The sequence below is a fragment of the Perca fluviatilis genome, chromosome 7 (assembly GCF_010015445.1).
Source record: "Perca fluviatilis chromosome 7, GENO_Pfluv_1.0, whole genome shotgun sequence".
Taxonomy (NCBI): domain Eukaryota; kingdom Metazoa; phylum Chordata; class Actinopteri; order Perciformes; family Percidae; genus Perca; species Perca fluviatilis.
Genome location: NC_053118.1, coordinates 18343832 through 18415920, shown reverse-complemented (window position 1 = coordinate 18415920; position 72089 = coordinate 18343832). Strand labels below are relative to the sequence as shown.

General features: G+C 39.9%; 4 protein-coding genes across 16 annotated transcripts in view; 1 reads left to right on the top strand and 3 right to left on the bottom strand.

Moving 5' to 3' along the window:
* The window catches only part of kcnn4 (potassium intermediate/small conductance calcium-activated channel, subfamily N, member 4), a 21666-nt gene extending 4801 nt beyond the window's left edge, over positions 1-16865 (bottom strand). For 2 of the 5 annotated variants that reach the window (XR_005639678.1, XR_005639679.1), the window contains exons 1-6: positions 16183-16865; positions 10097-10192; positions 8308-8744; positions 4391-4526; positions 1278-1388; positions 1-1077 (exon numbers count right to left, since the gene is read on the bottom strand). The exon at positions 1-1077 is cut by the window's left edge. Coding sequence is in view for 3 of the 5 variants with exons in the window: in XM_039805447.1 (XP_039661381.1) it covers positions 1278-1388; positions 4391-4526; positions 8308-8744; positions 10097-10192; positions 16183-16587 (1185 nt within the window). In the remaining 2 variants the exon portion in view is untranslated. Of the gene's footprint in view, positions 1078-1277; positions 1389-4390; positions 4527-8307; positions 8745-10096; positions 10193-11742; positions 11867-16182 lie in introns of all 5 variants that reach the window. The other 3 variants (XM_039805449.1, XM_039805447.1, XM_039805448.1) reach the window with 3 other exon arrangements.
* A 1338-nt stretch (positions 16866-18203) lies between these two features.
* On the bottom strand, positions 18204-20514 carry si:dkey-79d12.5. The gene is made up of 2 exons (XM_039806718.1): positions 20152-20514; positions 18204-19631 (listed from the first exon to the last, which is right to left on the bottom strand). The coding sequence occupies exons 1-2, from the start codon at positions 20497-20499 to the stop codon at positions 19425-19427; spliced, it is 555 nt and encodes a 184-aa protein (XP_039662652.1). The 5' UTR covers positions 20500-20514; the 3' UTR covers positions 18204-19424.
* A 6947-nt stretch (positions 20515-27461) lies between these two features.
* On the bottom strand, positions 27462-28576 carry LOC120562815 (zinc finger BED domain-containing protein 4-like). Its single transcript, XM_039806719.1, has 2 exons — positions 27959-28576; positions 27462-27876 (listed from the first exon to the last, which is right to left on the bottom strand). The coding sequence occupies exons 1-2, from the start codon at positions 28174-28176 to the stop codon at positions 27621-27623; spliced, it is 474 nt and encodes a 157-aa protein (XP_039662653.1). The 5' UTR covers positions 28177-28576; the 3' UTR covers positions 27462-27620.
* Positions 28577-42428: 13852 nt separating this feature from the next.
* LOC120562044 (sperm acrosome membrane-associated protein 6) lies at positions 42429-69211 on the top strand. 9 transcript variants are annotated; one of them, XM_039805478.1, is made up of 13 exons: positions 42429-42868; positions 51591-51651; positions 60138-60176; positions 60302-60368; positions 61500-61545; positions 64571-64657; positions 64878-64949; positions 65200-65223; positions 65307-65384; positions 65879-65982; positions 68131-68287; positions 68772-68949; positions 69089-69211. In XM_039805478.1, the coding sequence occupies exons 6-13, from the start codon at positions 64624-64626 to the stop codon at positions 69195-69197; spliced, it is 756 nt and encodes a 251-aa protein (XP_039661412.1). In that variant the 5' UTR covers positions 42429-42868; positions 51591-51651; positions 60138-60176; positions 60302-60368; positions 61500-61545; positions 64571-64623; the 3' UTR covers positions 69198-69211. The 9 variants fall into 9 exon arrangements, 8 of the variants coding, with proteins under 8 accessions (XP_039661412.1, XP_039661413.1, XP_039661409.1 ...); XM_039805479.1 differs by lacking the exon at positions 51591-51651 and adding an exon at positions 43108-43276; XM_039805475.1 differs by lacking the exon at positions 51591-51651.
* Positions 69212-72089: the final 2878 nt, after the last annotated feature.

Here is a 72089-nt window from a genome sequence, read left to right as displayed (position 1 = left end):
CTGCACCGTCTTGAGCTGACACAAGTTTCTTTCCTGACAGGGATCAGATAATTTCCTCTGTTTGACGCCTTGAAAATGCTATAAAGGGGTTGGCGCTTCCCTCCTCTTTTCCCACACTATCCTGTCCTCTGGTGTCTCTTATTTAAGAAAGAGAACCATTCGAATAAGACTCGAAAACCAAAACATGCATGCGACACGGAAAGTAGTGACGCTTCCATCCTGGCTCCTCCATCCGCTTTATCATTCTTCCTATGTGTCTTGCTACACTGCAGTTACCTCGGATGGAAGGGAGGGCAGTCGACTGTTTACTAAATGTTTACATAGGGAAGTTTATATAATTATTGGATAAATATTATCACAAAATATGAGCCACTATTTCCAGGTTCTACAGCTGAAATATAAAAATCACACTTTTGTCACACGTTATATTGAACATTCAAATTTAGAAATTTAGCGGCCGCGGGTTTGACTCTGACCTGCGGCCCTTTGCTGCATGTCATTCCCCCTCTATCTCCCCTTTCACATCTTCAGCTGTCCTATACAAATAAAGGCCTAAAAAATTTATCTGACCTATATTTAGCTTTTAATGTGTTAATAATTGTAATTGAACTTGTGTAAAGATTCTGTTTTCATTAAATCCTCCGCAGAAAATGGTTGAATGCTGCTGTGGTTTTCGTCGACCAAACCTTTACATGATTTGGCCCATTCAACACAAATGACATATTTTACATAACTGACAAGCATTTTCCAAAGCATAGCAAAGTGTTTTACTTTTTTTTTGAGTTATGTTATTGTTGTCTGGCACTGCAGAACAGACTTTTCAAATCATTCTGCACTACCACAGCTGCATTACCACGCAATGTTCCACAATAAACACAGACATGTGATAGATTACCTAAGTTAAACAAGTTTCAAGTTTCGGCAAGCTGACTTTCATACAGAAATTAAAGGAGAAGGTACATTCAAAAATCAAAAAATATTAAAGCGTAGAGAGTTAGCAGTAACGTAAAGAATGCATGATTTGTAGACAAAACATGCCAAAAATACTGGTATCTTCTTTGAAGTGTCAGATGAAGCCTGTTAGAGTGATGCAAAGGATAAGAAACAGTAAAATCCCAAAAATGAAGTCATATTTCTGATAAAGAAACTGTTGCAAAGAATAAATCACAAATAGATGAGTTGCCATGTTGTTCTTATAGTATTACAGTGTTTTCATAATGTAAACTATAACATTATAACATACATTTGCTGAATAACTTCACTGATTTTGCTCTTACCCGTTTAGAGATCTGGATGTCCAGCATGAAGAAGTGCACATGTTTCTCTCCTTTGTTCAACGCCAGCATCTTGGTAACGACTGCCACCAGCATAGCAGTGCAGGCTACACCCTAAAACCCAACACACATACACACACATACACACACACAGGGGTTGGCATGGTTACTAATATATCTACCATCTGCCTGTCTTCTCAACAGTCATGTAAGCGTTTGAGACCCATCCTGGATAATGTAGTGACATCGACAAGGCAGAACTCAAGAGATGCTATTGCAGTCTGAACTTGTCTAAATCCTCAACAGTGGGTCTTGTGTGTTTTGGCTCCACCATTCCCCTCAAGGGAAAACACTTCTTCAGATATCTGAATGTTGATCTTCATACCTCATATGGTTTTGTCCAATAAATCAAAGTTATATTTACACAGAGAGTTTATAATGGTTAAAAACAGGCCTCTGTGGCACTGCTATAGTACTGCTTTCCTCTGAGAATAGCTGTGTGCTATTGCTGGACAGGGAACCACAGAATGATGGTGAGGATTCAGATAGGGCCGAAGAGTGAATTACATCTACATAGTCACACAAATAGAGACATCACAGGAAACACAGACAAATCACTGCCCTGATTTCATGTCCACCACAGATAATGATAAAAGTATTTACCTGCTGTCCTCTTTTCAGCTTGCATTATAAAGAGAGACAGAAAACCAGAGAGGAAGATCAAGCATGAGCATGAGAAAGCACAGTTTTAAAAGATATATTTAACCTTCACTCCAACTGCCACAAAATATCTATAATTACACTGTCTGTGAAATCTGGGAGATACAAACTCTTTCCTTGGATCCATCCACACACAGCAGTGGGATGCAAACAGCGTTGTCAACCCCTGAACACAGCTGCAAATTAAGTTATGGCTGGAGTCGAGAAGAAGTGCTGACCTTAGAGGCATTCAGCCATATTACAGGTGTGAGAGCCCCAGTGCCTGGCTCCCAAAACTGCCCTGATGGGAGTAGGAAATTTATTTTTTTCCAAATCACAGGCACAGGTTGGCACACCCTCCTGTTGTGGTGGTGCCAAAGGCAATAAACCACCTAAAAATGGATATGGTGGAAAGTTTTCCCTTATAAGGATGGACGCTTATAAAAACAAGGGAGATGGAGAAAGAGAAAGAGGGGAAAGACTGTTTTCCACTCTGTCACAGAGGTGTCTGAACCAGACTCGTCCACATCCAGAATCACGGTGGTGACTCTTACCTGCTTGTACCAGAATTTAACGCAGCAGAGGTGAGACAGTGAGTCATAGTATATTGCATGTTTAAACACACAGCCACTCCTCGCTCTCAGTGACTTATTGTTGATCTTACCTTACTGTAACTCTTTGTTTTATCTCAAGTATAATTTCCCCATTCCTTTAATGCTCCATCTCTATCTCTATCTCTGACCATCCATTCCACCTTTCTTCAGTCTTAATCTTGCCACTCCTTTGCATGACCATAAAACCACAATATTATGCTGTTACTTTAAGAAATGCACTTTGAGAGGTTCCTTTTGCTCTTATTTGCTCCTACTATTTGAACCGACTGTTTTATCTACTTGACTATCTCTGGGGGATACTTTTATTTCTTCCTTTTATTAATCTATGACAATTAAGAAAAATTGAACGTTAATGTGTCAGATATAAAAAAATTCTCCTCAAGGTATGAAAAAAGAGAAAAGTCAGTGAGCACAAAAAAACAATGACATCACACTCCATGCAGATGTTTTGTGAGGACTGCACAGCGGCCGCTGCATGGTGACAGTCCTTTCATGTGAGTGCCTGGTAGAAACACCAGCCATTTACAGCTGTGATCTAAATCGTACACATGCACACACACACACACACACACGCACACACACACACACACACACACACACACATGAAGGCATTCAGGTCTGTCAGCACCACTAGGGTGTGCAGCCGGGCAAAAAGGGTCTAATGTATCCAAGAAAACTAGTGCAGAATAGGCTGTGATTGTTAGGGAAAACTCAGGGGCAGCTTGACTCTGGATACGTGAAGGTTCGGGAGACTTTGATGACTTAAACAGAAGCATTTATAAATTTCGATTGAGGAGACATAGGTTTAAGCAGTAAAGTTCAACCACAATGTAGTGTCACGTCGTGCCATTCCACGTCGTGGATTTAAGGAGTATTTAACTCATGCTGGAGGTGTTAAGTTTAGCTGTTTACCAAATATGGTCTTTCTCTATTTCAATCCTGAACCCTAAGCACAGATTGAAAACCACGTCAGCCTGACCAAACTGCAGTAGAGCCAATCCTTAGGTGTGTGCCTTTGTTCAACTGTGTCTTCCCTGGGTGTGTGGGGCGTTATCTAATACTGGGGATCTCGGGAGACAGAGACACAGGCCCAAGTCTTTTGTTATCATACAGCTGCTCAGTCTCCCCCTACTCTGAATACCCAGAGTTGACCTACAGCCTGATCTACAAGTGTTTCTGAATTGAACATGTTTGGCTTTAACCTGTGACTTGAATGTAAGCTAAGGTGCTAGTCTCAATTTAGCAGCATGAATATGTAAGATGGAAATTCTAGCACAATGATAGAACGCAAAACGCACAGGAGAGAAGTGAACTGACCTATACTGGGAAAAACTAAATAGGTAAATAGGGGAAAGAGATGCTGCAATGGAACAGAACAGAAACGGAAGGGAATGAAACAAACCAGAGAGGATGATACGAACAGCACAGAACATCGTGTTTTTGTGCCTTATCAGCTAGTAGTCCATGCAGAAAAATAAGAGGTGGTTTGGTTAGAAACGCATAGAAAAGTGAAACAGAGATAAGATTTTTTTCGTGATTATATTACTGAGCATTAAATGTCGTTTGTGTTAAATAAAATGTTCATTCTCTGATAAGAGAGCCAAAGAAGCCAAAGCAATCACGTGAAATGAGATAACACAAAGTGGTTTAGATACTTCAATATGCACACAGTTGCATATATCTTTAGCACTTGCAGAACATTTTTTAAAACCTCTGTATTTCATAATGAATCTCAAATGAGCACACAATCTTTATTTTCTCTTAAATAATATGCTTTCTCAACAAGCAACCCAACCTAGTTACCATGACTCCAGTGAAGAGACACACAGCCTTGCCACAGCTGGTGTTGGGTGCCACATCCCCATAGCCCACTGTGAGGAAGGTGATGGCTATGAGCCACATAGCTGTGTCCATGTGACCTGTCGTTGCTTGGGTTTGTCTGCAGGAGGGAGAAAGCAGGAGTGAGACTGTGTCGTAACAAAACGTGTATTCAGACTGTATTAATGGGTCCGGCCACATTCCTAACATAAACTTAACTGTAATTCACTTTTTTTGGGGGGGGGCATTTTTAGGCCTTTATTTTCACAGGACAGATGAAGACATGAAAGGGGAGAGATAGGGGGAATGACATGCAGCAAAGGCCCTCAGGTCGGAGTCAAACCCGCGGCCGCTGCATCGAGGAGCAAACCTCCACTTATGTGCGCCCGCTCTACCAACCCATGGTAAATCTAAACACTCATCAACACCATTTTAACTTGTGTACATAACCATAACCTAAACATAACCTGTTTGAATCGGATACCAGTGACATTTTTATTTTAGTCTGCAATTTCCTAATAATTTCCTTGGGATAAATATGTAATTCAGTATTATATGGAAAATAGAGACATAGTTGTGGGAAAGTAAGTTAAGTTTGTGGAGGTTACAAGCAATTGTTGATTTCCAGATGTATTACTGTGAAAATTTAAACCAAATTAAATCCATCCATTACTAATTCATTAATCTTACTGTATATGGAAATCTTATTCTCCATATATAGTTGTGGGTGACACAGATACAATCTTATATCACAGTTTATGTAATCTTATATTGCAATATCAATAAAGTTCATGTTTTGATGTACGTTATCTGGAAACCAGTTTATATGTTTATTGCAGGATATTTCCTGCAATGGCCTAATATAACCAAATATATCATAGTGATAACTACCACAAACAATATGACAAAAACCGACAGTAGACATTTGTATCCTTTTTTTATTTTTAAGATTATTTTTTGGGGCTTTTCCCTTTATTATAGTGACAGTGGATAGATATGAAAGGGGGAGAAAGATGGGGGGTGACACGCAGCAAAGGGCAGTAGGTCAGATTCGAACTTGTGCTGCTGCAGGACTCAGCCAACGTGGGCTGAACACTCTTAATGGGTGAGCTAGAGGCCGCCAGACATTTGTATCCTTTGTATTGGCTATATTGTGATATCGCCCTGCCCTATCCATAGGTTGAATTCTTTCTTATAGACAAATTTCAGATTTTTGTTGTTTAACCATGTTTAACCATGTTAAACTGGCCTACTGTGCACTTGCTTAAAGACTAGCAATGAATTGAAATAAAGTAATTGGAAGTGTACAAATTAATTCACAACGACCAATTTTTTTATAATCGGTACAAATTATACTGTCCCTTACAGGGACCTTTTTATGATTACAGTTTATAACTTTATGTCTTAGATACTGCAATAAACAAAACATATGCACAATGAGTCTTCCAAGTTTGATAAAGGTGTGGTCTGTTAATCAAACTGTGTTATCAGTGCAGAGAAAAACTTAGGAAGTAATGGGTACCAGTTTAAACTTGTAAAACATTATAAAGTACAAGCCCAATGTACACTTGTCAGAAACCACACAAAGAAGTCATACAGTGTGAGTGTTCATCTCCTGGATGTGTAACAGTTCAGTGTTAAATGGTTTGGTGGTCTTATCAGCGATCAATCATATGCGCTTTTTATTACTTTTGACTAACCAAAACAAGCTCAAGACTGTGACATGTGAAACTGAAGGCTAAACCTCCCATTAGGGTTCAAATGAACGAATGACCTCACACTGTTCAAACAGCCAGACTTTGGAGGATAAAGTTGACATTTAGTTGGCTCACGTTAAAGAGCAATTTGTCAGAATAACAGCATAGAATTTGATGATTATCAAAGCAGTTATTGGACATCCATTCTGAAAAGGAAAGTTAAATTGACCATCGAGGTTTGAGGAGGAATGTTAAACTACCAAACAATTACTGACTGGACTGGAAGTTTGGGGGAAGATAACAGACAGAGCTGTGTGTGTGTGTGTGTGTGTGTGTGTGTGTGTGTGTGTGTGTGTGTGTGTGTGTGTGTGTGTGTGTGTGTGTGTGTGTGTGTGTGTGTGTGTGTGTGTGTGTGTGTGTGCCCTCTTCATAATAGAGAGTAACAGCAAAGGAAACCATAACACGTTTTACGGTTTACTTTGTGAATCATTATTTATTGTATTATATACTACAAAATACCATTCCGGAACATTTTTGTCTCTTCTTTCAGATCAAAAGCTCACTATTTGGCACAAGAGTTTCTCATTGAAAGATAACACTGAAAACTTAGATTACTCACCTAATTTGATTTTCCTTTGATTCATTGGAAAAAATGCCTTGGGCAGTCACATATTTGCTCGATCCACGATAACTTAGTGTAGTTAAAATTCACTTTTGTAAAGGACGTGGAGAATTTTTATGTTAAAAATAATGGCCATAGTTATTATTGTGGAGAGCAAACAACTGGCCTTCGTTCGCTGTTACTTTTTCAACATGTTGAGTCCAGTCAATTTTTGTTGAGCAGGAACGGCTCTCTCATAAAACTAGCAACAATCAAGTAAGGAATATAGCCTACTCTGATATTTCAAAGGAACATTACTGCTGCAGGCTGGTGAAATGTTAAGTTGAGCTTATCATACTAACTCACTTTGTTCTGCTAACAGTTCTGGAGAAAAAATATATCGATGCTGAATGTTGGAAAAATTGTGTTAAAGAAAGGAATAGTTGGACATTTTGGAAAATACATGTATTTGCTTTCTTGCTAAGACTAAGTTGAGAAGATTTATACCGCTCTTATATTTATACGCTAACTATAAAGCTACAGCCAGTAGATGGTTGGCTTAGCTTAGCACAAAGCCTGGGAATAGCAGTCCTTTCAGAGTTTTTTTGTGATTGTTGCGGGCAAAAATACTTGATTATGCGGCACGTTTTCTTAAAAAATGCGATGGAATATGCGGGATATTTATGCAATTTTATGCGATGAAATTGCGGGAACATGCAAAAATTGCGGGAACTTGCATAAACTACGGTTTGATGAAAAAGAGAAAAAAAAAAGTGATTCCCCAAACACCCTGCTTTTCGATGATGTTCACGTTGCGTAATTACATCACTTCATAATGTTCCCATGGCAACAGGGGAAAATGGCTGCTCTTGTGTGAAGTAAACGCAACATTTTTCAACTTTCTGCTAAGATATATGTGACTTTTTTGCAACGAAAATGCGGGGATTGTGAAGTCATGCAAGCCCTGCATATTTTCCGCGGAAATCGGCAATTTATGCGGCGAAAGTGGGGACTGGAATAGGTGGAAACAGCTAGCCTGACTCTGTCCAAGGGTTAGAAAATAAATAATGATATCTGCCTAGCATCTCTAAAGACTCCAGGAAGTTACTGCTCCTGCAGTAAAAAGCCCGGCACATAACCACCCGTACAACCACCATGTGGTAATTTTTGCCTTCCCTTGACTTCAGACAGAGCCATGCTAGCTGTTTATGCCTGCTTTCAGTCTTTATGCTGAGCTAAGCTAAGAGCTAAAGCTGGCTGTAGCTTCATAGTTAGTGTACAGAAATGAGAGCGGCGTCAATCTTCTTCAATATATTTTTCTTTTACTTAACTGCTGCAAATTATATAAATTTATGGATTACAGTAAATTTCAGGGTAGACTGTTCCTTAAAGACTTCCTATTCCTATTTTTGATGGATGTCCCTCATAATATGAACAGACAATCTTCAACGTTGGTGCAAGTGCTTATGTGCCCCTTATTTGTAAAGATATTATGTACTTATTATAATGCTTAGTATGCAGAGAGAACATACATCATATTAGAGTTTTTTCTAGTAGTTTGACTTGTTACTTGACACATAGACAGTTCTCTTCCCCTCTCTTACCTCTCACACAAAGTAAGCATCCAGGACGCAGTGAGCCAGAAGAAGAGGATGAAGACCAGCAGCGTGCGCGCCGGGTATTTGTTCATTAGTATCTTGAGAACAAAGCGGAAGGTGAAGTTGATGTTGTTGAGCGAGCCGATGCTCCTGTAGGAGGCGCTCAGCAGCACTTTGCTGTGCAGCAGGATTGCTCTGTGCACCAAGTACAAGCGGAGGAACATCAGCACTGATAACAGCAGCTCCACATCCATCAGGGCCTCACGGTGGTGGTTGGAAACACAGAGCGGAGCTGAGGAAGAGGAGTTGGCATGGAATCCCACCTCCCAGTATGTGCCAACAGGATGGATGACACAGACCAACAACTCCAGAGTGATCACGAGAACCCTGTGGCTGGTCATGGCAATACGCCAGTCCACCTGGTTGTGGTCAATGATAAACAGCTGAAAGATGGAGGAGGACAGGAAAGACAGAGAGAGAAGAAAATGATTAACTGCTGATGGAAACCAATAACAATACAGTCACATTTTGATGTTAATGTGTGAAAGTCATTATATTCTCTCTTGAAACTTACATAGAAAACACTGGATATTCTCTGACCTCTTATTTTCTTATAATACTAGTTGACAACATCGTTATTACGGTGCAGCCCAAAGCTGCCTGTTTTGTTGCACCTGTTGGTGTCTTTATGATACAACTGTTTCATTAGGCTAAACCTTGGAGTAAACAGATTTCATGATTCTGTCTGAACAACAGTGCAGTAAAAACACAACACCTTTCAATTTACTTTTTTCAAAACCTCAAATCAAATGTTTTTACTAGGTCACACAGAAACTTATTATTACTTTTTATTCGGCATGCTAGGATATGCATATTTGTGTGTATGTGTGTTTTGCATCTGAGGCTAAAAACATGCAAATACACAGTTAACTACAGTACATGTTTTGAAAGTACTGTGACAAGTGCTGAGATGAGTGGTTCATATGTGAGAAAATGAGAATGTGTTCTCAATATATAGCTTCACTATCACTGTGCCTCAGTTTGTTCAAAAAAAGTTAGAAATTAAGCAGGTCTACTTTTTCCTCTCCTTGCTCCACTCATTTGAAGCAGCTTGATGTTCTTGGCTCGACTTATTTTGTCACCTCTGACACCCAAGATTTACATCAGGCATCACTGAACACTGCTTGTGTTAGTCTCCACCCTTAGCCTGCACCTCCTTATCTCTTCTCTGCACTTGCATGGATCGAACTTGTATCAGACACACATGACTTGCAACCAAACTGAAAACATTGTAGGTGAGAGTAAACCCAGCAGCCTGAACAAAACCTTTCTGCATTTGCTGTGAGTGTGCATGAGGGAACATGAAAGATTGTTTACTCTGTTTAATTTCAACCACATCCCTTTATGTATATTGAATTCACACACAACGGCAGCGAGCCATGTGGATTGGAAAAACAGTGCAGCTGCAACATTGTGCATGTCTGTGTGGGCTGAGGTTTTTGTCCAGGTTTTTTTTTTTTTTATGCACACAGCAAATATAACACAGATAACACAGTGTTGAGACTACCATTAGTGAACCGAGAGCTCCTTATAAAACGATTGCCCTCAAGTATCTCGAATAAAGTATCATTCTTACCAAGTTAATTTGGAACAAACATTTACTGGTAAAAAAAAGTAATGCACAAAATTTGGCAAGTGGAGCCCTGAAGATCAACAAGGCACACGCACAGGCTCTTACTCGGGCACACACCACATCACAATAAGGGTGTCCAAACTGTTAAAAACAAAAACTCACCCTAATGTCCTTATAATGGAAAGCTATGATGAGGATCAGGAGACACCCAGTGGACAGGCTGATGGAACAGTTGATGAATAAGGCAATGTTTGAGCCCTGGGAAGGAAATGGAGACAATTAAGATAAGGCATAAAGATTTGATTTCTTTCCATTTATGTTCTCCATTATCATGATTTATGGAATAGCTCCTGAACTGAACCACACCATTTATTTTGCCCACTGTGGTAATGACAGGGGTGGAAAGAGGACCAAAGTATTCAAATCAAGTACAAATGCTAATTATATCATATAAGGAGAGGTTCAGATTACCTTTAAAGACAATTATTGAAATAAAAGTTCAAAACAGACAGTGACATTGTTCACTGCAGACCAATGTGGCCTCCTGACTGATTTTTTGCAGTACAAAAGCTTGTCCCTGGGGCCGTATCCTATATAAGTACATTATGTACTTAAATATTACAGAGTTTTCTGTATTTCTGTTTTTATGCATGGTTTCAAAGAAGCAAAAATGACAATAGAAAACAGTATACAACTCATTTCCCATATTTATTTTATTTCAATATGTACCCTTAGAGGTGTGTACTAAGAAACCAGTGGTTAAAAAATTTGGCCATGATGAGAAAATCAAGTGTTTTGTTACTCTTTCTCAAAATTTGGATAAGCTATCTTCCCAGAGACACTGTGGACAGACCAACAAATTGGAAATGCTAGACTGCAAGAAGGACTTGATCCCTCACCAGCTTCCCACCCAAGAACATGTGTGCTGTGCCAAGCATTATATGCAGGTCACTTTAGTAGTGAACAGTGTTTTTTTTATCTGTACTGTGCTGGCACCCCAGTCAGTTTGCAACATCAACTGACTTTAGTGTGTACCTTTATTTCAGAATGAATTGGTTCAGGTTCCAGTCAAATATCCAAACTACATTGTAGTTCTGAAACAGTTGATCGAACAGTCGATAATATTAATCATTTTTAGCTTCCCCAATGTAAGAATTTTCCCCTTTTACACTTTTTTATATATTTGTATATCTCTGGGTTTTGGTCTGCTGGTCATGCTTTTTGTGTTCAATCAATTCATTGAACAAATAATTGACAGAGTAATCAATAATGAAAACAATAGTTAGTTGCAGACCTATGGAGGATAAAATGGTACACATCTAGGATTCATTACATGCATGTTAAGATACATGTATGAAAAATGTACTCTTCAGTAAGAAAATGTACTTCATCTGAACTTCAATTGTGCTTTTCACAAAAGTGGTGCTCTGTTCCCTTTCCTTTCCATAAAATATGATTCTGAACTAATTTAAAAGGAATATCCTGCTGATTGCGTTATAACAATATAAATGCTGGCTACTCTGTAATTCGTGTCTTTCCAAATGGAGCTTCATTAGAAATTTACTTAGGCCTAATGGAAGTGGAATGTGCTTGTTATTAAATACTTTCCATTCCAGGGAACTGAAAGCTGGAGACACAGATTAATTAAGAACTTAGCAGAGGCTTCTGCCATGCACCTTTGTCTCAGCAGGTTAAAGAGCACCTATCCTTCATTCATGCGTCTCAGCGCAACTGACGCAACGGCAATGGAAGTTTTTAATGGGAAATGCAGTTTAATGTGGCTTACAGTTAAAAAGATAATTACAAACTTTCAAACTTGAGGAAACTTGAGCATGTAGGTGGTATGGTGTGACGTCCGTTGGCAAGGTACGCTGTTTTCCACAGTTTCTCCCGTAGCATCCATTCCACATCACGTCTGTATTTCGTTGAGGGCTAATTAGGAGACCCCACAAAAGCTCAACATTTGACCACATTCCATAACAGAGAGTTCAACAACATGTTTCTTGCCGAGGTTCTAAAATAGTTTTTGTAACGTTTTCATGTTGGAAAAAGTCATTTCAAGCCCGGTGAACCTAATCTGGGTTAACCTTAACACACACAGATTGTTTCTCATCTTGGAAGGACACCGAGCCACCGTCACCAGGACAGGCCACCCAAGGCATAGGAAAAGAAAATTACAAATACAACACTGAATCCAGTGCAAAAGGTTTGTGTGGACTGTAATAAATAAATACTTGCCAAAGAAATACTACATACAGCTGACTTAGGTTTTCTAGTTTGGTTTGTTAGTCAGTGTGGTTTTGTTAGCTTTCATGTGGATTCTTGTGCTGAAGGTCACTCATGGAACTACACATATCCTGTAATAAACGTAAGAATAGGCTTACAAATAATATCCTAGTGGGACAGTCATAGAAAATGAGACATCGCTGCAGGTAAAACATTTGCAGGTTTAGTTAATGGCAACCAAAAACTGCACAAGGAGATTTCCCTGCGATGTTACCTGGTGACAAATCCTATGATTATTGGTACTACATTATCACTGCTGGGAGAAAAAAAAAAAAACTACAGTATACACATGGACATTTTGTTAATTTCCCAGCAAGAGTGACCCAGTCAAACACTGCATGTTGCACACAATGTTGACGATTTCTTTGTTGGATGTGTACTGATGAGTGAAATCATGGGACTGATTATTTAACAAGCTGCAGGATAGTAAACACTATAGAGGACAGGTGTAGTAGCTGATTAGCCGTCAGAGATGAACAAAAACCGGCAGATTACTGGTGAATAGGATACCACTTCACTGCACTTTTCCCTCCTGGTCCATGGGACTCTTAGCACTGCTGGTTTTCTTTGTGTCTGTGCGTCTCATCAGCCTCAGCCCCAGAAAACTATCTGGACTTGAGAACTGCTGCCCTACAGTAATATTACAGTGATGTATTGACAGTGGTTCATGACCCAATAGTCAACAGGTTTTTAATAACCACAACTCACCACAGCAGCTCATTTCAATACTTCCTTCTCTCTGGTTGTGGATGACTAGCTAAACAAAACAGATAACATGTGGGCCATGCATATGTTATCTGGTAGGCACAGCTCAGTTCCAGCAATGGTAATAGCTTTTGTGTGAGTTTTGGCTTGTTTTATATGGACCATAGCTGGCCCATATGTGACGAGGCAGTTTTCAGGGGGTGCTTATGAGCCAAATGTGGCTAATACACAGCATGCTGGTTTTGGGGTGAGCACAAAGCACAGTTAGTCTTCCTAGGGTCCACTGGTTTGTGGGTAAGTTTACCTATTTGCATATGGGCAATACATGTGAGCCAGGTTTCAGTGTGTGGGGGAATCCACTTTGGCCATATTGCAGCATACTGTCAGAAAAACAAGTTAACTTATGATCCTGACATTATACAGAAAATGTGGGCACTAGAAACCGCTTCACATTAAAGTTAAAGACTTTCTATTTTAACAAGAAATATGACTACATTGCTGTATGTCTAGGTGCTCTGAGGCTGTAGCTATAACTTTATTGTGATACCTGTGTGATCCAATGTTACATTTCCATTATAATATTTTTGAGTTTATTGTTTTAACAATAAATAAATGAAAAAAAAAGATGTTTCTTTGTTTGCTGAATCATGTTTGAATCATTGCAGTGGCATAAGTCCAGCCATAATACATTTACATTGTATAGGTGTGAAAATTAAAAAAAATAATGAGTCATACTGTAACTAGCACGCAAGGAAATTGTCGTCCATTGTACATCAGCACTTCATTCCACCCGTGGCCCTGGCCAACAGCAAAACAATCATAACAGGAGAAAGCAGGCATAAAGTAGCTGAACATAGGGTATAAAACTGAAAGAGGTAAGGTTAGTGATGCGCAGAACCAGAAATAAGCAATGCAAGCAATTCATACAAAACAAAAACATGTTGAGCTGCCAGCAACATGAACCATGACAACATGTTTGTATATTATACAAACATTGTGACATTTAGTAAGATTTCCTCAGCAAAGGAGACCATATCTAGGAAGTATTACAAAGATTGTAGACTCTATGTTTGTTGTCATTGTGTATGTTGTATTATTGTATCAGTTCTCAGAGAAGTGGTTAAACAGTAAGTTATATGTGAGAGCATATAGCATGAAAATAATTATTTGCAGCCTCAGATGTCAGATATTATTTAGGTTGAATTTGTTTTTTGCCACAACATGCTTAACTTTTGGACTGCAAACCAGCAGTTTTATAATCACACATGGTTGAGAGCCAGAATGAATAGAATTCATCAAAGTTATCCACTTAAGCCCCTGTTCAACATCAAAGAATATTTTTTTAAATAGACATCATGCTCCGCTTTTCAGGCTCAATATGTGGATATTGTTGGTTGATTGTTTTGGGTTGTAAAATAATTCCTGCAAAAGTTGTCAAAGCTTTGCAGAGGGACGCAAGGTTGCACCAGGTCAAAGTGCCAAGTGCCACAGCCAAACTCAAGACAGAGAGACTTTTAGACTGGCCATGCAAACACTAATTATACACTAAATGATGTGGAAAGATAGCCTGAAGTACTGTGAGCAATCTCGCTGTAGGGGAAGAGGTGAAATGTGGAAAAACGTTCCATAAATAGCCCTGTTTTTTGTGCATAACCATGAAAAGGTACGCTTAAAATATAACTTTGTAGACTGGCATTTGATAGGCCTACAAGTTAGCCAGCTCCAAAATATCCTGCAGTGTACTTAAAAATGTCTTTAAATAATAATAAACTATAATAGTGGAGTGCGCTACTGGCTACTGCAAAGATGTTGTATTTTGTTAAGACAGACTCTTAATCTGTGATCAGTTCACAGAGGAGGAAGATGTAACAGCTCACACTAATGACTTGGACATCACATAAAGTGAAAAGAAAAATGCTCAAAACAGTTATATAAGCTATGGTTAAATCAGCAATGCAGCCTCTCCAAAATAATATGCTTTAACTGCAGTGAAGAACACTTTTCCAGTGCATCAGCATTTCCATGGTACAGAAGCTGATGCCTGTTATTAGGAATGGACAGACAACACCTGTTCTTGGTTCGTATTTGTAAACTGGAATGGTATTGTCCTATTCGTGCCAGCACCGTTAATTTCACGACCATGCTTCTCCGGGTTCAGAGAGTTGCTCTGAACGTTTAAGGTCAGACCGTATTTCCATAGGTTTCTCAAAAGATTAGCTGATGTGAGTTAGAAATGTGGGGGCTCTTTGACACTGTAATCAATCACTGACTGCACAGCATGGAGGTGGTCTGATTTTTTTTTTTTTTTTGCGGTGTGCATGAGAACTTTTTTCCACATGTGGAACTGCCGTGTGCTTTATGAAGTCAGGGGGAGTTAATAATTTGTTGATTTCGTGGCCTGGCATTGTTATCCACTGAGATCTGCATGTTAATGTCATGAGGCTGTGTTACCAAACAGTGTGTCTGGAAATGGACTAACTAATCAGTAGGTCAGGGGGGTTCAAAGCCCAGGTGCAGGGTTTTGCTGTTGTTCTCCATGGGGCTTGGGCTGTCTGCTAATCAAGGAAGTTGTTATGACAACAAATAGAGCCACTTGTGTAATGGAGTTTTTTCTATCTCAGTTACTGTATTTAGTTATTGAAATATATCATGAATAAAAGATAACATGGTTTAAGATAAATCTATTAATTTGTTTGTGTCAGTTCTATTATAGTCTAAGTTGTAAACTATTTTGAGCAGTTGAATCTGCCACACAAGGAGTTGAAGAAGAGTTGAGATGCAGCCACACAGCAGCAGAGCTATTGTTAACCAGCTTTACTTCTACTGCATGATGCTAAAAGCAAGACGATGATGATTTTGTTCAATATTGTATCAGTTTTTGATGAGCTCAAGGCCCTACACCAAAGTGTCTCGACCAGCTGACAACACCGAGTAGCCTACATTAAGGTAATGTTGTCTAAATGTTCTAACTTTGAAGATGTAAATGCAGATGGATGCCATGAATTAAACCCTCTGCAATGTGCGCAAAACTATCTCAAGTTTTGATTTGATTTGTGAGATTGGCATTTATTAGCAGAAGGCATCATAAGAAGAACTGCAGTGGAACATTATGTAAGGCTGTAGCTTTAAGGTCGAGTCCCAATAAAACCAAAGTGTCACATTTCAAACGTTTCCAAACTAATAATTTTAATTATTTATACAGTCAATTCTTACATGTTGAAGTCAAGACATTAGTTTGGGTTATTTCTTAAACCTACCGGTTTGTAAACGAAGGGACATATCTCGGCGTGGATAATCGTGAGCAGTATCCCGAGCAGAGCAGTCCCCAAAGCCAACGCGCAAAGGCGCTTTTTATCCTCTAATAAAAACTTTCTGTTTCGCAGTCTGTAGAGGTCGTCTCCCTCCGTGTGAGCTGTCCGCTTCCCGGGAAGTGACAGCGGTACGGACACTTCTGCCGAGTCCCCGCCGTTTCGGTTGATCAAGCCATCGCAGTTTACACAATCCACTTTGGAGTCGCCGTGCAGGCTGCGGTTTGTCATCTCCATCTCCAGAGCGCACACGAGACGGCCGCCTGTCCCTCTCTCCCTGTCGCCGCTGTCCGTTGCTCCGTGCTCTGCCTGTCCGGTCTCCCCTTTGTTTTCCTCCCGAGTTGGGGAAGGCATAGTCCGATAGGCGCACTGTGTACCAGGCCCTTCTCTCGTTTGTCGCTCATTGAAGTTGCGGGTTTACCAAAACACTTGGCCTCTAACACACCCTCACCTTAACACTCCTACCAATTTACGCGGCGTGGTTACGCGCACTGATGCCATTTACACACTGAAGTGAACGATGTACTCTTATTTGCATGCGTTATTATTTTAAGAGTGTGCGTCAGTCTGCTCCAAATTAATTATTTGTGTGCTGGGTGTGTGTACTCGGCTTGTGCACGATGCGCTCAGAAGAGAAGCTATATGGTCACTAACAAGATGTTCACTTACATTATTTTTCTTTCGATTTGGATAAGTCTGATCAGATCATTTGCAATTTGGTGGAAAAACATGTTACAATAAAAAGACAACACTATTATCGGATTTCTTTTCCTGAACAAAAATAAGAAAACATAAAAAAAATAGAATGCAAGGAACCTCATAGACTACATGTTTTTTGTTTTGTTTTTTATTGGTAACGTACTGCAACAACGGGAAGCGCGAGTTCCTCAACAGCTGTAGAGTGACATCTCGTGGTTGAGTACCTTCGTCTTTTGACTTGTGGTGGTCTATCCCAAACATAGTCAAGGTTCACCATCATTGGAAATGAGTCATAACTGTCTTAGCCTGTACTCTTCAGCATTCATTCTATGATGTTTCAGGTATTTTTCTCTAAGCCTTTTTTTAAGATGTTTTGGGCATTTTAGTCTTTAATGGATAGGGCAGTTGTAGACAGTACAGAAGGGGAAGACATGTAGCAAAGGGCCAAAGGTCGGACCCGAACTCCAGGACGCTGCGGTAAGGACTGATCCTTCGGGAGATGCTTTACCAGGTGAGCTACCAGGGAGCCCCTCTCAACCTTATATATAAAAGGTTTAGAGGGGCGCTTATATATATATATATATATTTAACCCTTGTGTTGTCTTCCCGTCAACCTTGAAAAAAAAAAAACACACATTTTTGCTTTTTCCAACGTCTTAAATTGTAAACATTTTCTTCTACACATTTTCAGCCTTTATTTCTACATCCCATATTTTCTGATATTAAACAAAAATTGAAAACGTGTCAATGTGACCCGAAGTATATATATAGTCTTGTAAATATACCTACTTTACTATTTATTGGAGTACTTTCAATTCCTGTCCCAGATGTTTAACTGTTGCCATTTTCTCTTGGATCAAATTGCCATCTTATCCAGCTGTAGGCTATTCTTCAGTATGTCTATATTCTAATAGGCTATTTTGAGTTGCAAGATGTCTTTTCATTGTCTGTCTGCAAAACAAAAAAGTGAGACACAAACTCTTCCCCCCACTCTCTCTAACTAGACCTGTTTAAGGAGGAACAGCGTCATGACCTTGGGCTATAATGACACATCCAGCACACAGGAGTCCTTCCGCTGAAGCATCCTGCTGCTTTTGCTGATGGTAATGATAATCCTCACAGCTCTGAGTGACAGTAGAGTGTTCAGACTGTCAAAATATTTTTATGAGAGAAAACACACTGTATAGCTACAGAGCCAAACTCTACACTGAAAAGTGTTGACTACAGAAATCAGCACACACACACACAAAAAAAAAAATCACAATTTATAATTTCAGGTATGAGTTGATTTAATCTGCTGCAATAAGAAGGTAAATGGCTAATGCAAAAGGTGAAAGCAAAACAATGCTTAAGCATACAGATGAGCTTCAAGGTTGCAAATAAATATGCATCAATATAATAAAAAATAATCACAGTACATAACAATCAGTGAGTGAAACGTGTATTCAGGATTTAGCAGATTTTCATGGAAAGGAAAGGTATCTACAATAAAAACTTTAAAAACACAGAGCTTTGAGCAGGCCATAATACAGCTACACCTCAGCAGGTACATTGTACTGACAGCACATAGTTTAAGCTAGTGGGTGGTGATGGCGCAGTGGATATGACACATGCTTTTGGTGTGGGAGATCCAGGTTTGATTCCCACTGCGATACATCAACCAATGTGTCCCTGAGCAAGACACTTAACCCATAGTTGCTCCAGAGGCGTGCAACCTCTGATGTATAGCAATTGTAAGTTGCTTTGGATAAAAGCGTCAGCTAAATGACATGTAATGTAATAATCTATTGAAAATCATGTTTGTGTTGGGTGAAGTTAGATTTGCAAAATACAGCAGCCACTGTTTATACAAAAATATACAATTCCATGTGCCATCCACTGGTGGCCAAATAAATTACAACAAAAAAAAAAAGAAAGTGTGCAGTCTATTCAAGTTCTGTATTATTTACAAGCAGTTTAGTAAAAATATTCCTCTTAATATACATATATTGTCACCCTAGCTACAGTAGAATAAACCCCTGAATCACATTGTGCATTAATTAATTGAGACCTAAATACTGGAAATTGTTTGGTGAAGAAATTGACATTATAACAGAAGTAACACCTGAAAAAAACTATTATTTGCTATTAGGATATTGCTGAGAGTTCCTGAGTTAGTCCAAGCACCCAATGATTGAAGTCATTCTTAACGTGTACAATACGTAAAAAAAATTTTTAGTTTAGACCTGATAGATTTTAAAAAAGAAAACAGTTTTCATTCAAGTTCAGTGGCATCTCTGTGCCAAGTATAAGCCATCAATTACAAGTCACCAGAAATGAAAAGGAAAAAGGAATCATTACAGGCTGTAAAAGGAATAACTTTGAGCTATACAGTTAAACAAAGTTCTTTTTTTGGCCCAAGTTTAGCTGAACTCCGAGAACTGACACGACATGGCTCAGTTGAACGAGCTTATAACGCTCTATCCACCTTCACCCCACACATCCTGGACGGTCTAACCCTTCACAGCTCCCCACGGCTGCAGAGTGGCCTGAGGCAGAATAAACTGCGGAGACGGCTGCGGCAAGATATAGTAGCCAAATACCTGCTGGGGTGGAGTTGGCGGAGGTGCGCATACTGGGTTAAGAAACATAGGAGCGCCCTTCTTGTACTGAGGCCAAACTGGTGCAGGGTGGTAGAAGTACTGGAGGCTGGCAGGGAGCTACGGATTGGAAGGAGTACAAGACATTAGAAGGGATGGTGGAGAGTTTCCAGCATGGGTGTTAAACACACTTTGTCCATATGTGAGGAATCCATGGTACTTTCCCTTTGAGAACATGCAATTCTGAAACTACATCACATGGAAATGACTTTGAGCAGCAGCAGCTCATATGACTAATAAACAAAATAGACATAAGTTCAGAACATTTTAGGATTGTAATGATATGTTGTATGCTTCAGCACGAGGTTGTCAATTCATTGTAGTTGTGTATAAAACCAACTTAATTATACAGTGCTGTGGTGATTTCAATAGCTTTTGGACAACGACGAAGCTCTATGGCTTGATTTGGTGTTTTTTCGTTGGATGTCTCTTGACAGTGAGAAAAATATAGAATATCACCAGCCTTATCCCTCAATTGTGAGATATCAACAGCCTTATCCCTCAATTGTGAGATATCAACAGCCTTATCCCTCAATTGTGAGATATCAACAGACGGTGCTAAACAAGAGAAAGAAATTACCATATTTCTGACGTATTTTACTTTATTTGGGCCTTCTCCGTGTCGCTTGCGAATCCTGGGCATCATTGCTACCGTGTAGGTGTCGCCTTCTGCCTCTTCCTTCTTGACGACCTCCTTCTCTTCATTTCCGCGCTCTCCCTCCGTCTCGCCATCCTTTGCCTCCTCCTCTGTGTCGCTCGACGCTGTGGAACCACAGTCCGAAGAGGTAGCAGAGTGGTAATCTGACGTGTCCAGATTTATTGAGTCCACTGAGGAGTCAGTCTGTTTTCCGTCCACACCTTCCTCTTCAAAACAGGCTATTGTGAAGGGCCTACCATTCTCTGCAGACCTGTGAAGAAGGGAGCACATTATTTGAACTCACACATTATTACTTCCCACATGTTATACATCATTTCACAGAATGCATCATAGCTCTTGGCTAGACTGAGAAATGCTTAGTCTTATTTCTCTCCGACACATACCACCAGAATTACTTATCACAAAGCCACGTTTATTTATCCGGATACATCTGTGAAAGATTCAACGTTAAAGATTCATATTTTTTTTTGTGTTTTTTTTTACTTAGAGGTACCTAGTAAGAGTGTTCATCATATCTGTCGCATAAAAGTTTCTGTAGCTTCTCAGAAAAAAATTCTGCCTTGGCTTCACTGAGCTTGCCATGTGCCACAGCCAGGCGTTTGAGGAAGCTGACTCCAGCCTCCACCTCTCTTTTCATGATGACTGTAGAAACAAAAGATTTAAAGAAATCATTTAAGATCACCAACAACATCAGTCATCTTGTCGTTTCTGCATGCATGAGTATGAGGCTAGGTAATCACTGTTTTTGCAAATCAAAGAAGTTGAAGGATTTGAGTTTTTGGTAACAGACTGTGTGACTTCCCTTCAATGAGATGTGGGGGAGCAGGAACTTCAGTTGCTGTGATAACGGCACTTCCCTGTGCAGTTACCCCTGAGCCTTTTTTGTATTACCTTCAGGGAAGCTCTGGGTTAAGCATGTGTAAAAGAGTGCCTGGCATTTTACAGCTACAGACATTGCTTTGTGCCAACAAAAGGCTAGAGTTTGTATAAAGGCAAACAAGATGCAAACTAGTGTAAGTATTTTTTTAAATGCAAATCCAATGAGCTCACTGTGCTGTTTATCCTCTGATAGCATGTCTGTTTGGGTTGGGTGACAATGTCAGCCTGACCAAAGAGAAGAGTGTGTTCTATAAAGGCCAAGGCAATTCAAACTTTGCAGCCGAACTGGCTCAGCGTGCGAACATCCTGCTGATATCCCCGAAATGAAAGTTGTGCCTTGAACTTTGAGGTGCTGACTGTCATTTGTTATTGTGGCTTGAAACACACCACTGTTGCTTCAGCCTGTATAATATGTTATGAGAGGAAATTGTTATTTGCCCTGGTAGACCTAACCACAGCCTCCACTTAAGAGCAGTGATGAACCTTTGACACAACAAGCAAAAATAGTAGTAACTTTAAGTCCATAACAAATATGTTTTGCCATTATCTTATTATAGATGTTCGAATCTTTTACATGGTCCAGTCACTTATTAGTCTGTGAGGTAAAAAGGGTCAAATAGCATGTATTATTCAGGCTGTTGTTTCTGTTGCAGCTTCCTCATTTAAATAACTGTTTTGTTTTCCATCATTCAGCAACTAAAATATGTTCATTCCACCAGCAAAAGGTTATACAGTATATCTTGCAACATGCTGACCAGCAGGAATTCGCTTTTTCTGACACACACACACACACACACACACATATACACAGGTTTTGTTCTGGTAGGTTTTCAGGGTTTAGATTTATTCAGCAACAGTGAAGAATGTTAAAGCAGCCTTGTACTTGAATTTCTTCTAATGTTGTGTTAAAGAGGCCACAGAAATATAAAACAGATAAGGTGTTAGAGCTGACGTTGCTTAGTGGATGTCTCAAAGTGTTTGAAGGTTTCAAAGATATTAAACCTTAAAAAGTTGGCATTGAATATGAATCATCTTGTCTATAAAATGTTACAAAATAGTAAAAAAAAATAGCCATCACAACTTCATAATCCCAACTTTGACATATTCAAGCAGCTTGTTTTGTCCAAACAGTAAACATACCAGATATTTTGTTTACTACCATAAAGGACCAAGAAATACAGTAATATTCGTATTTGAGCAATAGTATTTAAGCGTTTTTTAAAACTGTAGCTGAATACATTTTTGTCAATCATGTAATCAAGTAATCAACTAATCGTTTCAGATCCAAACTTTAATAATATAATCTGATCCTGAACATGTGTGTTTTTCAGGCCTGTGGTAACAGAGTGTAAAAAATGTAATGTCCCTTGCGGGATTTATAAATTATTATTATTTAACTGTAAATGTTGGTATTGACAGTGGTAAAGAACTACTCAAATCTTTTTTTCTGAAGTAAAACTATTCATTATTACTAGTAAAACTATTGACACTGCACAGTACAAGTCCTGTATTTAAATGTTTACTTCAAGTGACAAGAGAGGCATTGTCAGCACAATGTACTTACATTTAGCTACCATCTGTTCAAGATGGAGCTTTCAACTCTAATTTAATGCTGGATAGTTTGATGAATAATAATGAATCATATTTTGGTACATTTATCTATCAGATAAATGTACATCTTTTATTATATAAATTGAATAATAATAAACATTTTGATACTAGTATAATGAAATAAATTGTCAGGTGCATACAACATTTATAACAGGTATATATATATCTCAGAATATCGCAACATGTTTAAAATTGCATCTTGATAATATCGTATCATGGGCCCTCTGGTGATTCCCATCACTAACCGTAAGTCAGTAGTATACAGTTGGGTTGCATATTAAGTGCTTTGGGGGCCTTCTGTAAGTTATTTTGGGGTACAATGGTTGTGGAGAAAGCTGCAAGCAGCAATACAGGAGGCTAACCAATCGCTTGTTTCCAACAGGCACATTTTGAATGAGCACTGCACAAGTCATACAAAATGAAAGATGCCTGTTTCTAGATACTAGAGGAACTTAATGACATTCACATCACTGATAGTGTTTGTCTTCTCTGATTACTTCACCCATGTGTGCTAACTGTTTTGGATTAAGTTCAGTGAGCCATAGCAAGCAGAGCAGGCTTATCAATCTGCACACCATGTTTACTGTGTGTCTGTTTACTGAACAGTGACCCGCTGCCATTATCACAGACTCTGCTGATATTATTTTGATTTTATGTGTGAAGAACAACTTGACCCATTTGCAGAATTGGCCCCTGCAGCTAATACTGCATAGCTACAAACGTCCGATTTGAATGTTTAAGGGAGGACAGGCTGGATCGTTAGTGTCACTCAACAGCTCGTTGTTGTGCTCAGTGTGTGTTTAGCATAGGCTACCATAACTTCACATGCCTTTCCCATACTAGGCCAAACAGCCTGTCACATCACAATCAGTTTAAACAGGTCTGAAGCAAAGTTTGCAAATGTGATGGACAGTTAAAAGGTGAAGATATAGGCTATCACATTCTATTGTGGTCTCGTCGATATTCACTTTGAGTGACAACGAAACTTGTTTTCGCGTCTGCGTGAAACAAAAGAGACACAACAGAGCAGTAACGGCACAACTCTGAACCAACGAGGGAACGTGTGTGTGTGTGTGTGTGTGTGTGTGTGTGTGTGTGTGTGTGTGTGTGTGTGTGTGTGTGTGTGTGTGTGTGTGTGGTTGCATTTTTTTTTTTTTTTTTTTTTTTTTTTTGTTGATGGATGTCAATTACAACCAGAAAAATAGAAAAGATCAAACTACAACTAGTTTATTCTAGTCTTTTTCTGCTGTGATAAAAGGAAGTCTCATGCTACAAGCTGGAAATAACGCATTTGGGGTTTCTGACAGCGCGGAAACCCCCCAGTGGAATTAGAGTTACAAGCAAACGGATGTGATGCTGCATTATTGAGTTACCCTAACTTAACATGGTTAATCAAGTATTATTATGTAGCATGCAAGTTTAAAAAGTTCTTCTTTGAAGTGGTAAGTAGGGTATTTAGAAAAAGTTTTCACCCGCGTAATAAATCAGTCAAAACAAAAAGGAATCAATAAAAATACACCGAACGAAGCACGAAAGACTTAATATGATAACCGTCGAGAAAATTGTAGCTAACAACGTAACAAACACGACAGCGACAATTGAACTAATAGGCCTAAGTGTGCTTTAAAGATTACATTCACATCAAAATAGCTACATTTCCCAATTAAAGACGACACAAGAAACACAAAAGTTAAAACACACACAGACTAGTTGTAAGGCTACTCACGAGAAAAAGTGTCCAGTCTGTGAATACCCAGCAGTTGGTGAGTGTCCTTGGCTCCTTGTCTCTTGTCTCGTGGCTGTCTGTGCTGATGTGTTGGCGTTATTATGGTCAGCACATGTTGCTTCCTTGTTCTCTGTTCAGTTCTCGGTGGTGCTGCAACAGAGACGTAACGTTACCGTCAGCGTGACTCACTTCCTTTACTCAACGTCGTGAGCAAGCGCTGACTGGCTCCCCGCGGGAGCTACACCCCGCCGAGCCAAATATGGGCAGTCAAGGTAAACTACTGAGTGGGGCGGGGGTTTCACTCAGTTACAGAAGTTTGTTCGTCGTCCGTCCCTACAAATAACAATGATAATTTTACTATCCTATGATGACATATGGTGTAATAGGCTACTCGTCTTAACTTCTATCTTATTTTAACTCTCGGTGAGGCCATTTTTACTATAGGGTTGGTTGTGTGTAGCAGCCAACCCTATGTGACTTCATTGTCAGGCCTATATATTCTGTTTTATTTTCTAGGGACGCTTTATCAAAGATGGTGTAACTAATTCTGTAATCAATGGTTGATAGATTATCTAATGCTTTAATATCAGAACAATAGGTAAAACAACATTCAGATCCTTTACTTCAGTAAAAGTAGCAATACCACCATGTAAAATACTCTTACATAAGCAAATATATGTTAGTATTATCAGCAAAAAGTGCTTGAAGCATTAAAAAAATTATCCTACTCATCGTGGAGCAGAATGGCCATTATCTGTGATATTATGCTGTAGGCTAATTAGGCCTATTATTATTACTGAGACATTAACATATAAGCAGCATTTTAATGTATTATATTGTATAATGATAAAAAAGGTAATCAATCTGCAGAGTACCCAAAGCTGTCAAATAAAAGGAGTGGAGTAAAAAGTAGGCTACAATTTGAAATGTAATGGAATAGAAGTATAAAGTAGCAGAAAAGGAAAATTCTTAAGGAGAGTACATCAAAATTGTACTTGAGTGAATGTATTTAGTTACATTACATCACTGGTGAAAAACTCCTGGCTGGTATTTATCTTTGTTTGGTTTATTCTGTCATTAACAACCTAGAAAACCTAAACAAAAGACACATTCAGTCGAACGTGGGGCCTGAACGCGTGCAGACAGAAAATATGAATATGAAATAATACAAAGAGTTATGCATGCATGACACAAGATTAAAAAAACAACAACAACAACATGTATTTAGTAGTGGTGGGGAAAAGTACTCAGATCCTTGACTTCAGTAAAATAGTAGCCTAATACCACAATGTTAGTAATACCACAATGTAAAGTTACAAGTAAAAATCCTACATTCAAAACCTTACTAAAAGTAAAGGTGCTAAAGCGTCATCATCCAAATTTATACATTTATTTACACACACATTTGTATACATTAAGTATACTTATATCAACTTACAGTAACTGGGTGTCTCAGGTTCTCCACTCTCTCTGTTCAAATCATACCTCAAGAAACGCACTTATGAATGTGTGTCTGAACCCTGTAGCCTCACTACTGAGGTCCCCCAGGGTTCGGTTCGGGGTCCCCTTCTCTCCTAGATGTTAATATGCTCTGAAGTGGCACCCAGATTTTATCTTTAACTATCTTATCATATTTATTTTGCCGTTTCAATACCACAGTGTCAAAGTACTCCATTACAAGTAAAAATCCTGATTTTAAGTAAAAGTCTTATCAGAAAGTAAGCTACTTATTATGCATAGCGTTATTCATTATACACATTCAATTGTTGAATTTTAATTTTAAAGGCTACTTAATATAGGCTACCATTTGGTTAGTTATTCTGTAATAATTGGGTCATTTGGGTCTGCTGGCAGCAGAAGAAAAAAAAAAGTGGTTTTAGTATAGGCTACAGAGTAATTTAGAAATCAATATAATTCTGGATTAAAGGGGTGATAGAATGATTATATAGGGTATTTTACATTGTTCCTTAAGGTCTCCTAATGGGGTATGTAACATTGGCTGGGCTGAAAATTGCCCGAATGCTATTTTATTAGGCCCTTAACTACCCTGTGAATATGGCTCTATTTGGAACAAGAGCTTTTCTTCCAAATATGGTATGCTAATGAATATTCAGAATGAGCTACGCGCTGATTGGTTTGAGCAAACTACATAGAAACATATGGGAGACTCGGCAGCAGGCCTAGTGATGGGCGAACGGAGCCTTGTGAAGCCTCTGAAGCTTCTTCCTGATTGTATCGCAAAATGATCCGAAGCATCAAAGCTTCGAAGACAACACAGTGACATCTGGTGGTCAGCAGAAATGACAGCGTCTATGAACTCGACACAGACAAACGAAGCTTATAACATGAACATAGGAGAGACAGAATGGACACATGCACATGGAATGACATGACTGAACTTGAATTAAATGACATGAACATGACATGACTGAATTAAAAATATAAAGCCTGTGTTTGAACGTTTGAATATAACAATATAATATAATGATATGAACTACTGTGATCAGGATTTGAATGTAAGGATGTTTAAAAAAAATGAACACCTAAATAAAAAGCTACTGCTACTTATAATTACGTACAGGTGTATGTAGGTAGGCTAATTGATAAGTTAATCAAATACATTGCAAGCCACTCATGTACCGCTGATGTTCCAGTGAATTGTAACGGGCCATTGGTAAGCACACAGCGACATGAAGCGAAGCTTGTGAATGCTTAGCCTACTCCACGTGCCTTTTTAATTGTTTTTCTCGTCTCGCAACATAGCCTATGTTGGAGGAAAGGCAACGCTGATGCCTGAGGTATGATTCCCACTACCGTTACATATGGAGCAGGTGTATCATGCTTATTATAGCTGTATGACAAACACGTGTCTAGTTTATTCCGCAATAATTCTTGCAACAAAGTTGTTTTACTACAATTATTGCTGAGTAACCTAGACACGTGGCAACACGTTTTGAGCAGTAACCAAATATAGAATGCAGTTGCAGCAGAGGCATAGGCTATATACGTGGTTGCTACAATTCAGAAAGCATAAAGGGGTTTGTGGAAAGTGCTTGTGATACAGGTCTATGTGAAATACAAGAGGTCGTTTGTGTGTAAGTGCTTGTGTACAAAGGAGGTTTGGGGAAGGTACTTGTGCAGTAACGGGGATTGTGAATGACAGTTTGGGGAATGCTTATTTTGTACTTGTTTTCCTTTCCAGATTTTTATTGAGAAACAAAATGTGTTCTACGGTGCTGGGTTTGAGGCGGTTTCGTCGGCTGCTGACTACTTCCCCAGCCTTGGAGAAGACCGTCACACATGGCACTGAGGATGCTGGAGTGCACAGATAGCGCATGGCTATTTGAGAGACATGTGGAAAGACAAGGTGGTGCCTTTCCCAGTATTTAAGAGGGTCCTCTGACCTAGGCAAATGTGGGTCTTTCAAATACCTGTAAGCAGAAGGAAAATACAATTTATTTCATTATAATTCTTCTTATGTCTGTAGGGAAACCACCAATCACAACAATTTACCTCTGGACCTCGGCAATGGCACTGGCTGTTGCGTTGGAAACACGTTGTGTGCCAACGTGGCTGTCAAGCAGGCCCCAGAGATTATCCTCCTGCTCTGAAGACTCCTGTGAGGATGGTGGTGGTGGTGGTGATGGTGGTGGTGGTGGAATGATGTTTGCACATTCCCTGGTGAGTCTCTCCACTGCAGCCTGAGACGAGTTTGCACTGCAGAACCCCATCTCCTTGTACCTGGGGGTCCAAAAGAATTTCCACACTGAGAGTAGTCATTTTTGCGACAATGCCAAATTTATCATTGAGTTCTTTACCTGGGGTCCACAAGTGTTGCCACACTGAGAGCAGTCATTTTTGCGACAATGCCAAAACATGTCAGAACAGGGGACATGGCGGAGATGTAACTGAATAGCACATGCAATCATGTTTGACGCACAGTCGGTCACCAAGCTTGTTACCTTCCCTGTAATTCCCCAGTCTGTCATAAGGGCTGACTTTGCTTCAGCGATGTTAGCTGCTGTGTGCGTGTCAGTGAACTTCCTCACTCCTAAAAGCAAAGTGGAAAGCTTGGCCTCTGCAGTGACATAGTGGCATGTTACTGCCAAGTAGGCATCCATGTTTATAGATGTCCACATGTCTGCAGTCAGGCTTACTGTGGATGCCTTCCCGAGCTCAGCCACAGCCTTCTCCTTGGTGTCTTCATATTTTTTCTGCAGCATTGCCTTCAAGGTCTTCCTCCCAGGGATAACATATGTGGGATCCAGGAGATTAACAAAGGCCTTGAACCCTGCATTCTCCACAATGCTAAGTGGCTGGGCATCCACCACCACCATCTCCAGCAAGGCTTCATCCAGCTCCAGTTTCTTGGACACTGTCACACACAAAGCATCATATGAATGACAATATTAATTCAGTAATTATTCATTACCTCATTATTATGCAGCAAATGTATATGTATATAAAATATATATCTGACAGTTGCTTTTTGTGTGTTTGCATGTTTTAAATGTGAATTCTGAGCCTTATCAAATAATACATTCTGCCAGTGTTTGGGACAAACAACTTAGCCATGAAGTAGGCCTAGCATAATGTTTGAAGAAAGACACCACAACTAAAAACTGAAGTGAGCATTGTGTTTGAATTAGGTGACATTAAAGGATATAAAGCGATCAAGGGTGGCGATCAAGGTGATTTCTGCAAGGAGTGAGGACTGCAGCTAGTGATATCCTTTCGCCCAGTTTGGTGCGTGTTCCTTCCTGGTGGGGTGATACAAGATTAATAGGCTGTGTGTTGTATAATGATCACAATAATGAAACGAAATGAAACAAACCAAACGAAGGACCGGAATGGACATTGCCTTGAATGTTGGCGCTGGGTGGAGCATTAGATGTTGCAGCTGCTGCTGCTTCGTGTTTTGCACGGAGGTGCCTCAACATTGAAGATGTATTGTTGTTGTATGCCAGTTCTTGTGGGCACAGTAAACACTGAACCTTAAAATAATGCAAAGAGTGTGTCTGTTTAGAGAGAAACACCTGGACTGGCCTGTTAGAATAGCCAATTTGATCTGAATTACTAGGTAGGCTAGTTAATGCATTTAGGCTACTTTATTTAGCAGATAATATTGTCTGAATGACAGTGCCGGGAATAATAATAATAATAATAATAATAATAATAATAATAATAATAATAATAATAAATAGGCCTAATAATACAACAGTCCATAAAACGTAGCCATCTACCTTATTCGGGGATAGTAGTAGTAGTTGTATTTTGAATAAACGGCTCTGAAATAAGCACGTCAACTCGATGAAACACAACAAAACTTATCTGGGTGTGCGCTGCGCGTCTCTCCCGTCTCTCCTCGGAGTGAGTAGTATCGGTGCAGCGCCATTTATTCGAATCCAGCAAACCCTTCCGGAGTTTCAGTGACGTTCGAAGCTTCGGACGTCATCAGTCACTTGCTTATTTCAATGTGATACAAGCTCCAACACTCGTCACGCCACTTACACAACATCTAACTATATGTCTTATAAACCTAACAACGGTGTCCGATTTCAAGTTAATATTTGTGAAGACTAGCTAGCTAGGTGTTTCATTAGCTGTGACTGTCCCTTCAATCCTAGCTACAAATCACGGATAGTTAGCTTCCTTTTCGCCTTAATTCGAGTATATTTACAGTTTGAATTTTGTCACGCCGCTTACACAACATCTAACTAAATGTCTTATAAAGCTAACAACGGTGTCCGATTTCAAGTTAATGAATTTTCATGAATTCCAGAGGAATTCTAAAGGAGAACTAGCTAGCTCTCATTGATAGAGCTCCATCCGGCGGGGGGGCTATCGAAATGAGACTCACGGACAAGCGGCTTTATTTCCCCAATCGTTTGTTTAAATTAACTCAACATATATATATTACACACATTCAAATAGTAACGGGAACCTGTGGGTAAGAGACGTAGCATGGCTCAGCTCGCGCTGACCGCGCTTTCACTCACATACACCGGGCATTTAGCTAGCAGGAAGAGGGGAGTTGGAGGCCCTGGAGCTCTGTCAGAGCAGCGGCGTTTCGTAGTCCATTAGCCCAAAACAGTGACTTTGCGCGGGTATGGAGTGCTGTGGGTTGCCAGCCGTGACTGAGCTCCATGTACCTCACAGCAGGCCGGGGTCTGTGAAGAAAGGCAGGCCTGGCGGCGAGGCAGCTACACAGGCAGCACCAGCCTCTGAACTCCGACACACAGTCGGACAAAATTTGCAATTAGACATCAATTTTCGTAAAACGGCCCGTATTTGACCACTACATAGTTGATTTCTCGCATAAAAAAGTCTCAGAAGTGAATTTAATGGTAAAATAGCATATGAACAATGTATACAATTTCTGAGATCTGCACGACCTAGATTCAGAAGACTAACTGATCTCAGGTCTGTTGTGTAGCCTATGCAAATGTTGGGGCGTGATAAACACAGACTAGACCAAATGAGGAGGAGCCGCAATACTTGACGTAAACTATGAGGCTTGTTGAGATTCGCCCGTTTTCAGAGGCAGTTTCAAATAGTGAGATTTGCAGAGAAAAGAGGTGTCAATGGGATTTAGAGGTTCTATGTATGTCCTAGTTACCCACTAAACTGTCATTATTCAACTATGACAAGGTAAAATCAGTTTTGCATTCTATCACCCCTTTAATGCATGGCATCAAATAATCCTGGTTGTTGCTATTATTTATCATTATTCTACAATTTCAGGGTCAGAGTTGGATATAAAACTTTTTTAAATGGTGTTTTAGTTGCGCTCCCTGGAGAGTGCCTTGAGTGTAGGAAAACATGCGCATGCCCAAAGCCTTGGCCAATTAAAGTAGAAGAAACACCTGCGGCTTTTGCTGGACGTAATTGACAGAAGTCAGTAACTGCGGTCCTCATGGACGATTATCTTCTACAGCAGACATTTAAAAGTCTTTCTTTTGAAGAACAACTATGTGTAACAAGTTGGTACCCAGCAGCTGCAGGATATAATTAGCTAAACTGCTGTTGAAATACTCAGATTTAACGTGAAGGGATTCTACAGGGGGAAATGGCTAACTGCTAACATTGGCTTGTCAAACATTTTTGCGTCCGGTGTGTTATTCAGATGGTAGCTGGTCAAGAACAGGCTTTCAGGATCTCAGCCATCTTTCTGAGGATTATCAAACATAAAACCACAGAACAGCAGCTAAAGTTAGGCTACCCAAACTGATACAAATGGGGGAATTGAGCCCTAAAGTAGGAAATAACGGCAAATTGAGAACAGGTAGATGTTCAGTCGGATTAACCGGTGTGTGGGAAATGTAGTGTATAATGGCAACTTGTAAAAATGTGTAATTTTCTGGTTTTGCATATGTGCAAATTATTACCGACTCCTAAGCCTCACCTTTTTCTAAAATAATTATTTTGGTAGTGTTCTTTTTTACCAGTTGCCTAGCCTGCTGTTAGAATGGAACACTTTTATTGTCAAAAAGGGGGACACTGCTCTTTGTCATTTTGAGAAATCATATTTCTTTAAATATGTCGGCTAGGTTGCTGGAACTAAGCGAAGAAGCATTTCAATCCAGAAAGCTCTAGCTATTCTACCATGCAAAAGGAAAAGGCAGTAATTCCCAGAGTACAGAACTAAGATGTATAATATAAAGAAAAAAAAAAGAATATATATATATATATATATATATGTGTGTGTGTGTATATGTATGTATGTATGAATAGTTTAAAAAATTTAAATCCAAGGGAAGGGAACAGAAGAGCAGTAGTGCAAGGAGAAAAAGGATGTTCTAGAGATGCTAAACTTTTGATGTTATATTTTATTAGGCTGTGTTATTTGAAGTCATTAAATGTTGAAAGCGCCCCTCTTTTTCAGTGTCTGTCTTTTGTATCATAATATAAGGTGGCCCATTTCACCAGTAGCACCTGTAAAACACCTGGTTTTAGGACATTGTTTGTCATTTGACATTGTGTTTAATTATTTTTTTCTTTTGCATGCTGTAGTAAGGGTGTTGATGTTTATAGAAAAGGATTGTTAAAGTGGGACACTTTTTGAAAATTTGAACTCTGGAACAATTTACAGATTTTTCCAAATGTCTAAGCTCCAAACATGATACCTCACCCCATGTGTTTGGATTAATGCAGTTCTTTTGTTTTCCAAGGAATTGACACCATAATCCTATTTAGATTTAGCTGGGCTTATTTTTTAAATGGCCTACTTGTACCATAAACTGTAGTTGTCTTACACACCCAGTGTTTTTGACCACAGAGCTCCAGCCATAACAAGCTGTGAGTCTGTATGTTTAAGATCAATAAAGCGTTCATAAATACCAGCACTTAGCAACACTGCTGACTGCAGCAGTGCATGCTCATATCATATTAACAAGATAGTACTGTACAGTGTTGTTTTTCTCTACCTATAAAAAATGTCCTGCAATGATGTAGTTATTTACTTTTTAACAGTTGTGGAAAGAGTATTTAGATCCCTTGAATAATTGTAGGCATACTGCAATTTAATTTAGACTACTAAATTACAGGTTAAAAAAATGCATTCAAAATGTTACTTAAGTATGGAAGTATTATAAGCTATACTTAAGTATCAAAAGAAAATTATTCATAATGCAGAAGGATCCCTTTCAGAGTGTTCTATTATTAAATGTATTATATTATTTCTTAAATTATAATGTGCTTTAAATACTGCCAGTAGGAGTTTGTAATGACTAATTGTTGGGTAATTTCTAACTAAAGCTGTGAAGAAAATATAAATAAAAAGGACTATATTTCCATCTTAAATGAAGAGAAATATAAACTGTCATACAATTGAAATACAAGAACCTCAAGAGTGCAGTGCTTGAGATAGTTACTTTCCTCTAAGACTGAGCCATATTGTGAAAATCAAATATCAATATTGTAGGGTTGACTATTGGTGCTTTTACAAAATATTTGCACAAAGAGATTTTTGATAAATAATCATCAGTAATGTAGATATAATGACTAAGTGGGTAAAGGCAAATAATAGAACTGTGAGAACAGTCTGGTAAGTTCAGAAAATTACAAAACCTTACTGTAATGCAGCCTTTAAAATCATTGAGCCATATTACAATATCCAAAATCTAAGATGCTATCTAGTCTCATATCACGATAGCAATATAATATCGATAATTTCCTAGCTCTACTTACACCACTGCTTTTTTAGATATTGGTCAGGTTGCAGTTCAGCCCTGACCAGCCAGTATGTGTTTATCTTTGACCACTAGAGGGCAGGCTGGTTTCTTTTCTCAAATTTCATCCAGTCAAAAGTAGTGCACATTGCACTTAAACAAAGTGACAGCTATCATCAAATCCAACCATTACCCCTCCATTTTTATGTCTTTTAGTCAAATATCAGGCTCAACTTTTATTTTAAATACTGTGTTATTGCAGGATCTTCGAAGGAATTATGTCAATATTTTTGGGTGCCTCTCTCATTTCTCCTATTATTGATTCAATTTGTTCTCACAATTTGCTACACGCACCTTTCTTTATTGCTCTCATTTACGCATCATCACTTGGTTTCATTGTTTGTTTAGATTTTCTTTTTTCTTTCTCTCCACCACCAGTTACAATGGTGTGTGTTGGTGTCAGTGTCAGATCTGTGTGAGTTTTTCTTCACTCCTCCTTCCACTACTGGATAGCATTCCCTGTCCCAGATAACAACTCAAGAGTAAATTATTGCTGCTAGTATGTATGAGAGATTGAGAGACATGAGTGGGATGAGAGAGTTAGAACGTGTTAAAGAGTGTGTCTTTGATATTGATTAGCATCGTTTTGACGACTGATACAAATTAAATTGCCTTCTCTGTCTTTATTTCCCTTCTTTCTCTCTCTCTCTCTCTCTCTCTCTCTCTCTCTCTCTCTCATCTGCTCTTGTTGACCTCCTTCCCGCTCCATTTTCTTGAGCTGAACCTCTGCAGGCAATTTCTGTTTAACGATGAGACTGATTGCATTACTGTCTTTAAAAAAGCAACTAATTTCCTCAGAGTCACAGGTTTTTCGGCTTCTTTCTTTCTCTCTTTCTAATCCTGATGTAGATTTTGCACAACTTTCTCCATCTGGAAACTATTGATTTTCCCCTGTCGGTGTGTCATTTGTGCCTCTCAAACACTGGCCAGTATTCTGCTGTAATAATGGGAACCCAACTCTTATATAAACACGCAGATGCTTTTTTATGTACATATCTCTCAGAAGTGTCATGATTTCGTAGATAAGTATTGGAAATGAAACCACTTGACCTCGAAATGTGATCGTTCTTTTTCAGGAACAGCTTCTCTCTCTGAACGCGTCTGGCGGTATCAATGAAGCCCACACGCATACACCACATGCAGCCTACTTCGCCTTTAAAAACATATTGATTTCTCTCTTTTGCAGGGAGCTTAAACCGATCGATCGCCCAGGCCCTTTCAAGATCAACGCCAGTATAAGCATCTCTTCCCCTAACACACATGCTGCATCTTTCACCTCAGGTAATGACTGTCCTTGGGCTGGGGGAAGAGTTTGTCTGCATTAAGAGAGAGAAGTGTTTCTTGTGGCATCCAGTTTCTCTTTATCCTCTCTGGTCCCAAGTAATGTGGTTAAATATGGAACGTGTATTTGCCTCTTTGACAAAGGTATGAGCGAATGCAGCACACACCTCCTTTGACCTTCATCATCCGCCCCTCTCCTCCCCCCACCCTCCTCCCTCTTCCTCTCCTCCTCTCAGTGGGTCGATACCTATTTGTATTTGCAATGCATTAGACCAGTGCCCTCTTTTTAGATTGAAAAAGTTGGCTTTTCTCAGCAGGTAAACCACACCAACAAGACAGATGCTTTTTCTGAACATTTTCCACCGTTTTTTGTAACTACGTACCTCGGCTATGACTTCTGATTCCTTTGCACAACAAGTATTGCATCTGAGAAAAGAACATTAGACTAACAAACTGATAGCTGGTGCAAAGTATGTCTTTAAGTGTTCTCTATATTAAGAATATTTTCATGGCTTTACCTTGCCGTCAGACAGCCCTTTCCAATGGGGAACTTTTTTTGTTTGTGTTATGTGACTTTGGTGAATCCAATCTAACTCTTTAGCGTTAAGCAAAAGAAATAGCCTACGCTAGGTGCTAGTGTAGGTTAACGTTCCCTACATTCCTAATCAACCACCTTGGGATGTGCAGGCAGTCAGCCAGCTCAGGAGGGCCTATTTTATTGTGTACATTATTATTTATTAATGCAAATCTATTTAAATTGGAATGTGACCATTTTTTTAAAGCAATAGCTCACTTCAGTCCGCTTCCCATCGGGCCGAACACCCATTAGCTGTTATATAATAACAGCATACCTTGGCCTGTCGTGACCTATTGCTTAATTCTAATGCTTAATTAAAGATGGTGGATCAAGCTAAGAAATTAAGAGAGCCCCCCCATTCCCAGCTGCCATAAATGGTCTATGCGTTATTATAGAACCATAGAATCAGCCCTTTACCTGCTACGTGAGCTTTAGCATTGAACCCTCCAAGAGGTCGCAAGAAAAATCTGACGGGGCCATAAAATGGTTAATAAGATGAGAAGGAAAGAAGAAAGGAAAAAAAAAACATTTGTTGAACGTTCATTCTTGATTAAAATGCGTTTTTGGCCACATGAATGCAACAGAAACATCCTGTAAAGACAACACAGACATAAACGTTTAAGTTGATATGGCAAACTTGTTAACTAGCAAGTACAGAGCAACATTATCATTCATTTGGAGTCGTGTTTCTGGTGACTGTTATGTGAGTCCATTACTTTCTTTTAGCTCTGTTTAGGTCTCTGGAGGGAGATATTTGGGTCTGTAGCTGCTAAATGCTCCTCTATGTGTACCAGTTAGCTAACTTTTTTCTGTCTGCCATTTGGTACATCTTGAATTCTATGATGTTATTGTGAAACTGGAGAGTTTGACCTTTTCAGGACTCTAAACTAGTCTTGCATTGCCAGACCTATCTCCACAGCGCTGTGGAGTGAGGTCTGGTTACTTCACACTTTCATATTCTGGGATAGGAGAAAAATACGCTCTGGGTTGTTGGCATTTCTTTAAACCAATCACAATCATCTTGTGCGCTGCTAAACTCCGGACGCAGCGCGGGAGACTCTGCAAAATGCTCTCTGGAAGGTTCTTGTTTTGGTGGAACATTTGCACCCCGCAGAAGAAAACGCCACATAAAATATTAAATAAAGTTAACGGTTCACACAATACAGTAACGTGAGCTATGTAAATTAGCTGAATACATGGTTAAGCAGAATTTGCTCTTACCAGTGTATCGCAGTGTGTACTCCGTCCACAGCAATCCCACCAATCGGTCCCAAAACGTCTATTAGATTAATGCCGTAAACATATTCTTTGTAAATCTTTACAATCATTCCCTGAAAGAATGAAGCAGACCTGCCTTATTGCATGATCCAAATTTCCTTCAAAACTTTTTCAGCGTGTAGCGTGCTAGCTCGAAGTTTGTTGTTGTTTCCCGAAGCGAACGTAGTTTGAGAACGGCAACAGAGAAGAGTGGAAGGTGAGGGACATCAGGCAATTATCCTGGAAATGTACTTCCGTTGATCCAGACTACTCTAAACTAGCTAACTAGCATCAATCCTGGTTGAACTCCTCATAGCTCGTATGCAACCTGTGACAAGGTGTACTGAAGGCATTGTGCAAATGACCCCACCCAATTGAACCAACTGAACAAACTGGACTGCCTATTCAAAATTAAGAGATGGATGTGCAGAAACTTCTCACTGTTGAATACTGATAAAACAAAGCTCCTGGTAGTAAGGCCTTCCAAGTGCAAGAACTCAGAAGAACTTGTTGTGCGCATAGATGGTTGCGACATTACTGTGAGCAAAACTGTTAAAAACCTTGGATTTATTTTCGACTCTCAGCTAAACTTCCGAGATCACATTAAGTCTGTTACAAAAACTGCTTTCTATCATCTGAGCAATATTGCAAAGATTAGATCGATTTTAACAAAGCGCGATGCAGAAACTCTGATTCATGCCTTTGTGTGTTCTAGGTTAGACTACTGCAATGCCCTGTTTTCCGGCCTCCCTGCACGTTCACTTAGAAGCCTGCAGCTCGTCCAAAATGCAGCAGCCAGGCTATTGACAAGGACCAGAATATGACCACATAACTCCTGTCTTAACCTCATTCCACTGGCTACCCATACAGGCAAGAGCAGATTTTAAAATCCTTCTTTTAACCTACAAATCGCTGAATGGCCTTGCAACCTTATACCTAGCCGAACTGATTAACCCCTATACCCCCGCACAACCACTCCGCTCCTTGGGTACCAATCTTTTAGAAATTCCTAGGGTCAAAAAGATATCGGTAGGCCACCATGCCTTTTCTTATTGAGCACCATACCTCTGGAATAACCTTTCGTTATATGTCAGAGAAGCCAGCTCTATCACCACTTTTAAATCAAAACTCAAAACATTAATTTTTTCCAAACATTATGGACCATTATTATGACTTTCTCTATCTTCTGTTTTTGCCCTTGTACCACTTTTTATTTTCACTTTTATGTACATATATACCGGCAATGATTTTAAATGTATTCTTTTGTATTTTAATCCTAACGTTTTACTGAATTCCCTGTTGTACAGTGTTTTGAGACCATGTCTTATGGTGATATTGCACTTGAAATAATATTGAATTGAATTGAAATTGTTTGACAATATAGGGTAACCAAAAGGTTTGGAACCAGTGACCTATGGTGTGAGGAACAAACCTTATACAATTCAGCTTGTGCAACCTTAATGCAATTCCCACAATTGATATTTCTAATCTTTTAATTTCAAGTAAACACCATTTAACTAATGTTTCAGTAATTTGTAAATAAGAATAGTTTATTTATTTACATTTCAGAGAAAAAAGTCTTCCAGCCTGACTTCAGTTTTGTAGACGGCCCTTTAGTGTTCGGGTTCAAGTGACACGGGTTGAATTGTGATTTGGCATGTGGGGGAACCCTAAGATCGGGGAAGCACAATTTTTTATTTAAAACACACATTTGAAGCTGGTTTGTCGTGTCCTTCCAAAGTAGTGAAAAACAACAGGAGAAATGCCAGGAGTTAAGTTTACAAACAAAACATATGATATACATATATATTACAAAGGTTGATATTAACCTTTATTTTAGTATATTAGTAAAACCACTTAAAATTTCCAATGGAATGATCAGAGGGGAAGACATAGGCCTAACATTTGGACAACCCAGTATTTACTATGCAAGCGTCATTACAGTCAGCTGGGGTTATGTGTTATCTGTGTGTTATAAATGTGTTCCAAATGGTTTTATTTAGTACATTTTATAATCTAAGCTAATCAGAGTAGCAACTTTGTTTTTGAAAACTAAATTGTCTGGAAAATACTTTTGGCATAAGTGGTTAACTGGATATATACATTACATTATCCAAAGCGACATGCAATTGCTATATATGTCAGAGGTTGTACGCCTCTGGAGCAACTAGGGGTTAAGTGTAGCCTGACAAGCCAGACCCACATCAAGGTTGGGTCTGGCACCATTGATGGAGCTCAATCCGAGGGGTGGGATAAACGGTTGTCTTTCAAATTCCGTCTGCACACTAGGATAGCGCTACAAACAGGCAGGGCAACGAAGAAGGTAGCGAAGCTAGTTGATAGATTAAACTTTTGCTGTATCCGGTCTGCAAAACAACGAACACATCTTCCTTTTTTAAGAATGATTTCAGTGCCGTTCTTTGTTCTTTTCTCAAAGAAAAGCTTAACTCCAAGTCTTCCAGAAGACCGCTGTTCCCAGCAGCAGCAGCAGCCATAAGCCCACCCACCAACTCTATACACGATATGATTGGCCTGACTAGAGTTTGGTTTTTCCAGCTCGCAAGTCAACGGAGAGTGCCTAGACCCCCCTGGCTGCAAATTAAATTTGCTGCTGCTAGGGTGCATCTAGATTTCTAGGCTAGGTTAACTGTTTTGCTCAGGGATACATTGGCTGATGCATTGCAGTGGGAATCGAACCCAGATCTCCCACCCCATAGGCATGTGTCATATCCACTGCTCCACCCCCATACTATCATATGACTGCATGCCAAATTAATCAAAGCACACTATGCAGCCTCCAAATGTGACTGGTAGCAATGCTGACAAACAACGTAGTATTTTTTAAAGTGAGTCTGGCGCAGTGCTCACTTCACATAAAAGCTGCATTACACTTCCAGCAAACTTCACAGAGAACAATGAGGGCAAAACAGCATCACCAATCAGTTTTTTTTTTTTGGGGGGGGGGCTTTTCCCTTTATTATATAGTGACAGTGGATAGACAGGAAAGGGGGGAAAGAGATGGGGGATGACACACAGCAGGTCGGATTCGAACCTGCGCCGCTGCGGACAGAATTTATAGGACTCAGTCTACATGGGGCACACGCTCTTACTGGGTGAGCTAGAGGCCGCCCCCACCAATCTGTTTTAACCGTATATTTTTGGGTCTAGCTCAGCTAAAAGCACAAACACACAGAATTCGTCAGCATTATAGCGTGCCGTTCCCTGCCGAGCCTGTTTGTAACCGGTAGGCTACCGACAACATTATCATGACTTCACTCAACTGACTTGAGCTGTTTAGAAAACAGACACTCGACTGTCCTGCTGTTATTACAGACGTGAACTAACTTCTGACATGGACTCATGGCTGTGCATCGCTGCAATTCACAGCGGTGCGTGAATGACACACTGATGAAATTACAAATCAGAATAATTTACTTATTAATCGAAGGTGCCCAAAAGTAGTTTAGGATCGTTTCAGCCCACTTTAACCCGTGACTGTACAGTATGTGCATGCCATGTTGACATTTCCCTCCCGCTAATGCTTTCTCTGTAGATAGAGCAGCCTTATATCCACCCTTATATCTTAATGATCTAAGCCTCAGACAGGATTAAATCAACAAGAAAGTCATTTCTCACTAGATTTAATTTGGTTGGGGAATTCTTAATTGCCTATTTTTCAGTCCCTCTTCTTGGTTCACATGGTCGCAGTCTAAACACACCATACATTACAGCTCTTACCATCTACTAAGTGCATTAGAAATAAACAAAACTATACAAAAAGGATAAATAAGAGTATAAGTCATGAATAAATCAGAGTATAAGTCATGAATAAATAAATAATTGTAAAACAAATATTAATTCAACAAACTTCAAGTACATTACCTTTCAAATGATTTCCTGCTTGTACCAAACTTCTGCCTTCTGTTCTGGTTTTTAAGAATAATTTATTTGACTCCTTTGAATCCCCCAGCTCACTACTGATGTTTTAAAACTCCAGCCCGATTTTGGTTTTCAAAATATGAGTATGTAAGCTGGGAAACTCTGAGATTTGCCAGAGCTATCTTGTGTTTATAATTATTTCTTTGTATGGCACACAGGGCCGACCCTAGACTTTTGGGGGCCCTATAAGCAGGATTTGGTTTGGGGGCCCTCCACATTGTAACGTGTTGCCACTTCACTTGGCACTGAACCAAATTTTGTATTGTATATATTGTTACAAGCTCTCTTGTGGTACATTTCAAGCCCCCCCTGGGGGCCCCCTGGTAGCCACTGAGTCCTAAGCCGCCCCCTTGCTTATGCGTCGGGCCGGCTCTGATGGTATAGCTATGAATGCTTGAAGTCCTGTTGAGCTATTCTTTGCCTTCTGTTTGTCTTTTAGGGTGCTCCTTTATTTTTCTTTTGTTTAGCTTAATCTCCAGTTACATGAGACTTTAATGTAAGACGTGTTAACCTATTGTACAAACTCTGGCACTGCATACGTAAATGCTCAGGGGCTGCTTGTATAACATACAACTATTTAACATATGCAAGTCTGTGCTGTGAGAGGCGTCGGGTGGTTTGGTTTACTGCGCGCCCCCGCTGGCCTGCGATCGAATCCTGCCAGAGCTCCTGAATCCCCTCTTTCTCCCCCTCTGCTGTCTCAACAATTAAATCAGTCAAGGTGAGTGTACTGCCAACTCTCTCTCTCTTTCTATAAAAAATAGATAAAAGCATGATAGTGCTAGGTATGATAGTCCACTTTATGACCCACAGCACAAACTAGTTGTCTTATTACGAAACATTTCACCTGTATGTCAGCAGTTTCCATGGAGATTTTGTGCAGATTTGTAAGGCTCTGCTTAATGGTCAGACCTTAACCTTGAACTTTCCCGATTGAACGCTTTCAGGATGTTGCAAACATGTGGGCATACTTTCTACCGCAAATAAATATTTCAATGGCAGTCTATGGTTAACTCTCCTACACATAGACATCCCTTTAATATTGATACAGTCCTCAACAGTAAGAAGAAAACTTGTACTTATGTTGTAAATCTTGTGTATTTCTTGAACTGATTTCCAAGCCTTCCATAGCCTTGAACAACAGTTTACAAACCTTTCCCCTCCCCCATCTGCATTTCTCTCTCTGCCCCTTTTTGCCCCTCTGTCCTGCGCTCTCTCTCTCTCTCTCTCTCTCTCTCTCTCTCTCTCTCTCTCTCTCTCTCTCTCTCCCCCTGCAAGCTGTGTCTCTTTCCTGTGTGCTGGGGGGCCAGCGAAGGGGAAGTACGCAGAGAAAGAAAAGCACTCGGAGTTCAAGTGCACAAGCTTAAAGACACAGCTGGCTTCAACAAAGAGAAATTAACAAGGGGAAAACAGTCGTGGAAAGGCAGAATAATGAACTATTGGCAAGACGTTTGTGTACACAGAGACCGTATAGGGATAATTTTACACAGAAAAATGGGGTGGGGGGTTTGGGTTAGAAAAAAAATGTGAACAGGAAAATGGAGAAAAAGTCTCCTCCCCTTTTCCTCTCTCCACGTATAATCTTCCTATTTCCTCCCTCCCACCTTCCTTTCTTTCAATATATGTCCCTCCCTCTCTCCTCTCTTTCATTTGTACCCTACACTCTCTAACACACACACACACACACACACACACACACACACACACACACACACACACACACACACACACACACACACACACGATGACTGATGCCTTCTCCCTCCTTCTCTTGCATTTTCTCACCTCTCTCTGCACCACTGAGACTTTTGTGTTTGTCCTCCTTGTATAGCACACGGTGGAACCGGTTCTGCACAGCTCCAGCACAACGTTGTGACGAAAAGTACTAATGCTGTACTTTTCCTCACGGCGTTGATATCCTTTGTCCACAAGGCATGTTTCCCTTCAAAGTCCAGAGCGTGGAGGGGTGAAGAGAAATGGTGTCTAAGGGAGGGGAGATGAGGGAATGGCAGATAAAATGCGACGAGATTGGAGTGAAATAGAGATGCAAGTCAAGAGGGAAATCACTAACTCCAGAGTGAGGAAGAGGGGACGGAGAGGAGGAATCAAGTTGGAATCGTGAAAGAAACGCGGGAAAAGGTAAAAAAAAAAAGGACTGACCTATGCAGCATAAGCTTTAATGCTCTTACACTGTGTTATATCCATCTAGAGCTGTTATTTAGAAAGGAAAGTCATGGCGTACACATTATTTATGTCTTTTCTTGTTTTTTGTTATCTCCTGCTATGGTTTCTGTTGGTTTGTGTACCTAAAGTCATTTTCCTTCCTCCCACTCTCGCTGAAACATTTTCCCCATCTCCACGCTTCTCCCATAACTCAGCCATGCCTTTATCTCTGTATTTGCTTGACAGGATAGGTATATTTGTTGAAAGAGCTCTAAAAGACTCGGGGACCAGTTACCCTCAGTTGTGAGGACGAAGGGGAAGGAAGAACGGGGTTGGGGCACTCACTTTTGTGCCATTATTGTGTGTCGATCACTGTCTTTGTAGGTATGTACAGAGTATTCTGTTAGAGAGTGAATGTTTTCTACCTAGCTTCGGTTCTTCGTTTCAGCTGAATGAAAACTGTTAAGATGACAAAGTATTTGAATTATTTGGTCATCATCCTCTCTACTCTGGAATTGATATGTCCCACCCTCTACTTCCCCTTACTGTTTGTTTGTTGTCTCAGTATGTGTCCCTCAACTGAATGTCTCACTATGTCCACTAACACCTAACTTAGCTCTCTGAATACCTTTTATGCTTTGTGCCCATGCAGCTCTCACGTCATCCTCGCCGTCCTGTTTGTTCTCAGTTTTGCCTCCATTGTTTAATATCGACAAGTTACCGTTGTCCCCTAAATGTGCGCTCGCTCGAGGCCTGTTGATATATTCTCAGTCAATCGATGCTCTTAACAAGCCTTTTCCATCTCCATGGAGGCCTGATATGAGCTCTTAGTCTCTGTACCCCTGACTGCATGCAAACAAACTCACAAAGACACCCCAGTTATATCTCTGCCAGGGTGCGCCATTTAGCAGAGGGCAGAAATAGAGTTTCCCTGGTCGGCGGATCAGAGGGTGACTGCGGGATGATGGTAGTCTTGGTGATGGTAGTCTTGATAGTTGCGTCTGAATGCAGGTTTAACTCGAGGCCTAATACTGGGTCCAAAGTCTCAGATGATCTTGATGATATGTGGCTGTTTTGCGTCCACAGACAGGGTTAAGCAAAGGCCAGCTAGCACAGAAGGACAGTGAAACGTATATTTGTTATATTTTAGTTTTTTTATTGAACTAGTTAAAAAAAAAAAACATTTTATTTCAGATGTAATGATAGTATCCATGGTCAAATACAAATATTCTCAGTTGCTCATTGGACTTAACATGGCGTCTTGAAGTTGAAATGGCTAATGAAATCATTCAAGTACATCATCAACTCCTTATTCATTTCTGATGCTATTCAGGAGTAGTTATTCCTCCTCACTCTCAATGGGGAGAAATATTTACAATAGCAAATAAAGTGCAAGTAAAGTAATTAAAATGCAAAAGATATCAATTTTATCGTCAAGACCGTTTGGCCAAATGAAACAAATAGAACAGATGACATTGAATTAATAGGTAATATTGTGATGGTGCATGGACTATTTTCATCATCAATTAATCTGCCAAAAGTGTTCTTGATTAATCGATTCAAATGCTGATTGAAAACTCAAACATATTGAATTTACTATCACAGTAAACCGTAAACTAGCAAATATTAATTTAATTTGAGAAGTCAGGACCTGTGAATTGTTGGCGCTTTTGCTAAAGACATTGACATGACTAGACATGATTATCAATATAGTTATTTGATTTAATTTCTGTCAATTGACGGGTTTTATCTCTATTAGACTAACATACATGCAAGATTTACTGTGCCGCATACTGACCTTGATGCCTGAATTAATAAGTGATGTGATGATATTCAGCCTTGGGAGCTCATTGTTGCACTTCAGCCTGCACGACTAAAAGTGTATTCACTACAGTTATGTATCCAGTTCAGCAGATTAGAGTCTGTCTCCTGTGGCCCAAATACAGATGACAGCTGACAGACTTTCTTTTGGTATCAAACTACTTTAATAAAAAAAATTCTATAAATGTTTAATTCTGTGCTGTTAAATTAATCGCAAACTATTTAGATAATCGGTTTAAAAATTCTCTGATTCCAGCTTCATAAATAAGAATATTCTCTAGTTTCTTCACTCTTCTATGACAGTAAACTTAATATCTTTGATCTGTGGCTAAAACAAGACATTTGAGGACATCATCTTGGGCTTTGGAAAACACTGATCGATATTTTTCAAACAACTAATTGATTTATCGAAAAGTAATCAACAGATACTACTATTGTTTAGCCCGCTGATAGTTTGCATGTGATTATTTGGATATTGTCTTATGCTAATGACAAATGCCTTGAAAGGAACTTAAAATTTAAGGTCAAATGTAATAAGCCAATTATTTAAGTTGGTGGGTTGTGAACATTTCATGAATCAAATATTAAACGTCTTTCTTTTAATTAATTATTCACAAATTGAAAACAGAATAAGAAACATTTTAATGAATGAAGGCCATTGATTGCTCTTGTGGCATTAAGACTATCATTAGACAATCTATCATATCATCATATCAACACTTAAAGCATATGAGTATTCGAGGCATCTCCAAAGCACAGCTTTTCTATAACCAATACTCAATACTTAGGCAGAAATAATGGATTACCCTGGCTTTTTGTACCGACAATGAATGCATCGGTTATTTAAAACCTCTTCAACCCAAGGCCACCACTTACTGATCCCAGCACATCTAAACTTTAGAGTGCGGAGGAAGCCATTAATGTGTTTCACTTTATAAAACATAACTCGGCCTTCGCTATCAATTATGTAGCTCTGGTGTGAAAGAGACGGGAAGAGGACCACACACACCAGGCAGCGGGGTCTGGCGTGGAGAGAAAGCGCTGCACCATGTGGCCTCTGTGGATGTACTAACGCTCTCTCACGGTCTGAGCGAGAGCTATTCCCCCCGGACTCAGTGTTCCAGATGCATCAGTGTTTGTCGGCCTTCTCTAGGACATGGGGGCTGAAACGGGGCTGGAGCTGAGAGAGCTCCATCTGGATATCCATAGGGCTTTTCTACTACTAGTGCTGATAATGTCTCTCTCTCTCTCTCTCTCTCTGTCGCACATAGAACAACGTTTTGCCCGTTTAAATCTCTGACTGATGTATAGTTCTTGTATTTTGTTTCAGTTGCAGGAGGTGCATGTTGATTTGTCAGTTGCTTGGCGATGTTGCTGATAGTGTGAAAAAATGATTTACTGACGATGATTTTATCTCTGAGGTATAGAAATTACTTTTTTCTCCACTAAATTATCTGACAGCTGTAGTTACTAATTACTTAAATCACATCTGATTATCTTGTGACATTATGCATTGCTATAGATTAAACTACTCAATGGTACATAACATACTTAAAATTAGCTCCACCTGGACCAACTACATTAACATGCTCCTTCATTGTTTATACATGAACAAAAGTAGTCCAATATTATAAAACAAACAAAATGGCCATTCTGCATAACAAGGCATTTTACTTTTGATACATAGATTAGAAAATAGGATATTTCATCACTAATACTTTCATAATATCTTGAATGCAGGTATTCTAATTGTTAAAGAATAGTGTCTTCATGCTGTTATTTTACACACGTGCTTGATGTATATCTTAGTATGTACTTCACACAGCACTGGGAGCCAGTGTCTACCAGCCAAATGGCTAGTGAATGTTCAAATTTTACCAGCCACCTTTTTTTTGGGGCTGGTGAGTGAAGCAAATCTACCAGCCACTTGCATATTTTACCAGCATTTGGCTGGTAAATGGTGCTAATTTTGAACCCTGACTGGGAGATTGGCCGACATATTGGTCAGTATTGGTGTATCATAGATATATTGGTATCAGCACATATGTCAGCCAGTTAGTAACACGAAGGTGCAATACAGAAATGTGTCACCATTTCACAGGTTATCCACCAGAGATTACTGACAAGTTCAAGTTAATTGAGTTAAACTACAAAATGTCCTGCTTGATCATCACATACCTTTGTCACAATCCTTTACAAATGAGTGATGCTTATCAAAAATATCTGTTTAAGTTCTGAGTTTTATGTGAAAAAATGAGCAGAAATATAATTTCTTAAACTTAAAACTTTCAGTATTGGTATTGGCCTCAAACATCCAGTATCAGAGCATCAAGGTGGTATCCCCAGTTCAAATTCCTGTCTGCAAGTGACACACTATTAATTAAAGGCCAAAATAATTAATTAATTAATTAAATATAATCCATTATCAGTTGAGCAGTAAAAAAACGGTTTTGCACTGAACTTTGAAGGGTTGACATTGTGCACATTATTTTACACTGAAGTGTCCCAGATCACGTACTTCTATATCATTTCACGCAGCGAGACATTGAATATTTGTATAAATGTTTTTTTTTGTTTTTTTCTGTTTTTCCTCCCCCTGCACGAAAGAATCTCTTCCAGTGAGTTGATATCAGTGAATAGTTTCCTCGGCCCCAGGTGGCTGCCTCGTGCATTCAGATGGAGGCAGAGGTGGTGAGGTGGGGGTTAATATTTGCAGGCTGTAGGAATGTGTTTGGAGTCAGCAGCGAGAATTCCTCAGTTCTGCATTAGTAGGTCTCAGCGTTGCCTCTTACTTCGCCAAACCATCTCCTTCCCCTCTTCCCCCACGTCTGTCTCTTCCGTCTCCCTCTACATTTGATCTCCGTCTTTATCGCACGTTCCTTCCTTCTTTCTTGCCTTTTTCTTCTGTGTTCTGTCTCAAAGTTTTGATCCTCACCATCTCTCCTCTCAGGCTCTTTAGATGTCTCACAGACATCTTAAGAGCCTCAGGAGTTGGGGGTTGGGTAAAAAGCGAGAGATAGTGAAAGTGTGTGAGAGTGTAATGATTCTGGCAGCTCTCTGCTGCTGCACCGCGTCCTCTTCAGCACGTCAGTCATGTATGTTTTATGGAGCAGGTTCCTGAGGAATGGGCTTTGTTGATGTCATCCGGCATTGTCTATTCATAACTTCTCATGAGGTAGTTCAACTGTGGACCAGGAAATAGTCACCACCCACCCACACAATCGCACTTCGTCTTCAGTGTCGTATCAGATGTTAAGATTTTCACTTGGCTGTCTCGCTCAGGTAAAACCAGGACAAGAATCACAAAGACGGGAAACCCATCCTTGTCAAGATTTGTTTTTGAAATATGTCTCAATGCGAAGTCTAAGTAATATTAACATCTCAATTCAGTCTTAAAGGGATGGTTCAACATTTTGGGAAGTACACATAATTTGCTTTTTTTACGAGAGTTGAATGAGTAGATCGATACTTCTCTCATATATGTCAGTTAAGTATAACATTATAGGCAGCAGCCAGTTAGCTCAGCTTAGCACAAAGACTATAAATGTGGAAACCGCTAACCTGGCTCTGTCTGAAACTAATAAAATATGCCTATCAGCACCTTTTTTACAAATTAAACAAATATGTGTTAATTAGTGAACTTTATGTGTTGGTAGGTAAATTATCATATTTGGTGTACGGACCTGAGAGTGGTGTTGATCTGTGTATTTTCTTTAATGGATGAATTATATTGTTAGTTAAATATCTTTGAGTTGTGTACCGTTTCTCAGACAAACCATTTTTTGCCATTTTTAAAGCTTGAACAATTACAAAAACTGATGAATTAATTGAATAAGAAATACAAATAATCTTAGCTAACTAACCCTAACCCGCTGTATCCCTAAAAAGTATATAAATTTGTAGATCAAGTGGTTAGAAGTGTCACGACTTCTTCTCTGGCAACATATTGATGGCATTCACAAGGCTTTCCATTATGCTTTGCGGTGATACACATGCTCTGCAGTGGCGCTGAAAGTGTCAGCTGCCCGCGTCACACAACGACACCCTCGAGTGTGCCAGCTCTCTGGTGCCAGACAGAGAGGAGGAGAAGTGGGTACGGTGTAAAGAAAGAGGGGAAAAAGAAAGATGAAGGCGTAAAGAAACAGGCAGTCTGCGACGTAGAGACAAGTGGGTGAAAAAGCGAGTGCCAAAGCATCTGAGGGAGGAGGGAAGGCTATAATGCTGAAGTGATGGGAGGACAAAAAAAGAAAGGGGGAGGTGGAGGAATCATTTGTGTATGTCTGTCTGCTCAGTGAATCATTAGAAAATGAACCTCGGGGTTCAGGCCACCAACAGTCACCTCGACCGCTTCTAAGCAATACAAATTCAGCTGGTTGAAGTGATGTCATATAAACATTATACATCAGTATATAAGATATCACAGCAAACAAACCGTTACAAGTCAAATATTCCGAAGTCAGTAGTGGAAGTAAAACCTGCAGTTACCGGCTGTTCTTTGGTCAGTGTGGGTCATCAGGGTCACATCTTTAAGATGAAAGGAGAGGCTGCGGCTGGTTGCTTTCACAGTGGGATGGAAAGGTCAGGAAGTGGCCCCAGCACAAACACCAGACACATTGTTCAAGTTCAAGGTAACACTGAATGGGGGTTTCATTCAGTTAGCTTGGCCCTCCGTCCTCTGACAAGTGGCTGTTTTTAAAAGGTTCGTAATTAGAGGAGAATACTGCCTGTGGCAATGTCTGATGTTGGTGTCATGCTGTTATAATTGAAAACTAATTATGTCAGTTTTATTTATTTAATTGGGGGTTTTGGTGTGGATTGGGCAGAGCGCTGCTGAGACTGTTTTGATTTAAAAGAATTAGCTGCAAAGTATCGATTCAAATATTGTGTGTGTATGTGCTTATACGTGGCCGGTACTCAGGTGTGTCCACTCATTGCCCTCTCAGACAATGAACAAGGTCACAGCCAGAGGGTCAGGTGTCAGGGAAGCATTTCCCCTCCTCCACCTCAAGCAGCCTCCCTCCCTCTCTCCCTCTCTGTTGTGTCTGTTCGGTCGTCAGCTCCTCATTAACTCCTCACAGGGGATTTCCTGTCCGACTCCCTGTTCCTGTTCAAACTGGAACAACATATTAGCTCTTTTTACAAAACATGAATAATTAAATCTTTCACGGTTGTTGCGCTGAATATGCAAACTAACTACCTAAAAGTTGTAAGTACACACACTGGGAATGAAAAAGGTAGTCACAGCACAACTAAACCGGCTGCAGTCCTAAACCTCAGGGAAGTCTAGGACTGTAATTGATGACTTTGTGCTCTCATTGAGTACCGTACAACACACACACATACATATACACACACACACACACACACACACACACACACACACACACACACACACACACACACACACACACACACACAAACGCATTATTCAGAGTCTGACTCACCCCCTTTAACAGAAAGTCAATATCAACACAGGAATGATTAATCAGTCCCTCTGTGACCCCTCCCTCTCTACTCACCACCTTCCACTCTCTCTTTTCAAACCCCCTCACCCTCTCTCAGCGTAGTATTGATCTGAATGCATTTACTTCCCATTTATCCGTTAAACCCCCTCCCCCATCACACAAACACTGCCACTGCATCGAGCGGTCACAAAGAACCTTTTACACAGGAGTGTCTTCCGTCCACACAAACGACACACACTGGCAAGCGCATGCACGTGCAGCAACAGCAAATGCACATTAGCATGCGCGCCATCTGATACTCTGATAGGCACCACTCTTAACTGCATTGCACAGGGAGATTTGGCTTGATTATTCTGGAGTGCAAAATAGGAGGGTTGTTATCATAGTGCAGGTGCATTATGTATACGTATATATGTGTGTGTGTGTGTGTGTGTGTGTGTGTGTGTGTGTGTGTGTGTGTGTGTGTGTGTGTAAGGCAGCATTCTCAAGGTTTAACTGACACATTGGACCCCCCCCCCCCGTGCTTTTCTCCTTGCCATTCTGGTTGGTGGCACACAGGTTGCCATGACACCAGACTGTTTTGTCTGCCCTTTGACCTCTTTAAGGGGTGCTGTGATCAATCAGGCATTACATGTGAGGGCCAAATAGAAGGGAGGAGAGGGAGGGGGGGATGCATTTCCTCTGTAAAAATGAGGTCCAAAAGGTTCCTCTATACATCCGCTTTGTACAGAGCAGGAGGTGGGGAGCCTCCGAGAGGCTCACTGTGAAACAAAGACACGTGCATATAGAGACATGGCAGCGCTCTGCAAGGGTAAATGAACTAGGCTGGAGCTCCCAGGGGGTGGGGAGTTATTATGCTCATTGTGCAGTGGGCCAGCTAAAGCTGTTTGGCTGCTTCTTTTGAAGTTATATTTATCAAACCGGAGCAGGAGGCTTAGCTCTCGAAGCTGGTGCATTGCTTTGTCCACACTGCAGAACGTGTGTGTGCATTGAGATTGCTTTTAGATATCAAGATTTAAACACCTTCATCCTTATGTCTTCAATGATGAACCCTGCTCTGCCTTTGGTGGATACCTAACTTATATCATTTACATTCCTTATAACTAAATACTGACATCAACACACTTTCATTCAATAGTGTCCACATTACAGAAATAGCAGAAATCCTGAACTCTGTTGGCACTCGTGTGCGTATATTATTTTCCAGTTTAAAATGATTCCCTAAGCGTCCGTGCATGTTATATTTTGGAGCTGTTCTCGCTCTTCAGCTCAGGAGTAAGTCGGTAGCTTTTCATGGCCTTGTCTGGTGATACTTCAGCTGTTCCAGAGGCTGAACCTGTGACCTCTTGGTTAAACATTCTTTCTATTCATGAGGCCAGCTTGTACCCTTCTAACCTCTGTGTGTGTTTCAGTCGGCCTCCGCTTCATGTCTGAGGAACACCTGGTGCACTTTGACAAGGCAGTGATCTCAAGGTAACAATACAGTGGTGCTCATAAGTTTATGGGAATTATTAGGAAAAATCCAACCTTTAAGGACACCAATTTTCTTTGTGAATGAATAATGTATCGTAAATAAATAAATGTTCTTCCTTAAAATACAGGGGGCATAAGTATTGACACCCTTATGTTAAATTCCCATAGAAGCAGGCAGATTTTTATTTTTAAAGGCCAGTTATTTCATGGATCCAGGATACTATGCATCCTGATGAATTTCCTTTGGCCTTTGGAATTAAAATAGCCCCACATCATCACATACCCTTCACCATACCTAGAGATTGGCATGGGGTACTTTCCATAAAATCATCTCTCAATGCAACTCAAACCAGCTATTAGGCTAACTGAAATAAAAACCATGCCAATCTCTAGGTATGGTGAATTTAACATAGGGGTGTGTATACTTATGCCCCCTGTATTTTAAGGAAGAACATTTATTTATTCATGATACATTATTCATTCACAAAGAAAATTGGTGTCCTAAAGGTTGGACTTTTCCAAAAAAAAATTAATTAAGGCATTAAGATCAATTTCCAAAAGATGATTTTTTTTTTATTCCTCTTTTTAGTCAACTTTAGCATGAATTCATAAACTTATGAGCACCACTGTATTTCTATATAATATCACTTATCTATCTATCTATCTACCAGTTTTCATTATCCATTTCCATTTATCTTTTCACTTAACCTTCAATCGTTCAATCCGTCTGTTCTTCCTGAATCCTGGGTTCAATATTCTCCATGGCTATCCCTTAATTTTAAACTTAAATTAAATGTAAACTTTCCTATACACAGGGGAAATAATGGCTCAGACAGTAATTGAATGCGTTTTTGAATGGATCTATTTGTCACATACTGTACATGTGCGCATACATACTGTAAACACACACACACGTCACATGTACAATGCACAGAGTATGCTTTAGTTATTATATTGTATCAGTTTGTTTAAATGTTGTTGTTTTTTTAAGATTATGTTTAGGGCTTTTCCGCCATTATTTGACAGGACAGCTAGGTGAGAAAAGGGAGAGAGACGGGGAAGACATGCAGGAAATTGTTACAGGTCGGATTCGAACTCTGGACCTCTGCGTCGAGGCATAAACCTCTCAGTATATGTGCGACTGCTCTGAGTCAACCCGGCCACAGTTTGTTTAAATGTTTTAACATCATTTGAACAACCTAATCAGTTTCAGCTAGATGGCCTATACGGTATATACATACATATCTGTTGCATTTCTTCTTCCTATATGCAACAATGTTTATCTGTGTTGTCCCTGTTTGTTATACACACAAATTGAATATTGGGAGATAATTCAACGATTTAACTTTGGCTGTGTCAGAATGTCATGAGGGGAAAAATCCACTAAAACAAAATCCTGCACTGACAGAATCTGAACATATAAAATAGTAGCTCAGTGTCCTTACTCACAAAACGTATTCTCAATTTACTTTTTGAAAGGCTTTAAGACAGAAGACTAGGCCAGCAAAAATGCAAACGCACGTATACATTTGTTGACTAATTTAAGCCCTCGAGCATAATAGATTGGGATAACTAAAAGGAGCTTGAGGCCTTTTTAAGTGGAGTATTTGTCCTTGAATGATTTGGCAAGAGAGGATTTCACAAGGTAATTAAAAGTTATGTAATCATGATTGTCCAAAATTTCAATAATGCTTGCACACAGTCAGTTTAATACAAAATAATTATCAAGATACTGTGATGCTCTGACCAAACTAGACCCAAAACTAATTTCTGACTTGTCTAAAATGATATTTTACAAAATAGAATGATTTATTTTTGAAGACACAACCACATTTCAAAGTAAGATGCCATTGCTTCTGAGCTGCTTTATGTGGCATAAGAGGCCAACCCATTTGATCTCACCAGATACCACCATTACACACAAACACCTACACAAACATACACACGCAAACACTGCTTTAAAACTTAAGATATATTCTTTCATCATGCATTTGATTGGAAACTTTGAAAGGGTGGTGCTACGAAATGCACACCAATCCCAGCATATGTAGATGGCAGCTGTGCCATAGCAACAGTTTGGCTAGTTGCCAGGGTGTTGGGGTTGCCAGGCAAAGGGTTCCCATGGCAACATTCATTTTGCCATCTTGTTATGTGAAGCTGGCGTCAGCCAAAGCAGATTAGTGTAGGATGGAGCATTGCTCTCACCTGGGGAAAAACACATGCATATTTCAGCAGATCAAAGTGTTACCCTCTAAAATTACAAACATGCAACATTATGGCGATGATACCCTCATTCAGAGATGTTGTACTCCAGTGAAAGGCAATGACAGAGGTGATACACAGGTATTTGATATAGAAACTGGGCAGCTTTGACACATGTTGAAAATCAGCTGGTACTTTACATTCAGCCTTGAGAAATATTTTTTATTGCATGCCGTATAAAAGCATTGAAGGCAAAATGATCTTGTTGTGCTGACCAGTGAATCTGTGATTTTTTTTTTACATGCCTGTTAAGGACTGTAACCATTAAGTAATATCCCAATGTGTGTGTCACTGTATGTGAATAATGATCAAGTATGAGAGGAATTTAAAACTTGAACTGAAATGTCCCATTTATGAATGACCCCAGATGTTTGTCATGGTGAAGTAGTCCGCTGTTTAGACACTCAGACAGGCCTGCTTAAGGATGGAGTGAGCAAGAGAGAGAGGATAGCTGACATTGGCACAATTACACTGCATTTCTGCGTGATATGACTATGAAAATATTGCAGACGAATATAAAGTAGAGTCTGTGGGCATGAAAAAACACTGGCCAGCATGTGTGGATAGAGGAGGCAAGATGGTGGTTAAAAGGGTAAGAGGCTGGAAATGGGGACCCATGAGGGCTGGAGCCGAGAAAAGGTTGAGTGAGTGTAGAGAAGGAGGAGAGGGGGGCACTTTGGAATAGGAAAGTCAAAGACTGGGAGCGGCAGACGGAGAAGGATTAGGACCCTAAACACATACCAAAAAAGAGAGAAGGAGAAAATGGGAAACAAATTCCCCTGGCAACATTTTTACAGTTAAAGCAGCGTGTTGCCTGATTGGCCAAAGGGTTGTCAGCTATCTAGTTTCTTCCTCTTTGTCTTTTTTCTCATAGACTTTGCACAGTTCAACACAAGATCTGAAGAAAGATAGGTGCGGCCTATGATCTGAACTACTGTATCGTAATGTGTCTTTGTTGGAAGATGGATTCCTTAAATCCCACATGCCAAGCAGCATTTTCATGCAGAGACTGCAGAGCTCCCACATACTGCTCTTTTGTCAGTGTTACAGACTCAGAAGATGTTTAAAATACACAATTGCAATTCTAAAATCACTTTTATGTTGATAGCACTTGTTAATATATTTCTTTTTGTTAAGGGTCTGCTGAAACTCTTTAAATGGCATTTACATAGCATATCATCTTGCCCCAGTTACGTCTGAATCGGTGCTCGGGGTAACGTAACACTCCTGGCTTGTAGCTGTTGGAATGTAGCATTGTGCCAGAAAACGTGGTACTGTAGCGTGCAACGGTTACGATTCCTACAGAGAGGATCCGCACATTGAAATAAGTTTTTTTTTTTTTTCACTTGGCGTGATGTGAAGGAAATTCCATTTTGGCTGTGGAGCAGAAGTCAGATTTAGATATCACAGCTGGCAGCAGACTTGATGGTGATGACAGTGTTACAGCAAATGGCATTTGATGTGGATGAAATGCTGCAGTGTGTGGATGTATGGATGTGTTGGACACAATAATAGCTGCTGATTTTTAAATGTTTAGGAGGGATGTCATGGTGTATAACATCCTGTATATAATAACGGTAGGACAGCATTGAACGAACAGAGCACAGATGAGAAGTAGAATAGAGAAGTGAGTGGAGTGTGTGGAGCACAGTCACCAGTAGAGGGCAACAACTCCTAAGAAATGAATGGAAATACTATGAATGAACGAGGAAATGAATCCTTTGTAGTACTCACACCTACATGAGAGCCTTAGATGTGTGGACATGGATTTCCATAGGTCTGTTCCACTGTTGTACAATTTTCAGACCAACAGTTTTGACAAAGACACAACTTGTGTCCCATGTTTTTTTTCCATCCAGTCATACACCTTCTTACAGTACATTTGATTATGTCAGCTGCCTCATCTTTGTCCTCCACCGGCATCTATCTACATAAACACGATTGAGACTCTCTACATGACTTACCTCCAGGCCTTTGTGCAGCCAGAGCTCCATCCCTGTTGCATCATGGCCTTTGCAGCACTCAGTAATAGTTCTTCCCAACCCAGTCATGAGTGCAGATTTGCTACCCTTTTCAAGTTGTAGAACCGCAATGTGCATCTCTTCAGGCAAAATCAATCAAACTCCTCTTTTCCACCAAAGTGATCCAATTTATCCATAACCACATACGCAAATGTAATATTTTGTTATGTCTAAAAATCTACATTTATTTGCTCAGAATAAAAAGTCTTTAGCACAAAAAACATGCACAAAAGAAAATTAATTTTTTAAGTCTATGTCTCAATCTCAAAACTTGCTAAATGAATTAGTGAGGACGTTAACAAAAACGATTATATTGCTCACACAGCAAAGAAGTGAGGCACGAGGTAATCGGCTGACGGGTAGACAGGAGCCAGACAGGTGTGTAGGTAGAGTATGTTCACAGACACATTCGTCCTGCTGGTGAAGATCTTGTGGAGAGCAGCTCTACAGTCTGTGCTTTGCAGTGTGAGGTAGTTGGTTGTATGGTTTTGCATAATAAACAGCACGGAGATAACTGTACAACCTTCTAGCTTTCCCTGCGGAGTCACTCCTTGCCACGTCTAATGTACCACCAGCAGAGAGGTAAGTATGTTGTTACTCCGCCAGAGGATCTCCTACTGGTTAATGACACGACTCGTCCTTTTCCACTGCGACAACGTCTATCCTCTCTTTGGGCAAAGTCCTCATGAAGTCCTTCGAACTTACCCATGAGCTTGTCTGTCATTTTGTGTGCAATATTTGTAGCAAGTGGATGTGTTTGTCAGGAAGACCACCTGCTGCTTGACAGGCAATCAGTAGTTCCTACTGCAGCAAAAAGAGAGGACGCTGGACCTCCATTTCTTTTTATCCAAGGTCCTACTTTGAGGTCAGATTAGGGACTGTACGGAAACTATTAGTGTGGGGAGGGGGGCATCATTTAATTTTTCATTTTTTCATCTCTTGACACTCCCATTTTTCGAGAAAAGGGATGCTAAAAAGAAATATGCACCAAATTACTGCACCCTGTCTGTGCTTGGCAGTAATTGGTGAGCTCCATGTGCAGTATTACTGTATGTTACAACAGGTAGAGGAGCCTGATTATGTACTTTTACACACATGCTACTACTACTGTACTTCCATGTTACCACTTTGTGCAGTCCTCTTCATCCACGCCAGCACACACTATCACAAACATTTTTCCAGTTTCATTACCCACCAACCCCCCCCTCCTCCCTTTCCCTCAGTTTGTCAGACTGGTGGTTGAGACAGCAGCCATCTGCAGTGCGTTATAGCCAGCTCTCCTCCCCTTATGGAAAGGGGCATATATTAGAAATGCGCTGATTCTGCACTGTCAATCGAAGCGTTCTTCATCATCCACCCCACAACGCTGCTCTCCTGCCAAAAGAGACGGCTGACAGTTGTAAGGTGTGTGGGGCATGGACATTGTATATGGGAGGAATCTTCCCTGCCTCATCCTCTCCCTGTCTTTCCCTCTGATATATCAATGTGGTAAAGATTGTTTATACCAGTGACCGGTTATACTTGGCTAATTTTCCAGCGTGGCAGATGCTGCACACTGTGCATATGTGTCAGCAGATTGTTATACGAGCATTTTCTCATACATCCACATGCACATATGCTGCACTACGCTTTACCCTTTCTTGCCTTTGTGCACATACATTTCTATATAAAACAGGTGTGATGAGTGTGCTGCCAAAAACGATGCCGTCTCCCATCTCTCGGGATTATAACGGAGAACTAGAGCATCCTAAAACAGACAAGGCAGACACCATCCCAGACTGATGATGTCATCCTTGTGAAGCACTCCCAGTGCTTTGTCTCTCAGTGGCACTGCAGAGTGCAGGCGCACATACACATATACACACCTGTCTGTGACATTCGGTGCATTTGTCACTAAGGTTCGGACACTGTTCATGCCAGAGAGAGCTGCTTTTTCTTGGGTTTTTAAGTCAAATTGGCATCCAGATAGCCACTGTCTCAGAAAGCCGTGCTTTAATGTAGTATTCTGGCAATAGGACAGACAGAGGAGAGAGGCTCCTGCACTCTATAATCTAGTCACCATCAGAATCTAAGTTTTGTAAATGTACATGAATCTGTCTTGATGACATTAAAGCAGCATCAGATAGGATATATGTGCTACGCAAGCACATATTGCTCAGAAGCTTACATTGAGTGCAAAGGGGACAGTGCAGAACACGTATCACGGCAGATACTGTTAACACATTCAGCATGTTGTTTCTATGTAAATTTAGGTGGCATGGCATTACAGTATGATTGCGGCTACGGAGGAGGATGTGAAGAGTCCTGTAGTGCATTGGAGCTATGAATAGGACAGTTAGAATGGGATCAAAGCAGAAAATAAATTCAGCTGTACTGTGTCAAGCACCTGCTGCTATTTTGACAGACTAGTCTATAGGCAATGTGGGTACATCATGAATATTCATGAGGTATTATGAATGCATAGTGTACTGTTTTTATTCTAACCTACATTTCTAAAAGGTTGGATGCTCGTCTTGCATATTTATGATACAGAAGCTTCATCTGAAAGCCTTTTGAAAGAAGGTGAAGACGAGTAGGTCCCAATCGATTCCCATTATATGTAGTTTGTCAGTTTTTGCTTTTCAGTAAGAGCTTTTAAAATTCTCACTAAATGCCACTAGAGATCAATGTGCTTACTTGTCACTATTTTTCTCAATTCTATACCTTCAGTTTTGTTAGCAAGGGTGTTAACTAGCGACCCATCAGAAAAGTGTTTTTCAGAGGCCTCAGTCGATGCTCACTCCTTTAGGCCAAAAACAATGTCTTTTCTTTGTCTGTTCACCCTCATTTGCTCTAAATGTGTGACACATTGGTGATATTCTCTGTTGTACAACACGGTCAGAACACTTTAGGGCCATTAATGATGCTTACACATCAAGTGTAGTGTTTATGCTCCATCTCGGTGAACAGACGGCCAATCAGTGGGTCTAAATTAGATTTACTTTCATATTTGAATTTCCCTCAGGGCCGTATGATTCTGTTATCCAACAAACACAACTGCAACTCTCTGTCCTCTTGGAGAGTAGCACACATATTAGAATCAAACTGCCTTGAGACGTGAACTGACTGAGCAACCAAACAGGCATATTAAATGTATAAAAAATTATTGGAGGATTAAAAATATTACACAACATTAAATATGCAGAGCTGTTTCAATTTCTTTATTTATGCATGCAACAAACAACAAAGCATGGATGTGCATGCAGGTTTTATGTCCTCAGTGTTTCATGGTGTTTAAACAGCCTCCATTTGAATCAGTTTGGTTGTATTGAACAGCAAACTGCACATTGTCCACCTCTGATGTTAAGCTGTATAATCTAGACTCATTCTCGAATTGGCAAAGCTTTCCGCGATGCGTTTACTTGGTGCGTTTAATGTCACTCCGGCTGCAATTTACTGTTGTGTTGGAGCAACATCATAAATCCTTTAATCAATTTGATGATGGTATGATTGCTGTACACATAGGAGGAGGCAGTAATGTCAGGCTCTCAGGTTCATGAGACTCCAGGGCTTTATATATTTCTCTCCATTCTCATGCTATTAGAGATTCTGACCCCTCCCCCTCCATCCCCACTTTCTGCTAGCCTCTCCACCACCCTACCTCCCTCCCCCCACGTCTCCCTTTCTCTCTCTCTCTCTCTCTCTCTCTCTCTCTCTCTCTTTCTCTCTCTCACACTCACACTCACACACACACACACACACACACACACACACACACACACACACACTCACTCTCTGTTCCTCTCTTTTGTAGACACACATGCATGCACTCACTACATTCTTATTCACTCTCTCTTTCCATCTCTCACACGTTCACAGACACATACACGTAGCTCAAAGACTGGAGTGTGTGTTGGGGGGGGGGAGGGGGGGTTACTGGGCTAGTAGAGACGTGAGGCTTGAAAAACGTGAGAGGAAAAAGGGGGAGATGGAAGGATGACGACTAGAGAGTGTAAAAGAGGGAGAGAGGAAGGAAGAGAGAAGACTTTGAGGTACAGTGAAAGCAAAGAGAGACGACTAGAGACCATGAATGCACCACGGAGGTTAAATGAGTGTGTTAGTGTGTCGTCTGTTGGATAGCATGTGCACCGGGAGGTTTGATGTATAAACGTGCATGTGGAGCAAGCTTTTTTACTCTCTCCTTTATTTTCTTCTTCTTTGCAGCTCTGTTCATTTGTGACGGCAGCCCTGCGGAGACAAAAGGTGAGCAGCTGTTTAGATGTTGGTGTTAGTCAGGCAGGTACAGTAGGTAGAGAACAGAATAATAGAATCAATACTATTGTCTGTAATATACCTGCCGCTGGGCTCTCTGTCTGGCCACTGCATAGACCATCAGAGAGAGACAGAGGAAACACAGACTCACTCTGACTGGGAAAGAAAAGAAGAGACTGTAAGGTGATTTTTCTTTTTTACATATATATATATATATATATATATATATATTTATTCTTTTTTTAATTGCAAGTTTATTTTTTATGTAGAACTAACATGGAATTTTATCTGAAACTTTTTCATCACTAATCCTTTTCGTTGACAGTAATAGACATGTTTTGTTGTGTTTGCATGCATGTGTGCACTCTTCTAACAGTATTTGTAGTATGAATGTGATATTCTGTCCTTGTTTGCACATGCTTAAAAGCCTTTCAATTAGTGTCCAGGCTGCATAGTGTGGACAGGTCATGTTTGATTCGCACCTTGTTTTAATTCTCATTTTTACTTAACACCTAATTTGTAAATCTCAGTCTGAAATTTACCTCATTATAATGACTATTTTTTACATCTTGCAGGTATATGAGTGAAATTAGCGCCTGTCAAGGAATTTAAATGTTATGAATGTAGAAAGTGCATTTACACCTGCTGCAATTATCATGAATGTGTTCAACACAAATTTCCATTTCTGTTGTGCTATGTGATTCGACATGATTAATTAACAGTTTTGTTTTATTGATACCGACATACTGTATTTTAAACAAACCTAAAAAGGAACCAGACAAACCACCGCAGACAAATCCATTATTCATTTCTAGGTGAAGTTATGACAAATGTGTGCTATTCCCTCTGGTCTGAGCCGGCTGCCATGTCTGTCACATGCTACATTAACTGAGACAATCTGAAAAACCCACCTCTTATTCCAGAAATCTTTGAGGCCTGTAGCTCATGAAGTCAACCTGTACTGTAGGTAATACATAATGTGCATCAATGCAGTCCAATTTGATGCAGGACATGACGCAGGCACCTTGCACGTTTTATTCACATTCACAGATAGGTATTTTACGTGACTGAAAACACAACATTTTACGAGTCATAAAATGTACAAATTTCCCTTTACACAACATATGAACATACTCAGTCTTCCCCAGTCAGCATGTGTCATTCTGTCTGTCTACCAGTGGGTGGCATTGGCTTCTATTATTTCTACTCAATTAATTTTCTTTGTTTCATCACTACAATATAAAGAAAGTTTCACATTGATATGTTTGGGTTTATAAAAAATACTGTTGTCTAATTGTAATTCTTCATTTACAGGTGGATTTATGTCTTATATGCCATCCCTCTCATTTCATCTTAACTGGTAAGTCAGAAGACAGATCCTGTCTTGCTCTTAATATTGGACTAATAAAACATAGTGTGACATATTTAGTCCGTCATTTGGACTGTATATCCCTGTTAATTCGTCAAGACTGTAACTCCATGTAAATTGTCTTTACAGGGCGTTGTGAAGAATTAAACCTCAGCAAGAACTAAAGATAAATATCCCTCTTTATGACACAAGTTATGTTTTAGGCAAAGATTCTATTTGTGTGTTATACATAGATTAAAGGGCAATTATTACGAACTAAAATATCCTTTTCTTTAACATTGTTATGTTCTCGACTATAATTCCACTTTTTAATTCACGTTTTTTTTTTCTCTATCTATTAAGTTGATTTTTTTTAAGTCCTCTCACCTCACTGAGCTCAGCAAAGCTATTAGAAAGTGTAATTTGTCAGTGATAGCTTGATAAATCATGTTCAAAACGCCTGACATTTAACAACAGTTGAAAATTCTCCTAAATGAATTGTCTCCACAATGTGTTCAACTGCTGCAATGCTGAGATAATTGGTGTGAACAATGTTACTTTGTTGCTGCACTACAAGGCAAAAGATTAGTGTGGATGAAATAAAGACAAATATGTCATGATTATGTTTTAATTGATCTGATCACTTTGCTTGTGATCTGCAGCAAACCAGGAGACCGGTGGGTGCCGCAGAATCCAAATGTCAGATGAGGTCATGTCTCTGTCTCGGTGTAGCGACTCTGCAGTTGTTTCTTTTTATACGTTTCATCTCCGCAATGCTTTTTTGTACTTTATTTGTCCATATTTAAACCCTCCTTGTGTGTTTTTAAATTTCTCAGTATGCCCCTCTGTCCCTGAGACCCTTAACCTGTGAGGTCAAAGCAGGTCACAGGTGAGGTCCTCGGGAACAGGGCTGCATTCAGTTTCAACGCCCTTCAAAAAATGAATATTTTGTATAAAAAAAATGATTATGTGATTAACCTTTTTCTCCCCGTAATGTTTCCTTTTGTTTTCTCACCGTTCTCGCAAACCGTTTAAAACACAAGGAAACTCTCAGATGATACAATGTCTCATTTTCTGTCTCCGGCTTTGTTTTTCTTCAGTATGTGGACTGTTTCAGTATTTGTTTACCTGTCGTGATCAAGAAGAAGACCCCTCCTCCTGCAGCACAGACACTCTCAGGGGGCCAACCCTATTGGCTGGCTTTGTGTTATAGCCCTCAATGGGGGCCAATAGGAAGACAGCCAAGGGTTGTGACCCCGTCATTTGTCACCTTCAAAAATCTTATTTGTGCATCATGTGCATGTTTTGTACTTTGTGCTTTGTACTGGAAAAGTTGCTCAAGTTTTTACCTCCTCTGTGTTAATAAAATATGGCAACAAAAAAAAGCTCATTTTAATGTGTGAAGTTATTAAATAAATTCTGTCTGACACCCAAAAAAACACTCCACAGGGTGTTATATTTGTAATCTTGCAGTTTTCCTTTTTAATTTTCACCACTTATCCTTTGCTAGATGGAGCCAAATGGCCCAGTTTTTACACAAAGCACCAGTTCTTAAAAAAATATATAATTGATCTTGTGAAGATTATTTCCTTAGAAATTGTATAAAGATGTGAACGAGCAGATATGCTTTTATAAATGATAAACAAAGTGTCTTGTCGCAGTACATGCTCCATACAAACAGACAATTAAGTGCACTCAAACACAGACGTGTATTTGGGATTTTCCACATCCGACCGTCTGAATAGCTATCTGACTTTGGCAGTCCTGGAGCAGACTCTTGCCTAATATTGATTGGCTTGTCTGTGTGGAGACAGATGAATGCATTAGTACCCAGCTCACCCTGCCACTGTAAATATATTAAGTTCATGTATTAGGCACCCTGTCTGGTTGCCATGGAGATGCACCGGGAGTGAGGGACCAGGGTGGAGAGGGGGTGGGGGGATGAAGAAGATGGGAGACAGGATGTGATGAGGCAGTCGACTTGATCTGTAGTCCTGTTCCCTCTTCCTCCTCCTCTGCCTCTGTCTGTCACTTATGTGTCCTCTCTGGCACCTACATTCCTTTTTGTTCCGCCTCGCTTCATTTCCTTTTTTATCTCACACTATTTCACCACTACATTTTAAAATTTTCTAAACTCAACAGAAATATGCACTTTTCTTGCTGAATATTCTATTGATATTCCTTTTGTTCATTTTTCAGGCTATCACTCGCCATCGCCACAACACCATTTAGACTTTTACTCTTTGTATATTTGTCTTGGGTTTTCTTGCCAACACGTTTTCCACTTTAACTCCCTCTTCATCTGCCCCTCACCCCCCATCCGCCGCCTCCCTCCTTGGCTCACTCCATCTCAGTGCTCTGCAGTAAAACTGGTGCATTGAGGCAGCAGGAAATGGGGACCAGAGACAATAGAATGAAGGGAAGTATAGAGGGGAGTCTTTTATGTGATGCTCTCCTCTCAAACCCAAGCATGTTGAGGAAACATGAGCAGGACCCTTTCAAAATCTTATTTTTAATTTCATGTGGGGTATGCACATACAATTTATATTCAAAGCTTTCATTTCTCATTCTTCTCTCTCTCTCTCTCTCTCTCTATATATATATATATATATAACCTTGGAATTTCCAGGTGTGGTCACTATGAGCCCAGGATTTGAATAAAAACATACAGAATCCTTAGTTTGAGTTTAAACTCGTGCTGCAAAATGTGCACATCGGTTTTGTGCCTCGTGTGTGTTAGCTTGCTGTTTAGGACCTCTCTAAGCTGCTATCAGTGCTTTGTTGATATGCAAGACAGTCTTCGCCTGTGTTGGGGTCACATTTTGACTAAAACTAATGTTAGAAATGTGGATGCCTGCTTCAGGAAGCTGGACCGCATATTTAACAACAATGGAAGAGTAATTGAGGCTGGCAGAGTGGGTGCGGGAAACGATTTTTTTCTATAATGTTTTATCATTTTTCTTCAGGCAAACAAAAAAAATGACATACACAGTAGGAACGTTGGTTTATACTCGTGTGATATGTGTCCCTCTTCCAGGTGAAGGCTATGACAAACGACTGAAAGAACTTTTGGATGCAGAGATCCTGCCCATGGCGAAAGAGTTCGACAAAAAGCTGAATGATGGTATGAACACCTGCTCTGATAAACACACACAACTGCACAAGTAAATGAGTGTTTAGGGCGTCAGAATTATTAAGCAAGGTCAGAAACGAAGGGGAGTTAGAAATGAGAGATTTCAAAATGATGCCCTAAAGCACACGATTCACCAGGATGTGTCGAGCCAAATATTTCTGTCTTCCTCCTCCTCCTCCTCCTCCTCCTCCTCCTCCTCTCCATCCATCAGAAACCATCTATGAGAAAAGGTTGCAGACAGCCGCAGACAATTTCATCGCAGCTGCCTCCAAACTGCCTAGAGGTGAGACATGGTCTCTTCCCCTTTTCCTTCATCTTCTCATCTATAGTAAGGGCCATATTGGGTCATTACAGCTCCCTCTGATCTCTGTACTATATCTGTAATAAGCTAGTTACATTATTACAGCCTTTCAAATACTGTGGAGAATAAAGGAAGCAGTCAGGTTGAACTGACTCATAATTCTGGATGTTGGCACTGAATCTACTCATCTGATCGAAATATAATTTAGTAATACCTTATTTTGTTTTTACAGTTTCTGGATGCTTCCCTCCATGTGGTTAGTGTCTTTTTTTGTCTGTTCAATATCTAGATTTCTGTCATTAGAAACATATCGTGGAATTCCTTTCATGCACCCATCAGGTTTTCAGAGTGCAGGTGCAGTATACAACTGTATTACCTGCCAGTATGATTCCTGTGAATTCCCGCTCGACTGTCCAGGTGAGTAGTAATAATCCAACACATTGGATCAGTGATAAGAGGCCTACTGTTGCATAACAATTTTCAAAGGTGCACTAATCCAGACTTGACACATCCTTACATAACTATATTCTTACCTTCATAAGCATCCACTCTTCATCCTTGAAATGCTCTTAGCAGAAAGTCAATTTAAGAAAAAAAAAACCAAGGCAAGGTTTTATTTCCACACATTATATCTTTTGCACAGAGCCCCCAAGGTACTCTTTAAGTCCTTGGCTTCTTTATGCAAGGTGACAGTTGACTCCCACACACGATGGTATTCCTATCAACCCTGTACAGCACAGCCACTGTTTAGCATATCATCACTTTTACTCCACTCCGCAGAGACTGGGCTTAAGTATTATCATTAAGGAGGGCTCAGACTTCAAGAGCTGCCCCCCTGTGAATGTTATCTGTGTGTGTGCACGTGTGTGTGTCTTACTGTGTGCACGTGGGTGGCTATACGTTTGTGTCAGTTAAAGAAATTAAAGCAATGGAGAACAGCAGGAGCCAAATGTGGTGTGAAGTGCCATTTCACTTACCAGACGATATGGAGGTGATCTGGAGGTTTGCAGAAGAGGTACGCTCGGCATACGGTGAACCATTCATTGTCACTGAAATACCTTTAAAGGAATAGTTCAACATTTTGAGAAAAACAAGTTTTGTCTTTCTTTCCGAGAGTTAGATGAGAAGATTGATGTTCGTCTGTTAAATATGTAGCTGGGTGGTATGGAGACATTAGCATAAATTCTGGAAGCAAGAGGAAACCGCTAGCCTGGCTGTGTCCTGAGGTAAAATAAAGTGTGAACATGCTGGGGTTGTGACAATAGACTGTAAAGCTGGACGACGTGTCTCCCCTTCCTTCCACCAGTTTTTTAGTACTCGAGAACGGTCTTGGTCTTAAGACTACTTTTTGAAGATCTCGGTCTCTTCTCGGAATTGACCACATTTTTACTCGGTCTTGCCTCGGATGAAAAGGGCTCTGGATTTTATTTCAAGACCACAATTGCAGGGATATCACTAAATTGCCTGTGTATCTATGATGATTGTATTAACATCATTACTGTGATTGGATGTAAAACTTCCTGCTTCAAATGCAACCAATAACTTGACTCCTTTCTAATTTTAAATGGGTTACTGTTAACCTCCGTTCCCGGCCCCCTTAACCTGCACTCCCAAAGTAACTGTAGGTGACAGGAGAAGAAGCTCTGGCTGTCTGAGAGATGTCAGCCAAATCGTCGGTAATAACATTTTATTTATTTGCAAAACAACATCTAAAAAGAAAACACACAGCAGTGTGTAAATTCTGCAATGTTACCCTTACCAACACAGCTGGGACCACCTAATGTTTTTATCTGCGTTAAGTAAGGAAGCATAAAGAAAGGTAAGTAAGTGACGCTAGCGAAGCTAGCTAGCTTATGTTATCAATCTGCCTCTGTATCAAAACTCTCCAGAAATCTCTTCACCCCTCACCTAAAGGGATTTAGCGAATATTAGCTACACATATTAGCTAGTTGTGTATTATACTGTATGTTTCAGTTGTTTTGGTCTGGTCTTGGTCTTGTCTCGGTCTCAACCCCTCAAAGTCTTGTTCTCATCTCGGTCACGATACACTCTGGTCTTGGTAATGACTTGGTCTCGATTTAGGGGGTTTTGACTACAAAACTGCCTCCCACTGTGCAAAAGTAAAGCTAAAATATCCTGGATATGGGCGCTGCTTCTGGCGTCTCTGTCAATCTGCCATCTCACCGGGTTCTTATAGCATCAAATAACTAATAAAACCCAAACTTATCAGAAAAATTAACAGTTGAACAAACATCAACGTGATAACAACTACCTAAACTGACAGAAACCATCTATGGGAAAAATGTATTTGACATGTACTTTGACTTTTTAGATTGGCCCATTTCCCATCCACTAACATGGAGGTAGGGATTTATGACCTATTCTGCAGCGAACCACCACGGGGCGATCAAGATGTTTTGGCTACACTTATACATTCTATGCATCAACCCATGGTTGTGACTTATTGAGATGCAACTACAAAGCATGATGAGTGGATACAAAGCATTTATAGTGCTATATTGGTCATACATTGTAAAATAGCGCACTTAGTTAAAAATCTAGCTAGAAAGAGACACAGGGCAGGCCTCTCTCATCCATCATTTGAACACAATACAACATGGGGTCGAGGGGTAGCTTAGGGAGCAAGTTACAACACCATTCGGCCTGGTTTTAAGTGAAGTATGTTTGGGACCATTTCTTGGCCAGTTCAGTGACTTCCTGCAATCTTTTTGTCACTGGGAGGTTGCAAAGACCCCCTAACCCAGGATCTCACTGCACCAGGGCAAAAAATATTCCAGCACATAACTCCTTGTAAGAAATTGTAATTTTACACTTCAGGTTTTTGTGCGATTTAAAAATAAGATATACCATGTTAACTAGTGAGCTTTAGAGGTGCTGGTAGGTGGATTTTGTTACCTTTAGAAAAGTCACGCTGTCCTAAGCTAAGCTAACTGGCTGCTGGATGTAACCTCATATTTAATGTACAGATAATGAGAGTGGTATCAATCTTCTTATCCAACGTTCGGGCAAGAAAGTGAATAATTGGATTTAATTTCTTTAACACAAATTTTTTAGTCATATTAAATCTGTCTTTTGCATCTGTGGAGATCAGCATAAATAAATCCTGCCTCTACAGCATTTGTACAAATTTGTCCCTGGACAGGTGGAAACCCAGCAGGTGGATCAGTTTAAAGAAGTGACTGCGGGGGTGGACAAGCTCTATTCCATCCCTTCAACCAGCTTGCATCATCAGGGCACCTACCAGTGTGAGATCTACTCAGGCCAACGCTCCATTGTCAGGCTATACTACTATCTCACAGGTAACAAGATACACTACCTCTAGGAGAAAAAATGGGAAATTGTGATTGAAACCAGAAGACGAAACAACACCTTCACAGTTAAGGATAGAATATGCTTAGAAGATACAGATGCAGTATTTTATTTACTGGAGTAAATATTCTAAATAGTTTGGCTTCATCATTCATGTTTGAAGGATTGTGGAAAGCTCTACGCAAATTTTTTATAATGTAAAATTTATTTTTATTTGTATTATTAGATGGAATGCCTAAAAATGATACAACAGATGAATATTTACTTAAAATATTGGGAATAACTTTGGAGGAAAAGGGTCGGTCCAAGTATAAACAAATGGAAAGAGCAAATTAAAAGCACAGAATAAGATTCACTCATTACACATTCATTTTTAATTTGTACTCTCTTTTTCTTCACCATTATCTTTTGCCTTTTGTCTTTTGTGAGTCGAAATTCTCCCATGTATTCTTTCTATCCATCTCTCTCTCTAAGTGACCCCCCAGGTTGTGGCAGGCCACACAGAGCTGCAGGAGATATTCGACCTGTCTCTGCTCCCAGGAGGGCGGTTACTCCCTGCGTCTGGTGGGCCCCCCCACCTCCTCCTCCCCTCGCCACTGCTTCTCACTGCCTGTTTAACTGCTTTGCTTCTGCTGCTGTTCCTCTCCCTGGGGTAAAACAAACCTATTGTTTGTACAATGTGAGACGTAAACATCAAAGAAACTTATAAATGCACATCTTTCCTGTGAAGTTGAGATACACACGGCTAAGGCATATTAGTTGATATCCCCCTTTTTCTTTATCTATTGCAGAGCTTTTTATTGGTCATCAAAACCAGAGAAAACAAGTCAAGCTGAACAAGAAGATGGAGATGTAGATTTTGGATTTTTGAAAGCTGGGAAGATACATGTCGTGCAATAAAGGCATTTCATCAATCCTCTGGTCTTCTACAGAGCGTTACGTCATAGCTTACATTAAGCCTGTGTGTGACTCCTTCCACCACTAGAGGGCAGGATACACAGCTCTATCAGCGGTGCCCAGTCTGTAGCATGTCTACAGTGATGTAGAATAACTAACTAGGTTTACTCACTTACTTTGCTTACTGTAAGTCTACCATTTTAAAGTACTTAAGGTAATATTGTCCTTTTTACTCCTCTACATTTATTTTACAGCTATACTTACTTTTCATATTTAGATTTGAAATGCAAAACATTAAAATGAGCTTATAAAATATTTGTGATTAAACAAATATGTAATGTAATCAATAGTTAAAATTGTCTCCACTTGAACCAGCTACAACACAATATGCTGCATTAAATGCTTTTAAGTCATAGGAAATAATAATATAATATAATAATCTAAATGAATCTAACAATTTCAAAGGTACCATTCTGCATGATGAATAACTTTTGATATATTATGCACATTTTGCCAGTACCACTTATAAAAAGGATCTAAATATCTTCCACCAACTGTGTCAAAATAAAAAAAAAAAAAATAAGATTCAGTGCAATGCTGATGCAGATGCCCAGAAAGGAATTTTTAGAGCTAAAGTGAACTGATCTAGTGGGGCAATAACACTGATGATGATGGGGTCATATTAATGTTATAGGGCTCTCTTGTATGGGCGAATAGGACAGGCAGCAGACCTGTGATGAAATGGGAGGATGAAGTAAAACTGACTAGGTCCAATATAAACATTGTGGCCTTTAAAAGGCTGGGAAACCTGGACAAAAGGTACTGGGTGATGGACACAGTGATATCCAGACCATTGTGCTGATTAGGTTGTAAAACCTACATATAATACTAAAAACAGCACCAAACTTAAAACTTCATTTGTTCTACTGCCATGTGTGAAAGGATACAGCTGGCTAAAACAGCCGAGCCTTCAGGTGACCACAAGGGGGCAGCAACTCACACACTACATCTCATGCCAGAAATCACAAAAAGAAGACCAGTCCAATTAAAGATATTTAGTCTGAATTTGCTTTGAACTTTATCGTTACATTTACATTGCCTCACATCAGGGCTGTGGTCAGGGGGAATATTTGGTTGCTAAGACTAAAGATAACATCTCCCAAAACAAATCTGAATGATCATATGTGAGAATGGGGAAGTTCTTCTATTGCAAAACTAAGAATGTGACACTAGTCATGCTACATATTTGCGAGTTTTTAAAGTGACCCAAAATAAAGCAACAAAAGAAAGGTGATTACATAAATAAATAAATATTACACAATATTTCCCTTTTCCTTCCATCAATTGAAAAAATAAATAAATTATAATCTTATAGTACTCTCATAAATCATTTTAGATGCAAGTTTCACAACACTTTCCATTTTTATTGTTGCTTATGAGGACCTGCATTGACATGGATTTATATTATATTATTATTATTATGGATATATCCTACCACCCTCCTAAAAAAACAAACTCACTATGGCTGCTATGAACAGGGAGAGCTGCATAGCACGACGAAATAAATCTTTAAAAAATAAAAGCAACATCATCAACAACATTCGGACATACCAGACAGTTAGCACTAAATGCTGTTAGAAATTACTATATAGCTCCTCACTCTGTACTAAAGTTACACTAGTGAGGCAGACTGGATTATCTCGCTAACAGAGATAAAAAAAAAAAAAGATGATGTCATAAGGATTATCTGAGCTTGAGCTTGGAACTTGAAAGAAGGCGGTATTTACCAGGCAAGGAAGGTCTAATGAAGAGATGAGTTACATAACAGGAAACGTAGGAGTCTGTGTATTGAAGCTTGAGGATGATCTGGACCTCTGCCTCTTTGATTTTGACCATTCTTTTTTAATCTGTCACTTGCGAGTCCTTTTGGAACTGCGACATTTAATGACCAGGGTTAACGATATACGATGTGGTATTTCTTTCTGTTTTTGATTACCTTTACCTCATCAGCCTTTTAGTGGTGGAGATTCAGGCCCTCATGTAGGCCTACGTACATTTGCAAACGTAGCTTTTGCAACGCCATGGCCAACCCGCAGAAAGCGCACACTGTGATACTTCAAACCTGCAGTTCATCTAGTAGCCTAATCAGCGCCTTTCTCTGTCCACTAGACCGTAAATTGCGTTGTAGCAAGTACTTGTGCTATGATACGGCTGAGTGCAGACTGCGATATTCCCACTGCTGATGCTATGACTGTTTGAAATTATCCGGATGCCAATTATTGTAATGTAGCGCTGAGTTTAACTGCTGAGTCGGAGATTCTGTCATCTTTGATTTCTTCCAGTAACTGTAATATTGCATGGCTGCTTAATCTGTAACGCTTAATGATTTCGTGTTCAATCAACTGAAAAAGTGTGATCCTTGTGGAAAAAATCCTTTCAGCTCGTCTCCTTGACCTATGTCTTCATCTTGCTCAGATTACTGCTGCCATTTCACCTGGAGGCATATGCGAGGAAACTCGCTTGCCGCTGATTTACACCTGCTTTTAATAGCCAGGACACACCAACCAGACGGCCAACTGTCAACAGAAAAGCCAGTCGAAATGATCAGTCTCCCCGTGTTGGTCCAAAAAGTGCCACAGAACACACTAAAGAGACGAGACGTAATACGCCTCCATAGCAGCAGGTGGCGCTAATCTGTATTGTTGCCCAAAAAATGAAAACCGGCAGCTGATTGGACGAACGCATCACATGGGTTTGTTTTTTCCGGAAATTCAAAGCCAGACTGTCATAGTAAAATAGTTCACTGAAACGTGTTTCTGAAAACATTTCAAGCGAGAAATAGGCCATGCAGTTCCTGAATCTGTCTTCATTTCAGCTCAACAAAGGTCAGTCTAA

Bases quoted from the DNA above. Each gene is read 5' to 3' on its own strand.
- si:dkey-79d12.5 (XM_039806718.1), bottom strand. From the start codon at position 20,499: ATGTGCTCCCTTCTTCACAGGTCTGCAGAGAATGGTAGGCCCTTCACA. The intron at 19,632-20,151 runs GTAATTTCTTTC...TCCAATCCGTAG, and splicing joins TAAAATACGTCAGAAATATG to CTCCCTGCCAGCCTCCAGTA.
- LOC120562815 (XM_039806719.1), bottom strand. From the start codon at position 28,176: ATGGGGTTCTGCAGTGCAAACTCGTCTCAGGCTGCAGTGGAGAGACTC. The intron at 27,877-27,958 runs GTAAATTGTTGT...TTCTGCTTACAG, and splicing joins GCCATTGCCGAGGTCCAGAG to GTATTTGAAAGACCCACATT.
- LOC120562044 (XM_039805474.1), top strand. From the start codon at position 64,239: ATGTGCACATCGGTTTTGTGCCTCGTGTGTGTTAGCTTGCTGTTTAGG. The intron at 65,385-65,878 runs GTGAGTAGTAAT...CGTTTGTGTCAG, and splicing joins ATTCCCGCTCGACTGTCCAG to TTAAAGAAATTAAAGCAATG. The intron at 68,288-68,771 runs GTAACAAGATAC...TCTCTCTCTAAG, and splicing joins GCTATACTACTATCTCACAG to TGACCCCCCAGGTTGTGGCA.